Source organism: Malania oleifera, chromosome 10 (assembly GCF_029873635.1).
Source record: "Malania oleifera isolate guangnan ecotype guangnan chromosome 10, ASM2987363v1, whole genome shotgun sequence".
In the NCBI taxonomy this organism is placed as follows: domain Eukaryota; kingdom Viridiplantae; phylum Streptophyta; class Magnoliopsida; order Santalales; family Ximeniaceae; genus Malania; species Malania oleifera.
In genome coordinates this window covers 27,214,115-27,279,657 of record NC_080426.1, presented here as the reverse complement: position 1 = coordinate 27,279,657, position 65,543 = coordinate 27,214,115, and the positions used below count along the sequence as shown (strand labels likewise).

The following is a 65,543-nucleotide window of genomic DNA, read 5'->3' as shown; positions in this document are numbered from 1 at the left end:
TTAATATATGGTTTCTTCCCTTATTGAGATGTGTCTCACCCGAATATAATTTTTTTTTTTTTTTAGGATTTCATCGAGATTGAGCTTAGAGAGCTCGAGGTTCTATAACATTATAGGGAAATAGTAAAAGAAAATGGTATATTTTTATATTAATTATGAGATGCAAAAATTTATGTTTTACGTCCTTATATTTTAAGTCCGTGGAGAAAACAAAGTTTGTGAACATACTGAATTATTTTGGGAGTTATGTAGATTTATAGAAATGCAGGTGCTAGATGATTAAATATGGATTATAGTTAGAATTAGTAAACTCTGGTATTATGTTATATGGAGATTATGATCATGTTTTCCGCTGTGTATGTTATAGAATATGATTTATGAAGATATGATCAGGTTTAACACGCTGGACCCGGGTTTAAGGGTTCAGGGCGTTACACCAGGTCTACTCCAAGATTGACCTTCGGTCGAGATATCACCAGGTGAAAGTTAAAGCAGAAGATGTTTCAAAGGCAACTTTTCGAACCAGATATAAGCACTATAAGTTTTTGGTAATGGCGTTCGGTTTGACTAATGCATCGGCAGTATTTATGGACCTAATGAATCGGGTGTTCCATCAATACTTGGACCAGTTTGTTGTGGTATTTATTGATATATATATACTGGTCTACTCGAAAAGTTTTGAAAAGCATGAGGGTCATTTGAGACTGGTACTGCAGGTATTAAGGGAAAAGAAGTTATATGTTAAATTTAAGAAATGTGAATTCTGGATGAGACGGGTTACTTTTCTCGGACATGTGATCTCTGGAGATGGCATATCAATAGACCTGAGTAAGATAGAAGCAGTGGTGAATTGGGTGAGACCAGAGAATGTTCAAAAGGTCAAAAGTTTCCTAGGTCTGACAAGGTACTACAGGCATCTTGTGGATGATTTTGCTATTATACAAGTTTTTGGGAAAAGTTAAAGTGAGTAGGGTGATCATCTCATTTTTCTTATAAAACATATATTTGGAGTTGTATTAAACTATGGAGGTGATCATACCTTTATTTTCAACAAACTATACCGATTATATTTTGATTTAACACTCAAATAAGTATGGCTTGAGAATGACTTGTTTTATAGCATAATTAAACTTGTGGCATATGGCGAAAATTGTGGTTTTATACTGAGTTCTTGAAATATTGAGAATAATGTAGAGATTGTGAATTTCACAAGGGATATAATGATCATGTGATTGTTGAGAAATTTATTGTTGAGAATAATGGGGAGGGATTATTACAAGTCATGTGTTGAGAATTATGATCATGTGTTATCTGTTTTATTATGTAAATTGCAATGTATGTTCTAGGATCCTTGATGGACCAGTGGATGCTTGATACTGTAGCTAGTGGAAAAAATCAGTGCAGTCACACTGTTGTGGAAGTTTAGGCCATGGGATAGTTGATTTGGCTTGTGGAGAGTTGTGGACCCTCTTGGAATCCGAACCAGGTTGCGATAGGCAATTCAGACTTACAGATGAGATACTATGGTAGGCCAACTAAGGCTAAGTCCAGTCTGCAAACCACACAACCCGTCATAGGGGTTAAACATGTCGTTGGTCCATAATGAGAGGTTCTTTTAGACATAATTGTAGATTTATATATTTGAGGCTATTATTGAGCCGAAATTATTAATTGAAGGAAAATATATATTTTCAACTATACTGGTGTAAGTACAGTTTATAAATACCTTTTCACTTAAAGTTAAATTAATGGATGTGTTTTGCTTACACTAAAACTCATTTAGCCACAAACTGATAATAATTTATTCGTCTTATTGAGAAGTGTTTCACTCCAATAATTGTTTCACATTTTAGGAAATACAGGGAATCAAGCTTAGGAGCTTCAGAGCGGGGTGCAGATAGTATTGTTAGGTTAAGTGTTTGTATGAAATTGAACTGGATATGTTTTTGTGTACCTTGGGATGTAATACTGTTTTTGGCGAGATTCTTATGTAATAATGATGATGGGTTTAGTACTTTTGGTACGGTAATTGAGGTTGATTTTGTCTCCATTGCTTGTTTTAAATTTAGTTATGGAAAGGTGTACCCTCGACCCCATTAGGTTTCTGATAGTGACGATTGTAGTCTTAAGATATGTTACAAATGTGGTAGAGGTGTGTATATTTCGGGTTGTTACAAAATGTTATACTACTCTCTATAATAGTTTGATAAATTAGAAAATAAGGTGACATTTTTTATAGTTATTTGAAAAATTATAAATGGAAAATAAAATTATTTTCACAAGCAAATAATCTCAAACCTATTTATTATTATTCATTTATTTCATACAAATGTAAAATAAAAAATTAGCTCATTTTTATAATATTTTTAAGAAATAAAATGAAAAAATTATTTTCTAAAATAAAAATGCCCTAAATATTATCATCTGTCTGTGCTATTTCACATTTATTATCTAGTGTTACTCTTCCTGTTAAACTCCAAACACAAATAGCAAGAGACAACAAAACTAAAAATAAGAAAGAAAAGAAGAAAGAGAGATTTGAATTTTGAAATGAAATAAAAAAGATTTAAGAGAAAAAGGCTTCTCTATATTCTCCCTAAAAAGCACATGCAGTTGTCCTAGAGGCAAGAGTCCTCTCTGGCATCACTTTTAAAAAGCTCTCTAAGGTCACATTCCAATGAACAACTCCCTTTGAGAAATGGGCATTCCCCAAAACACATTGTCTACAAATCCAAGTGAGTGCACTTGATGGGCATGCCACTCAGTTGTATGTACTGACTATTTTTAGAAAAAATAAATAAATATAAAAGTAATAAAATATAATTAAGTTTTTAAATATTTTTGGGAGCAATTAATTAAAATGCATATGAATTCTCATTTAAAGTGGTAGTTATTTAACATAACATTTCATTTACAAAAAATAAAAAATCAAAATCAAAAGAACCACTTCTTAGTATATTAATTTGCCTTATTTTGTTTATCATATTCAAAAATAAGGTTTTTTTTTTTCTTGTCTATTGTTTTTAAGAATGGAGGCGGTCCATCGGGGGTCTGTTCAATTGTGAAAAATATTTTTTATTTTTTAGTTTTACAAAGAAATATAAAATATTTTGACTTATTTTTAAATTTTTTAAGTTTTACATTAAAAATGTAGAAAATAAACAGTTTGTTTAAATGTACAAAATATTTTTTTAGATTTTTAAATAATTACAAAAAATATATGTTGTTTTGTAAATTTTCAAACTTTATATAAGATAATATTTGGAATCATGGATTTTGGGACATGAATTTGGATTTTTTTGGATTTAAAAGAAATACACAAATTAAAGTTTAAGATTGGAATTCAGTTCTCTCATATTCAAAGTAAGTGTTGAAAATTTAGAAAAATAATAAAAAATATTTTCTAACTTTTTTATGTCCCCATTTAGAACTTAAAAATTTTTAGGAAAGGAAAGGAAAATATGAAGGAATCCACTTTTTATAAAATTTTTAATTTTTTTTATATTTGGTTATCAAGGAAAGTAAAAAAAAAAAAAAAAAATCCAAATCAATGAATAAAAATATAATTTAGACACCATTTACATTTAATTTTTATTAACTTTTAATCACATTAAAATAAATTTTCATTTTTAGTTATGTTTTATATCGAGAAAAATATAGTGAAAAATGGGTTTCTTTTTTGTTTTCCTTTCCTTTTCTTCCCCCAACCAAAATTATTGATCCAAACACACCCTATATAAATTTGAAAAATTGAAAAATTAGACCCCATTTTTATAATTATTTTAAAAATTATTGTCCATAATTCTCTCATATTCAAAGTAAGCGTTGAAAATTTAGAAAAATAATAAAAAGATGTTTTCTAACTTTTTGATGTCCCCATTTAGAACTTGAAAATTTTTAAGGAAAGGAAAGGAACATATGAAGGAATTCACTTTTTATTTTTTAATGTTTGGTTATCAAGGAAAGTAAAAAGAAAAAAAAAATCCAAATCAATGAACAAAAATATAATTTTAGACGCCATTTACATTTAATTTTTCTTAACTTTTAATCACATTAAAAAATTTAATATACCTTTTTATACCATAAATGGTGGAAAAATGAAAACAAAATATATAAAATTAATATATAAAAGTAAAAATTAATAACAATACTAAATATAAAAGACATTGACCTCCATAAAGATTTGACAAAAAGTTAAACTCCCTCGTGATTTCAAAAATTCCATGAACTTTTATTGAGATTTTAAAATTTTCACAAACCTCCCTTAACTTTTAATTCTTTAGATACTTAATTACATCCCTTAAAAGATTTATCTTTTTACAAAGTATAAGGGAAAGTTTGTATCTTTAGGGTAAACCTTATGGGAGGTCTATGGAAAGTTTGAAACTTTAAGGAAGGTGTGTTTGATTTTTGAAATTTTAGTGGAAGTTAGTATCTTTTTGTCTAATTTCAGAGAAGGTTAATATCTTTTACCCTAATTATAATTAATGTAAGGAAATAACTGCGATAGTGGGATGAAGCATAAATCTCACTTTCTTTAACATAATCACTTGTTATGTCATGTTGGACATTTTGGGAGCATTAAAGTAAAAAGATCTTATGGTAAGTGATTATTAAATTTAATATTGAGCCCAATGCACTAATGAATAAGAATTAATTAATATGCTAGGTCATGTTTGTACAAGAAGCTCACAAATGATAGAGTTTTCTAATGTCGGTATTTAAACAATAATTATAGGTCTTGCTCTCATCGTCATTTCAACGTATTTTCTTGTCTAGCCATGCATAGAGCAAAAAGATAGAGGGCAAAAGGCTTTACACAGGCATGCTCAAGTTTCTTTGTGACCGCAACAATGGAATCCTTTATTCTAATTAAATTTTTGTTGAGCTGTATACGCGATAGGTGGAGATGAAAGCCACCAACCCTAGCAGCTTATGTTGATTTTGCAGAGGAGACCAACAGCCCTCCACCAACCTTGCCTATCATGTTTGAAATGCAGCCACCAATCCTGCCCACCTTGTTTGAATTACATGCAACGAACCGCTAATAGAAATAAAATCTTTTCTCCTATTTTAATATCAAACATTAACCTAAACAGCGGAAGACCAATCATATAAAATAAAACCACACATAATACAATACCATAGTGTCAAATCAACCCACGATAGACAATCATCACCGTTCTCTTGAAACCACCCTGACTGATACCAAGGGTTTACAAAAACATACCACCCAAAAATACTCACTCTCAAAAAGGGCAGTACAATAACTCCTTTACCTGTGAGTCTGCTCCGCTCACCTAGTCGGTTCACTTGAAAAATAATTCAACACTGGGATGAGCCAACGCTCAGTAAGACGAAACATATTGTTACTAGTGTGTGACTACTGAGTTACATTTCTATATAAATAATCTGATTTAAAAATAATATCATGGATAACTGGAACTGTAAATGTTGGTATAAGGAACATATATTAAAACTATATAAATTTACTTTTCACAATACTACTACTATTTCTAGAAATCTACTTATACTTTTAATATTTGAGAAACTTTCTTCAGATGGTTGTATGTCATGATTTAACCCCTCATGACAGGGTTGTGCGGCCCGAAAGCGGGACCTATCCTGATTGGCCGATCAGGGTAAGTCAACTGAACTCCGATAGTCTGATCGACCCCCTTAATCCATATATGATGGAGAGCCTACCCAACGTGGGCACGATCGACCTCATACCACTTACTATCTGAGTAAAGTGGTTGCACTCTGAACTGAATATCTGTAACTACGGTACCGTGCTCTGCTGAATCTAATCCATTAGGGTCTGATACTATATAGGTAGCTGATATCTTTAACATACTGTTTTACCATGATTTCTGAAATAACCATAACCCCATAAAATTTATCTGAAATTCTAAATTAACTAATTGAAAATCTGATTTTTGTATAACTAATCTGTTATCTATATAACTAAATATTGGGGTGTTATGGTATTGAAAAACTAATTATTCTGAAATTACTAAAAATATATTTTTCTGAGTATACTGTATATTGAAAGTCCTTTATTCCATAAGCATGTAAATATCATGGTATTTTTGTTTATAAACTGTAAACATGGTATTCATGGTTTGTATAAATATGGTACTGTACTCTAATCAACTCAAGCCACACTAACAAATATTATTATAATCAGGCTCTGAAAAGCGTATGTATAATTTGAATAATAACTTGATAACAACCTATATTTTGTACTGAAATCATAATGAAGTATCCTAACATAGCAAGTTTCCCTTACCTGACTACTGGAAAGCCCCTATGGTATACTAGTCCAACACTCGTAGGGCTTCTTACTCAACACTCTGAAACAACATTCACCAGAACAGAATATCATTATTTATTTGTTTCCATCATTTCGTACAACTGCTAGAAGGCCAAAAACTGAATAAAAGGTCTTACCCTGATTTTGGGAAGAAATTCAATTCGATCCCACCGACTATCTTCCCTGGTAAATTTGGAGAGAACTTCACCAGGAGCGTCATGGTAGCCTCAGATCATCGATTTGGCGACTGACGGGGCCGAAATCGAAGAGAGATGGAGGAGATACCGTAGGAGAGAGAGAGAGAGAGAGAGAGAGAGAGAGAGAGAGAGAGAGAGAGAGAGAGAGAGAGAGAGAGAGTTCTTGGTGAGTTTTCTGCGTAAAAACTACGATTCACACTATTTATACTGCGACCTTCATCGACGAGCCATGTCATCTCATTGAAGAATCTAAGAAGCAATTCGTCGACGAACTCTCCCCTTCATCAACAAAATTTAGAATCGCCCAAAATATCCTCTCGGCATCTTCTCGTTGACGAAACATGCCCTCTTCGACGAGACCCTCTTGTACCCTCGTCGATGAATCCCCTCTCTTCGTCGATGAGGCCATGAGAGAATTCCTTGGGTTATTACATCCAAAGTGCAACGTCGTTGACGAAGTCTGCTGCCTCCTTCTGTTTCTGTTCTCATTTTCCTCCCTCTTTATTATTCAAATATCATTATTTTTCGGTTCGTTACATTACACCCCCCTTTAAAGGCTATATAAAGGAGATGTGTGTGTGTGTGTACTTGTAGAGTGGAGCAAGATGTAGAATTGGGCGTGGCTATGTGTGTGTAGCAGAGAGCTATGTGTAGAGCTGTGTGTGCAGAGCAGAGAGTGTGGTGTGAAAAAAAGAGAGAGAGTTGAGTTAAAGGTAGTAGCCTCCTTTTCCTTGTATTATTCTCCTGGTTATAGTGAATTGGTATGTGCTCCGTAGATGTAGGTCGATTCAGTTGAACCATGCAAATCTGGTGTTTTATTTTTGTTATTTATTTTTGCCCATGTGTGATTGTTGCTCCTAAATCCACCCCAATAATTGGTATCAGAGCAAGGTTGGAGCAAAATCGCCAGATCGGAGAAAAATTCTAAGATTGGAGCCTCTATCCAGTGTCTTAAAACTCAGTTTTAGGGCTACCATCGCATTCCTCTCATTGAAACAAAGCCAACAGTGGTAACCGAAGCTCAAACGGAGCTCAGACGACATCGCACGTGCTCGCATGTGCCACCGACGGTCGGATGACGCTGCCACGTGCCTCCATGTGCCCTCAGGTGATCCCGGGGATCGGGGAGTACACGCATGCGGCTGCATGCGCCAACATACTCTAGACGAGTTGAAGGAAGAAACCGATGTGATGTCAGCACCACGTCACCCGTCCATGTCAACAGGCGGGCCCTTATGCCACATTAGCAGGTGGGCCCCACACGATTCATGGGTAGGTGCCCCCCATTGTCACATCAGCAAGGGCCACAGGACCACATTAGCAGGTGGGTCCAGGTGCCACGTCAGTAGGTGGGCCCCACACGACCATGTGAGTATATGGGCCCCACAGGAGGTGGGCCCATTACCACGTTAGCATGTGGGCCCCATAGGAAGGTAGGCCCTATAGTGCCATATCAGCAAACGGCATCAAGTAACTACGTCACTAATAGCATGAGAATATTCCGTTAGTTGGAGGAATATTTTGTTAAGTTTAACGGAAATTGACCATTTTGACTAGAAGTTTGATTGGGATTTTCGGAGCCATTTTGGGTCGGTTTTTCGAACGAATTGAATTATTTCTAAGGCGATGCTATCCGTTTGAGCTGATTCCATCTCTAGAATGGCAAATAGAGATGTCGAACGAGAAAAACTCATAGATCGAGATGTTTGACGGGACCAATGTATCAAATAAAAGGTATATGAATTGTTTACTTCTTATAGATGGAGGACAACCTAAATGCTATGATGAAGCATGTCAGGTGGCAGATACGAGCAAGTGGGAGCTTGCGATAAAGGACGAGATGAAATCCCTCACCTCCGACAGAATGTGGGAACTAGTTGAGTTGCCCAAAGGTAAGAAGGTTCTTCACAACAATTGGGTGTACAAGATCAAAGAAGAGCATGATGGATCCAGGAGGTACAAAACCCGGTTGGTAGTAAAAAGCTTTGAGCAGACGAAGGTGATGACTACATAGAAGCTGAGGTTGTGCTCAGTTTCAGTTGGTCTTCATGCTTGAAGACAGATATAAGCATATCATTTGTCTATACACTGGTTGAGATGGTGTCTCCGTCTCCAAGTGGGAGATTGTTGAGTTGCACACAGTGTGTGGAGACGGCAGCCCCCCCCCCCCGCCGCTTACATTGAAATGAAGACCTGCAGTAAATGGAGACTAGCAACCCTCCACCAACCTTGCCTACCATGGCTGACATTAAGCCTCCAACCTTTGAATTACACCCCCCTTTAAAGGCTATATAAAGGAGATGCGTGTGTGTGTAATTATAGAGTGGGGAAAGATGTTGAATTGGGTGTGGTTATGTATGTTCAGTAGAGAGTTGTGCTGGGGTGGATCTAGAAGCAACAATCACACATGGGCAAAAATAAATAACAAAAATGGAACACTGGATTTTACGTGGTTCGGTCAAACCTAACTTACATCCATGGAGCACACACAACTTCACTATAACCGGGATAATAATACAAGGAGGAGGAGGCTAATGCCTTCAAATCAACTCTCTCTCTCACACACACACACGCACACAACACACAACTCTACACTCTTTGCTCACATTTCCACCTATAAATACAACACAACACCCATCACATTCATATAACCTGAGATGGGGGGTAAAATTCAAAGGTTGGTGGCTTAATGTCAGCCATGGTAGGCAAGGTTGGTGGAGGGTTGTTGGTCTCCATTTACTGCAGGTCTCCATTTCAACGTAAGCTCCTGGGGGTGGTGTTGCCATCTCCACATACTATGCGCAACTTAACAATAGAGGTGGGCCCCAGTACCATGTCAACAGGGGCCCCACACAGCCACGTCAGCAGGTGGGCCCCACACGACCACATGAGTAGGTGGGCCCAGTGCCACGTTAGTAGAGGGCCCAAGTGCCACGTCTATAGGTGGGCCCCACAAGGCCACGTGAGTATATGGGTCCCACAAAAGGTGGGCCCTGTTACCACATCAGTAGGTGGGCCCCATAGGAAGGTAGGCCCTACAGTGGCACGTGAGTAGACTGCGTAAAATAATTGTGTTAGTAATGACGTGAGAATATTTTGTTAGTTGGAGGAATATTCCGTTAAGTTTAACGGAAATTGACCGTTTTGACTAGAAGTTTGATTGGGCTTTTCAGAGCCATTTCAGGTGGGTTTTTTTGAACAAATTTAACTATTTCTAAGTTTTCAGCTATTACGGATCCAACAGTGCTATCCATTTGAGCTGATTCCATCTCTAAATTGGCAAATAGAGATGTCAAACGAGAAAAGCTCATAGATCAAGATGTTTGACGACACCAATGTACCAGATAAAAGGTATATGGATTGTTTACTTCTTATAGATGGAGGACAACCTGAATGCTATAATGAAGCATGTCAGGTGGCAAATACGAGCAAGTAGGAGCTTGCGATGAAGGACGAGATGAAGTCCCTCACCTTTGACAGAGTGTGGGAACTAGCTGAGTTGCCCAAAGGTAAGAAGATTGTTCACAACAAATGGGTGTACAAGATTAAAAGGAGTAGGATGGCTCCAGAAGGTACAAGGCCCGATTGGTAGTCCAAGGTTTCGAGCAGAAGGAAGGAATTGACTACACCGACTTCTTTGCACCAGTTATGAAGTTGACAATCACCAAATTAGTCTTGGCGAGTTAAAGTTGTGCTCAACTTTAATTGGTCTTCATGGTTGAAGACAGATCTGAGCACATCATTTATCTACACACTGGTTGAGATGGTGTCTCCGTCTCCAAGTGGGAGATTGTTGAGCTGTGTGCCATAAGTGGAGACGGAAGCCACCAACCCCAGCAACTTATGTTGATTTTGCAAAGAAGACCACTAGCCCTCCACCAACCTTGCCTATCATGGTTGAAATGCAGCCACCAACTCAAGCAGCTTATGTTGATTTTGCAGAGAAGACCAGCAGCCCTCCACCAACCTTGCCTACCATGGTTGAAATGCAGCCACCAACCCTTCCCATGTTGTTTGAATTACACCCTCCTTTAAAGGTTATATAAAGGAGATATGTGTGTGTGTGTAATTATAGAGTGGGGCAAGATGTAGAATTGGGCGTGGCTGTGTGTGTGCAGTAGAGAGTTGTGTGTGCAGAGCAGAGAGTGTGGTGTGTGTGTGTGTGTGTGTGTGTGTGTGAGAGAGAGAGAGAGAGAGAGAGAGAGAGAGAGAGAGAGAGAGAGAGAGAGAGAGAGAGAGAGAGTTGAGTTGAAGGCAATAGTCTCCTCTTCCTTGTATTATTCTCCCGGTTATAATGAATTGGTGTGTGCTCCTTGGACGTAGGTCGATTCGGTTGAACCACGTAAATTTGGTGTTTCATTTTTGTTATTTATTTTTACTTGTGTGTGATTGTTGCTCCTAGATCCACCCCAACAATTTTCATGTTCTTGTGTGATTGATTTGAAAAAATATTGTTTTAGAACTTATATTAATAACTTTATCATAACTAGTGTTTTAAAAGGCGAAAGTGTAAAACGAAACACTCTAACCCTTAGGAGGCGAGGTCTACACCTTAAGGTATTGAGACGTAAGCTTTTCGAGATTTTATTTTTAGGTAAAAATATGTGAATAAATTAAATATTTTAAGAATAAAAAAAAAAGAAAATCATAATTATAATGTAAAAAAAAAAACATTATAATTTGCAAACTACTTGTTGGCCATTCAAAAAAATTTATAATGTAAAAAAATCAAATATAATTTACAAAGTTCAAATTATTTTTCAAGATCTAAAATACAACTCAATGGTTTTGGAAAGAAGATTTAAGAGTTTTAGAAATCAACTCATATTATGACATTCATTTTTTATATAAACATGCAGTCAATGTTTTCTAACCAAATCTTACTTGAGAATCACACACAAAATGTGTAAGCGTCAAGTAAAAAGTAACAAAAGGAATACCTTTTGTGCAAATGTGTAAGTATCCGTGTGTAATGTGTTAGCCTTTTTGGGACTTGGTATTTTAGATCGAGCGTCAAGGCGTTTTAGGCATGTCTTGCCTTGGGGCGAGCCTCGATTAAGACTTTTAAATTATTGATTGTTACACAAGCTTCTCTAAATTTCTCGATCTTAATAATTTTTTTCCAATTATTTCTATTTTCCCTAAGTCAATGTTTACAAATGTTACAATATATACCAAATAGTATATTTTAATATTTTTCCAATGCTTTTTGATATACTATGTATTATCTTTTTTAATGATCTCAATATCTTCATTCTCACTTTATTTATTTATTTATTTATTTTTATGTTGATGCCATTAATTTTCTACACCCAAATTTATTTTGAAAAACCTTTACTCTCTAGTCTCCAAATTTGAGAACCGAGCTATTGGGCCTAGTGCTTATGTAAGTCAATATATAAACAATAAGCTATTAATTAGATACTCTTAATTAATGACTACAAAATTCATAAATCTTTATAAATATTCGAATATTTTAGCTTTCATGGGTTTTGTGTCATGATCTATAAAATTTGATTGTTCTTATAATAGAAGATGGGGTAGTGAGAATTCAATCTTTGCAATTAGAATCAAGGCCAACACCACTAAAAGTACTTTTCTACAATTGTAATTACTTGTGAATGCATTTGCTTATCTATATTGTGTTGGAATCTGAAACAATTAACTAAAATTTTCTATAATGGTGGGAAAATATAGTAATACTTTTTTCTCATGAAGAAAATGGCTCCTTTCGCTTATATTAAATTGTAGCAACCCATTATAAATACAGTAGCTTAATGGTTGCACATTGTAATAGGTTGCCTCAATTAATTTTAGTTGAAGAGTAAATATTGAATGTGGGGAGGGAGACTTCATATTGTTATGGCAAATCCCACTTAGGTATGGAGCACCGTGGGGAGTTGAGAAGAAATGGAAGAAGAAGACTCATTAACTATTGTTTAAAAAGTGAAATATTAGGAAAAAAAAACATGTTATTTGAAGAAATCCTTCGCTTCAATTAGTATTTTTTTTTTCAAGATAATGAAACGTGAAATAACAAATACAATTTTTTTTTCCTAAGATTTCAAACATTTATCTTGAATTGAATAACTTGATTATCTTTTTCCTCTTTCTCAGAGTAATGCGATTTTAAACAATTCCCAATCATGGTCTATGAATATCAGCTCATCCACCGTAATATACAAAAATTCACTTTTTATGCATATATACCTTAACGCCTCGTTTGGAACTTAGAAAATCTTAAGGAAAGTAAAGGAAAATATGAAGGGTTATATTTTTTCTAATGTTTGGTTATCAAGAAAAGCAAAAAAGAAAACAAAAAAAGTGAATTCCTCCTTCTTCTTCTTTTTTTTGTCTTTTATTTTCTCATCCAAAATCAAATCGTTGATCAAATAGATCCTACAAGAAACTAGAAAGAAGGGACAAAAAAGCACATTTTTATGAAAAAGCAATAAAGATGTAAGAGCAAAAGAATAGGGGAGCAACAATGCGGTTTGTAGGAGAACGCTTTGAGAAGAAACAAGAAGTTAAAGTGGAAGCTAAAAATGTGAGTTTGGTACCCTAAATCGTTTATATATTTTTTATGTGAGAAGAGAACACGACCAAAAGATGTAGTTATATTACATCCCACTAAAGGTCCTTAGTGTTCGTATGTATATGATGACCCTATATATATATATATTTGATGTATGAGGAATGTAAACATATTGATTAGACATGAATATTTCAATCATCGAGTCAAATTCAATATATTTCTTTCTAGTGCCTTCAAAGATTCTTTAGCCTTAGAAAAGGAAAGACAAAAAAAATGGGGTAAAAGTGCAATATTCTCCAAGAGTACTAACTTAGACCAAACACACCAAAGATAACATGGTACTAACTAAGAGGGCCACAAAATGTTATTACCTAAAATGATAATGATAAGACTAAGAGTATTAATTCTTGTGCTAACAGGGCACCTTCACCCAAGGGAAGACCAGCTTTAAAAGAATAAAATCCATTATCTCAATTTTCTTACTTTCTTCTCTCTCTTTCCAATTATACATTGGCTTAAACGAAAGATAGTTGTATATCATCCATCCCATTAGCAAAAACTTTTTTCAAGAAAAAAAAGATATGTATCGTCAACCACACATTTCTTAATTTAAGAATCCCATGGCACTGGAGCTGACTAGCATCAATTCCCAAAAAAAAAAAAAAAAATTATTGAGGGAACATGAATTTTAGATCTTGAATTTATATTTAAATTAAATAGATTTGAACAAATTTTAATATAATTTTATATCACATGTTATCTAAATCCAATATAACTATAAATCTAAAATCTCTCCAGGATTAATCTAATTTCATCACAGGGTTCAACGTAGGTACATTGCTCCTCCTTTAATTTACAATTTTGCTCTATCATCAAATTTGACTTTCTTCAATTTTGATCATCCTCCTGTCCACCCAACCAAAACCAAATCAAAAACTATAAAGAGATGTGCCAGTTTCGTGCTCGTCCCTTCTTGCCAGACTGCCACTACCCACCCCAATTACATGGCAAGCCTCCATAAGCCATCCAAGATCGGTGCTTGTGATGACCCCTACTTCATCTCCTTCTTTCATTCTTTCTTCCACTCAACCACGAACTCTCCATGCATTTATATATAAATAATATTATATAAACCCAGAAGACTTGCATATATATAGTCTGATCAATTCAATTCCTGGCCAAGAAATTATCAACTATGAGGAGTATACCTGCAGTGGTGGTTGTGGCCGCGGCACTGGCTATGGCGGCGACGCTGCTTCTGTCGTCGGAGGCGGCGATTTCGTGCAGCGACGTCGTAAAGGACCTGAGGCCGTGCGTCAACTATCTCCAGAATGGGTCAGGGAAGCCGCCGCCCGCGTGCTGCGCGGGCGCCTCCACACTGGCGTCAGCGGCGTCGAGCTCGGAGAACAAGAAGGCAGCGTGCAGCTGCATCAAATCCGCAGCGCAACAAATCAGCATAAAAACCGACTTGGCGAAGGCCCTGCCTGGAAATTGCGGAATCAGCTTGCCTTTCACCGTTTCACCCAACGTGGATTGCTCCAAGTAACCCCCCTTATTATTATTATTATTATTATTATCATTATTATTATTATTAAAGTATTTGGTCATAAATTAATCAGCTCTTCACAAGCATACGTCCCATTATATGTGATTAGCATGAAAGATATAAAAAAAAAAAAAAAAAGGATCAAATAAAAAATCGAAAATAAGTTTAATCCTATCAAATAGGAATGGGCAACTTACTGAAGAACTCAACTGTTATCTCTAGGATGAGTAAGAAAAGTTGAGATATCGAACCAAATCGTAGAACCAAACTAAGTCTAACTATAAAATCAATTAAACTATTTTAAAATTTTGGTTTCAATTTAGAATTTAATTTTTTTTTTATTACCAACTCGATTTCAATTCGTCCTATTTAATAATTATAATTAATTGAAACATATATTATAAATATATATATGTATATATTAGATATATATATATATATATATTATATGTAGTATTATATAACATTTTAATAATTTAAATTGAGAAAAATCTAAGATTGGTGCTCAAATTTCAATTATGAATATCTTAAATTAATAAGTTGATTATTATGAAAGAAAATAAATTATTTTTAATGATTTTAAATTTTTAAAATTATACTTAATCGTTTGATTCGATTAACATTGAATATTGGTCTAAAACTGATTAATTGTTTTAAAATTGTTTAATTTATTTTAATTTGGTTAATGATTGGGAAAGTATGAGATAACTATTGCCTGCCCCTATTTATTTTCAGGATTTCTATGATTTATTTGGTTCTCTGTTTTATTATTAATTTATACATTTTGTAATTAACTTTTTTTCTGGATGATATTCTTTAATTTTGTAGGGTTGGTTGAATGGTTAAAGTTTTGAAGCCGCCTACGGAATTCTAATTCTGAAGCATTCTTATGGTGATTGGATCCGCTCTTGTGATCATTTGCTCTGGTTTCCTTTAATAAAGTGCTTTATATATACATTCATATGTATATGTTGGCGTTGTTGACAACATGTGTTGTTGTAGTAAGACTGTTAGGCCTTTTATAATAAAATAATAATTATTTAATAATATTAATTGGAATGACTTTCTTTTTATTCTGCGCATGGAGCAGTTTAACTTTAAATACTTATGGATCATTATGGGCATTAAGATTTTATTGCACGAATAATTAAACACCCTAAGAAAACACGACAAATACTTTCGAGGATTCAACTTCTCTTTCTGAGTTAGTTAAAATTAAAAATGAGTCACTATTATTTCACTACTCTTAAATAATTTATTTGATATAAAAAAAATGAAGTGAAACTAGCGTTTTATAATGTTATAAATTCATTCTATACTTTTTCATATCATTTCACCCTAAATTCATTCCATTCTAATGTGTCAACATTAAATTATGAAGTGTAGTGCACACGCACATTGCCCATGATATACAATCTATGATATAAAATGCTTACCCTATGTTTATGTTTGAAGAGATCTTAAATTTGGAATTATATTCGATTTTGTTAAGAGGCAATATAAATTGTATTGAAATTTGTTCAAATTCAAATTTAAAGTTCAAAATCCATGCTCCCAAATACAATATTCCTATAAAAAAAAAAAAATGAAAGTTTTTTAGTATTAATCATAACAAAAACTTGAATCTATGTTTATAGAGATTTTAGATTTAAATTTGTATTGAATTCGAATAAGATGTAATATAAAATTGTATTAAAATATTTATTGAAATCCATTCAAATCCAAATAAATTCACTCAATGGAATAAAAAAAATTTATAAGTTCAAAAACATAGTCCTTACCTTATTTTTCCTAATCTTAATTAATGATCCACTGAGTTTTTCTTCATCTTAATAAACATGAAATATCAAAATATGTTTATCATTTTCTATGCGCAATTTTTGGCGGGTTAAATGAAATTAAAATTAAAATGGGGAGCACAACTAAATGAAGTGAGATGTAAATTCAATCCAATTAACCCTTGGATTTCATTTTATAAATGTGCAATTAAATGGATCTTGTAGGAGTAAATAGGCTCAACAAAATAACTGTAGACCACATCTACCATTACAAAAATGAATTAATAACATTTCAAAATTATTAAAGGAATAAAATATTGTTAATTAGAAAGTTATTTCATGAAAAAAAAAATGTTTCAAAGAAAAGAGTTTCACTTTACAATAAAACAGAGCACAAAATAAAAAAAATTAACTCATTAATTTTTTAAAAAAAAATACGAATCAAGAGCGATAGCAGAATGGTAGTAAAACTGAAACGGGAAAATAGTCAAATAAGCCGAGAGACCTTCTCCAATGTCGAGGCTTGCTGCTACACACATTCTTCAAACAAGCCGCTCCTAACCCCACTCTCCCTCTATAAACACTCGAAATCTTTCTCCTTCTCGGCTCCTCTGTTTCTCTACCGATATGTATCTCCTCCTTCTGGAGAAAACATTTTGACAGCTGGCTTCAGGTTAGCGACGTCGATGGAGACCTCGCATCCTCCTGGTGATGTCGTTGTCTCCTCCACACGCGGGGATCCTCCTCGTGATGTGTCGGCGCACCTGCAACGCGGTGCTTCCTTGCGTCAGCAACAACACAAGGTAATAGGTATATGGGCGGAAGGCAAGTATTGAGAAATGAATAGATGATCCTCCTCGGGAGAAGTCCACTTAAATAGCATGATTGAGAGTTGAACAGCCTAAGAGTCGAAACGCGGAGAGATGGAAGGAAACAAAGTGTGGGAGGCATGGAAGAGGCAAAATTGATATCCTTGTAAGAACAGTTATACATAAGGAAATGAAATCTGGTGAAAATTAACAGTCAACATTGCTCTCAAAAATCAATCTTAGTTATTATTATAAATTATAAATTTCTCAGTAAAACATTTAAACTTAAGTCCCCATTTAGAACTTTCAAAATAAGGAAAAGCAAAGAAAAGCAAAAAAATATCAATTCATCAAATAAAAAATATATCAAATCAATGAATAAAAATTTTATTTTATATACCATTCACATTTAATTTTTCTTAATTTTTAATCATATTACAAAAATAATATTTCATATAAAAATAAAAATACAATATAAAATAAATATCCTTATTTTCCTTTCCTTTCATTTCTCCATCAAAATCCTTAATCCAAACGGATCCTAAAACTTCTATATATATATATATATATATATAAAAACATGGATGGCCATTTGTGTGGTAATTTTCATCTTCAATCTGGTACTTTTTTATTGTCTTTTATCACATTTTTTTTTCTAATTACATAACCCCATTATAATTTAACCAAAAAAAACTTAACCATCCTGTGATTTTATTATGACCACTAAATTCCCATGAATTTCAAAAGTACGAAAATGCTATAACTTTGTTAATTTGCTTAAAAAAATATCGATGTTTTAGATGCGTGCACAATTTTCTGGACAAAAATAACATCAAAGAAGCAATAATGCAGGAGAAAACCAATGACAACTGTTGTCATTGGTTTTCTCCTCCATCTCCAAGCTGCCAAAATGAGGAATTGGAATGAATAAATTACTCTTCTTGATTTGCTGTCCACCACAATCATAAAAGCAACTGTTTCGTGGACTTGGATTGAATTTCTTTTCTTTCCCTTTCTCCATTTTCTTTTATATTTTTTCCCCTTTTTGACAAGGGACGATGGAGATCCTATTTGGGCTCCTCAAACAAAATTCAAGAATAAATAATTTCAGGATAGGTGCTAATATATGAAAAGAGAAAAGTAAAAATAATAAAAAGGACCAATAAATTATCCTTTCCGCTCCCGGGATCACAAACTTGCTTCCTAAGCTTCCGTGGTCAGATTGATGCCTGACCATCCACAACAGCCTCCGCCAAATGAACCCTGAAACTTCTAATCCAAAACTTTCAGGCTGCTCTGAAGTGCTTTGACAAAGTACGGTAGTGGAGTTTTTCCTGCTTCCCAAGGAGACACGAAGCAGAAAAATGAGGATAAGATTGAAACGTCTAGGATCCACGGAGAAGCAATTAAAGACAGTAGAGAAGCAAATACACGCATACCTCATCTGAGACAGAGGGTGCAACTTTTCGCAGAGCCTGCTCAAAATGCTTCAGCTTGATAGTACATGGAGCTGCATCTGAACTGGTGTCGACTGCTAACAATTTGTCTTCAACAGCAGCCATTGCAGCTTCATGCATCTGGCATCAGTTTTCCATGGAATGGCCAAGTTAGTCAAAACTGAACCCAATCAAAAGTTCCCCACCCACACTCTCACCATTACCCCCAACAATACGACGAAACATAATTTCTTTTTTGGAGTTCCAGAGCAAACATATGGAAATAGATCCATGAATTCAAAGACAAACCAGTTCGGAAAGATCAGCGCCACTCATATTTTCACAGGCTTCCATCTGCCCAATATTAGCCAAATCCACATCACCATCAACAGGCTTCTTCCTTGCAAGAGCTTTTAAAATCGATCCACGCTCATCCGGACTGGGAAGAGGGACATAAAGAAGTTTCCCAAACCTCCCAGGCCGTAATATGGCACGATCCATTGCCTCAGGTCTGCCAATAAATGCATTCACTAACAAAATGTAGATTATAGAAAAATCATTTTCTACAAGTTGATAAGGACAAATTAGTACTTATTGGTAGCACCGATGACAAAAACGCCCCTTCGCTCATCTCCACCATCTAACTCTATTAGTAACTGCAAAAGTAAGCAATGGCTTCATTTCAGATCCATGTTAATCATAAACTGTTGCTTTTGGGAAACACAAAATATGGGGATGAGATGAGCCTTTCAAGAGACTGTATTTGAAATATAATTTGACCTGGTTCAAAAGCTGGTCAACCACCGGTCCCCGTTCCTTTCCACGCTCCTTTGTCAAAGCATCCACCTGCAATTAATGAGGAAACAAATCCACATGTTATCAAGCAAAGTAACATTAAAGACCACACAATAACATCCAACAATGTACAGAGGACAGGAATCAACAACACCATTCCTATATGCTAAACGCCTCTTGTTTGCAACCACCCTATAGTATTGTTAAATCTTACCACAAGATGATCTTTTGGGCAGAGGAATTCCCTTGGAAGACTATGGAATCTGCCAAAGCAAGGTGGCCTTTGCAGGCTTAGGAGGCCACCTAGGGGAGAATCTTAACTTCCAAGAAACCAGCAGAAAGAGGTCAGATTTTCGCAAATAGATGCCATGTAAGCAAGGAGGGAATGCAACCTGTTTAGCACTAATTCCTTCATAGCAAGTGGATAAGGAAAAGTGTGGGAGGTGGCTTTAAGCATGACAAGGCATAAGTGGAGCTTCAGCTGAGTCAGTTTATAAAAATTAAGGAGCTATGGGTCTGGTTGGGAATTAAAAACTAGCAACAAGAGGAAAAAGCAATCAACCTGATTTTCCCATCCATTTTTTGGTAAGTGGAAGCAGTATAAGAGTTTTTTAGTGTACATTAAACTAATTGTAAAAAGGGCAGACAGAAATGAAATTTTAGGTAACTTCATTGATTTTGTGACTTTTGTCGACCTTTTTTGTTGGGATAACACCCCACTGACACCCTTTTGAATACAATACTAGTTTACTGATAAAAAATATCCTAGAAAGCTTTAGTCAACATGCACATCAATATGACTCAGTGAAAGTTAGCCAGAATACATACCTGCATACAACTTATAACAGTGAAAATCCATGGTGGATATAAAGGAGGAAGACTACGACTTAATTCATTTATTCGGCTTATTTGTTGTTTCCATACATTTAGAGTAGAAGCAAAGAAATGCAAAAGCAGAGAGAGAGAAAGAGAGAGATAGGTCCCTGCATTTCTCTTATTTGCTGACCTTAGGGAGCAGTTGCAAAACTCTACCTCTAAGGTTATCAAAATGTTACTTAGAATATGTAACATTCTGGATTGAGGAATATGAAAGATATTTAAATTTGAAGCACATTTTCTTTGATAGAGCATATTACTAGAGCCTGACAAGAAATTATAATGCAATAACACTCTAGTTTTTCTAGTAAGAATGATATGAAAGGTATTCTGCTAAAACTTTGGGATCTCTAAATTCAGTGTTGTGGATAAAAAATGTACCATGCCTTTGGAAATTTGTACCAATTTGCAATTCCATAAAGTATTACAGTCTTCTAGTAACTATAAGTTATCCAATCATCCAACTTTGAAATATCCAAAAATATGTTGCAAAGAAAAGCAGAGAGATGTATGTGAAGAGTTGCACAAGAGATGTAAGGGCCCCCCTGGTTCAAGTTCAGTGCCATAGATCTCTAAACTTGAATTTATTTAATTTCAAGAGAAGGGCCCCTCTAGGTTTGATTTAAACAGAACAGAGTTTTTCTATCTTTTGTTATCCAGGGAGGACTCCTTTCCTCTATTATGGGCTTTGTTTATTGCTTTATTAAAATGATCATTTCTCAAAAAAAAAAAAAAGTTATTAATTTTTTGAGGCCTAATCATTAGTATGTTTAAAATGGGAACTAAAATAAGCAGCTGAGCTTCAGGTAATACAAAAGAATGCCTTAATTTGATACTTTCAACATCAAAGGAGCCTTATATATGGCCCTGAATGCACCAATAAGAGCTGTGGTATTTTATATTTTACGACCTCATTCTCCAAGCTAATTTTTTTAATGCATTTTCAAATTCTATTACACCAACACGACAGAGGAAACAAAGCAGCCAGGAAAAGAAGACGGCACTAGCTAATGGTCACCAGCATTACGTACCTAATAGGTGGTCTCACTATGTATCAAGATGATGATTAATATTTTACGTTAATCTGATAATCTAATGTGTTCAAGCTTTCTTCTACCAAGCTTTCCATAAAAAAATTGGTACATTAAAAAATTATTAAAAATGTTATAGCAATGAAAATCTTTACTCAACATAAACACATAACTTGATACTCAATCAAACAGGTGCATATCTTTCTAGCATCCAAACTTTGTAAATTAGGCTAGCAAATGAATTTATATGATTACATGCAAATACAAATGCACACATGAGAGTGATAGAATGGTATTGTGCTTTCAAATGAACTGAGAAATTCACCGGTTGAGCCTTTGGATGAAAGACTGGGAGTCAATCATTGTTTTCATGTTTTTAAAAAAAATTATCACTTCAAATCCCTAAAGACCAAGACAGAAATAATTGAAAACATAGATTTGGAAGAAATATAAGTTCAAAAATTCATGAGCACCTTCAAATGAACAACAATCTGAATTTTCAAAGATCCAAATTATTGGTGCAGATCAGGATGGATGCTAGGTGACTATAGTAGAATGCACTAGTATGATAAAATGAGTTGATAGGAGTATAGGATGAAGAAAGTGAAAGGTGCAGAGGACAATTTTCTTGAATAGATAGAAGTCTTAAGAGAATCTTTGAGATTGGCTAAAGGTTAGAATAATAAGCTTTATAGCTTCTATTAATCTCAAGAAAGTTAACTAGTTAAGGAAAGGAAATGTGTCATGAATTTATTAGGCAACAAAAGTTGCTCTCTGAAGGTAGAGAAGTACACTGTTATCATTATCATCGCTGCAGAAAATAACAGGTTTTCCAAGAAACAAAAAAATGGGGATGAACTACCTGGCAACTTTTGATAGGTGATCAGATATTAAGAGATTCCCTAAGGTACAATTTGGCTATAAGGGTAACACCAAACCCAGCCACCAACTATGACAATCATGCATGGATTCAGAAAATCCCAGAGCAATTCAGGAATACTAGTATCAAGTTAGTGGGAAATATGTTACCATTTAAAAAAGGCAGGCAAGATTAGAAGGGATAGGATCGGAGGAGAAGACTTGCGAAAAAACAAAGAAAGATGGGGATACCTTTCTATGCTTTCCTCTGATAAAATTCCACAGTTCTCATTTCACAATAAAATGATTCAGTAAACAAACTAACATTTCTTGCTTTAAACATTCCATCTCATGATTGGGAAAGAATAATCTGGTTGAAACCTTCATTAAAACTGGTTTTTTTATGGAAACTGCTAATAGAATCTTTTCAATTTCCTGCTCAGCTGCTCGCAGGTAGCAAGGATTTTAAAGTTTGCTAGTTAGAACAAGTAAATCATAAACCCTGCATGAACTCTCTCACCACATGAAATCCTATTGAAAAATTATACCCAGCTGATTCCCCAAACTTGTCCACCAACAAACACTGCTGAATTTTCTTACAAACCCTTCCATCACCATTAGTGTATCACAAGGAAGGAGTAATGAATGAATTGCAAATCCGCAATCGACAAAACAAAATAAAGAAATTTAACAATCAAATCCCCCACTTTTAACCACTGGGTCCACTGGGCGCTTCATATGTCAAATTAATTCAGCAATCAGGAGGGACATATCATACCTCATCAAAGAAAAGTATACATGGAGAACACATCCTCGCACGACTGAATATCGTTCGAACAGCTAACTCACTTTCTCCAACATATTTATTCAGAAGTTCAGGGCCCTGATCAATTGACAAAATACTTATGCAATTAATAGGGATCGCAAACTATTAAACTATACATATGCATGTAATATAGATATAGAGTGACAAAGAACTTGCAACACTATGCCCAAAGGAAGGGGAGCAAACCTTAATATGTATGAAATTAGCTCCTGCCTCATTAGCAACAGCTTTGGCAATTAGTGTTTTACCACAGCCTGGAGGCCCATAAAGCAAAAATCCGGTCCCTAAATCCACTCCGAATTCCTGAAAGTATGAGTTTCACAATGAGTATATAGATTCCACCTACCAAGCCTCCAGAAGAGCTCCTAACAACAAAATTTAAGAATTCACTTGACCACGTTTGACAATAAAGAAGTATGTGGATCGAGGTGAAAGCAGCAGCTCAGGCATAACACAAAAAAAAAGCATCATGCAATGACAGTAATTTATACTTCAGTTCTCAAAACTAAAACCAGGCCTAACTTCATGGTATCATAAATGTTGCGTGTTTGCAAATACACAACATCAAGAGGTAACTTCACGCTACATGGACAATGTGTTGTGGAAGAAAACAAAGCAGGAAAGAATCTTTCTTGGTTCTTCTGTAAACCAAAAACGTAAGTCAACAAATTTTATGGCTACAAATTCCACATTGCCAATCTAATCTCTAGGATTAGTGAAGTCTGTAGTCCATGTGGCAAAAAGTACTCAAACAAGATGGGTAGAAAATCCTTTTAAGGCCACAAAGGAGTTGTTATTTCTCCCATAATCACCATCTTCAAATTGTCTTAATGTCCTCATTGAGGGTCTTAGGCTACTCCAGAATTCTGAGAAGGATGTGTCAATGTGATTCAGTGGGGAAAGATGGTTTGATTTTATAGCTTGGACATAATTGTATTATCCATGACTTACATAAAAGCACTAAGGTCCAGAGACTAGTGAACCTGAACCAAACTGCATTTTTTTCATTTCCAAAATGTACTCATTGTACACCTCTCTCAAATAAGAAAATAATCCCCCCTCTCACCACCCAAACTGGAAAAAGAGAAAAAAGTCCTTGTATACATAAAGAGAAGGTCTAAGTACCATTTCATACAAGGGGTTTATGCTTCCAACCTTTTGCTATTATAATCTCCACACCCCTTTCATCAGTGTCGTCCAATATCTATGAATTCTCCTTTACACCTCAGTAAAAGAGAAGTAAGAACTCTGGAATACTGTGCAGGTAGTGGTAAATGCAGAAAGAAACCATTCGCCAAAACCCACAGTGACGTGGGAAACACCACTCTATTCCAATGTCCACAAAAGGCCTTAACCTTAGAAGGGGATTCTGCTTTCCAAATTAAGCACCTTGAGCATAGGAAGCTTGCTGGTCTCTTGCAAGTGAAAAAAAATAAAAATAAAGCAGATATGGGGAAATCATGAAAAGAAGATAAACAACAGAGATGAGGATACATAGTAGCCAAAGGACCCTCCCTCAGCCATAGATCCTCCCAGAAATGGATTCTCTCCCATTATCAACACTTGACCAAACATGGGGGGAAAATAAGTGACAAATAGGTCATACTAACGTCAACTTTAGCATTCTATGCATTTTTCAGAAATACAAATTTACTGCAAATTACCCGGTGCCAGAGAGACAGGCTCTAACAGGAAGCGCCACAACCACTTCCCCACCAATGAAATGCTTTTGGACACCAAATTACCTAGACCCACAACTCCCTCCCCTTGGGTTCTACTCTGTTCCACTCCAATTTAAACTCCCCTTTGCATCATAAATACTATTTGTAAAATAAAATTTACCAATATGTTCATTCTTTTAAATGCTTTTTACCAATTCCTGCTTAATGCAGCCACTTGGGTCAACCAATCTTAGCTTTGAGTTACAGTTTGTCAAGTGCTTTCAAGTTAGCAAATTCTATGACCAGTCATCAAGAATAAAAGATCTTGCCATTTCAAGCTACACCATAAGACTTCTAATTAAGGAAGTGAATTCAACAAGGTTAATTTGCAAGGCCTTTCTCGTGGATGCACCCAAAACACAGTAACTCCTGCTGATTTGAACAATAAAAAATGGTTAAAGTTGCCTTTATACTCAAAAGCAACCTTCGTACCGAAAGTTACCTTGGAATTTAAAAGCAACTATAAATTTTGTGAGCACTATGCTCTTGCTTGAAATATGAGTGTGCGTATGCGTATGTGTGTGTGTGTGAAAGATAGTGACACAGATGGAGATTTTATGAAAGTTACCTCATAAACCTCCGGATACTTTATACGCCTAACTATAGAGCGGTCAAACTCACGCCTTAGAAAATCAAGCCCCCCTACATCTTCCCATTTTACATCAGGTATTGTGGAGAATCCTTCTCTTTGTGTCGAAGGCTGAACCATTTTAATTGCTTCCTGCATCAAATTGAATAAAGATTAGCATATTGATCAACAAAATAACCACAAAATTTTATATACACTGGTATAGTTTGGAATTTGCAGCAATAGAAGTTGAAGAATTAAGATCTCAATTATGGAGAAACACACAACACATAATCATTAATGGCTGCAAATGAGCTGAGTTGAGCTGAGCTATGCCGAGCTTTACCATGCTCAAGAATTTTTATTAAATTTTTAACTAACCTCGAGCTTGAGCTCAAGCAAAGATCAAAGCGGTTTTGGATATAGTTGCTCAAGCTTGTTCTTTTCTGCAAATGAACAAGTTGAGGAGCCCTTACCAAGCTAAGCTACCAAGATGCTAACAAGCGTTGGTTTTTTTTGGAACCTCTCACCATCAGAGGCAAGAGCCTCTTAAGGTTTTGTTAGAAAAAAAAGGTGAAAAGGGACTCTTAATAATACTGCCTTGAGGTTTTTCCCCCATCTAGCAAGTTGGTAAAGTATCATTGAGATTCATATGCTTCCTGGGTCAAAAAACAAGCCGTCAACCCTTTTTTGTTTGTCCATCATAATGTTTGGGGTCATAGTCATGTCCTTCCAGTTGGGTTTTTAATATTTTGTTATATTTTCTAATGACCACTCAAAGATGACTTCACTTTATCTAATGAAAGAATGTTAATGAGTTACTTAACTATGCTTTCTCTCTTGAAATCAAGACTTGGTTTAATTTGCACATCAGAATACTTCACAGTGATGATGTTAAAGAATACTTTAGCACACAATTCACTACCTATATATATAACTGCCTCAGGAATGATTCACCAATGTTTAGTGGCTACACTTCACAACAAAATGGAGTTGCAAAGAGGGAAATCAAACATACTCTTGAAGTCATTTATACTTAATGGCATCAGATGAATGTACTCAAAAGTGTTTTAGAGTGACCCCCACTTTCTTGTCAATAGAATGCCATAGTCTATCCTTGGCAGTAAACAAATTTATTATATTCTTTTCTGCTGTGTCTTTTCACCTGTATATTTGATTGTGTGTCCTCAGTCCATCAAGTACTCTCATACACAAAAAGGCTATTGTTGTGACAGTCTTACTTTACCTTTTTCCCTTATATCCATTGCTGTTACCTTCTTAGAGCTTAAACCCTATTATCTGATTTCTTGAGTTCTCCAGATTTGATGATTACCATCTCCAACAAAGCAATATTCTTAGGAACAAATAAAATTGCCATCACCAACCTAATCAGAAGTAAGTGGAAAAAGGCAAGAAGTATGAGAGGCAAACTTCCAAAGACTTATAGAAGTCTTATAAAATTGCCATAACGAACATAGTAACGAGGGTGGGAAAAAAGTGAAAAATATGAACAACAAACTTCCAATTTCCAAGGGCTTATATGTCTTCGCAAAACAACTAGGAGTCCTAAAGACTACAAAATATTAAACCAGTGAAAAACATTTACAATTACAATTCTATCCCTGTATAATAACAGAAACTGAAGGCATTGTAGAACTGTTGATTTTGTTTTTTGTTGATCCCCTTATTGCCTACCCAAAATATAAAAGAGTAACCAAAGCAGTAGTAGAAGAAGCTGTTATCGTGGCGGTACCAATGTACCATGCACATAATGAAGCTAATCCTTAAAAGATAGCTACTTAGTATCAAGCATATCAAACTAATTCTTTCACTGATTACCTCAAAATCAGTCATGGTGATGCTAAGCTTTTCGATTTCTTCAGGCAACCATGGGTGCCTCCACCAGTCTTCGGTGTGTTCCTGTTTTGCGCGTTCCTCATCTATAGGTTCACTAGATAGATCAGACTTTCTTCTGTCTATAATTCTTTTCATGGCAATGTTACCTGCCTTGTTAACGAGGGCAGCTAAGTCAGCTCCAACAAAACCTGGCGTAAACCTTGCTATTTTCACAAGATCAAAAGAACCTTCAAGTCTAAGATCACGCATGAGCACAGAAAGAATCTCAATCCTTGCACTTTCATCTGGTACACCCAACAGAATCTCAAGATCAAATCTTCCAGGCCTCCTTAATGCACGATCAACAGCATCGATTCTATTGGTAGCTCCAATCACAAGCACATAGCCAGGTCCGTGATGAGAGCTCTCTGAATTCAAATCTTTATCAGCTGGTTGTACAAGTCTGTGTGATTCCTCCATGCAGGTCATTAGTTGTGTCACTATGCGTCGTTCCATCTCCCTCTGTAGATTTTCTCTTTTTGAAGCAATTGCATCAATCTCATCAATAAATACAATTGAAGGAGCAGTCCTGTAAGCTTTTGAGAAAAGCTCTCGAATATTCTCTTCAGATGCACCTGAAATTTTTATCACAAAATGATATTAAAATTTAGCAAAGCGTCTCTGTCATCAGTTAGAGAATGGGGACGAGAAGAAAGGAAGCAAATGTTAGATTGGAAACAACAATAATCAACAAGAAGCTCTAGATAATGAAAAAAGTTGAAAAATCTGTTTTTCAAGTAAAAAAAAAAAAGTTGCCTTCCAAAAAATTTTTAAGAATGATCAGCCTGATTTCTGTTGAGGACTAAGTGGATAGAAAGCTCAACAGCATTAAAATGGAAAAAAAAAAACTCTGTTTCCATACAACACAAAGCAATACTTGTTGAATATCTTAACCATGTGCAGATTCATGGGGTCAATCGAAAATATTAGGACAATTGGACAGTTTTAGTTAATTACTCAATGACACGCCACGCATAATTGGAAAGCACAAGAAGAAAACATATTGCCTCACCACATTAGAGAAAATCATACCAGAATGACTACTGGACATAACCAGGTATCTGTCTGAGTAAATTGTTGACTTATTTAAATCCAAAGAAATACATTGACAGCACAATATGACATTAAGCATATTTGGAGAATGACCACCTTGTCGAGCTTTAATTTGTCAAGCCCTGGTATGCATATATTTTGCAATTCAAACTAAGATTTCTGGAACACATTTTGATCAAAGACACCAGTCACCAGAAGTTATACACACACACACACCATATTACATATAGCTACTAAATTGTTGGGTCAACAGCAAGCAGGCATTCAGCCAAACTTGTCCACTTCTTTTAAACCATGCTATGCTAATATCATCACATTTTCCATTATTTCAAACAAAAAGTTTATTTGAAAATGAGACTGGTTTTTCACTGTGTGCTAAGTATTAGAAAATCATTGTAGTGACGAGGTTATTTCACAACTTCAGAAACTCTTAAAGACCTCAATATTTTTATTTAAAAAAAACAGCAACCAACCAAAAGATCTTTTACAAACATTAGTGAACTCTACTTCCACTACTTTGGGTACAGAAGCGCATTCCTTCCCAAATATAGATCAATTGATCACATAATTATCATGTTTTCAGCTAGATTCAACTTGATCGCTAAAACCAAATCAATCAATTCATTAATGCAATAGCAGGAAATAAATTTATGCACCTGAAACACCAGAGACAACTTCAGTAGCTGAAATCTTATAAAATGGAAATCCAGTCTCATTGGCAATGGCGTGAGCCAGCTTCGTCTTTCCACACCCAGGTGGACCGTGCAATAAAATCCCCACTGGCGGCCTCACCCCGAGACACTGAGGTAGTTGCGGATGGTACAACGGAACAACAACATTCATTGTCAACTCCTCCACCACCCCTCCCATTCCACCCAAATCCCTAAACATTGGCCCGTCCTTCCCCTTCACCTCACCACCGCCACCAACACCATTGCCTCCAACGCCGAAACCCTTCACTTCTGGTTTCGAATCCGTCCCAATTCCTTCAATTCTCTCTCCTTCAACCGAATTTATCTTCTTGGCCTTCTGAGCAACCTCCTCCATCTCAAGATTCTTCTCCTCCGGCTTCGATTCCACCGCAGGCTTTGCTTTGCTATAACTCGAGCGCAGCATTGACCTCATCAAATCGAACCCCGGCTCCAGTCTCTCGCCATATATCGCGTCCTCCGATGTCGATACGGCACCATCCGTTTCATCGTCAGAAGAGGACGATGATGAAGACGACGTAGTAGCGGTCGACGGACGTTCCTGCTCCACATGCCGCCTTCGAAGATGCTGAGCCTCTCTATATAGCAATCTCTGTTCACTCTCATCAATCTTCTTCAGCTTCTTCGGAGTGGGGCTTCGGAATTGGCAATCATCATCATCTTCTTCTTCTTCTTCATCATCGGCGCAGACTAGGGTTTGAGGAGAGTGGGATTTGTTCCTCTTGTGCTTGTTATTGTTGTTGTTTAGGAAGTGTTTAGATTCTTCAAGGGCACGTTGGACCTGCCTGGCGAGGACTTGTTGCTTTGTTCGGGCGTAGTCGGGGTAGTTCGAACGGAGACAGTTGATGATTTCGTCGAGGGTTCCATAGTTGCCGTTCTTAAAGGAGGATTCCAGACGACGGAGCAGAACGTTTCTATTCCGCCCTGAGGATGAACGAACCCCTCCTCTTTTTCCCATCTCTCTCGTTCCCTCTCTCTCTCTCTCTCTCTGTTAGTAGCAAAGAAATTGGTTCAGTTAAGAGGGACGCTTGAGAACGCAAATCGCCGCAGCGCGGCGGCAGCGGCAGCGGCGCAGGGGGTAGCGTGTGCCGGGGGAAGGGGCCGTCGTCTATGGCTCGCGTGTGTGGGGTTGGTTTGTTGTCGCCGTTCAGGAAGGGAAAAGGGGCTAATGAAATTGAAATCTGAAGCCACCGAGCTAAAGGCAGCCCATGTCCGCACGGATAATGGGCCACGCCATCACGGCCCACCGAATTGCTTTCCTTCGCGATGCCACGCCGGCCTGCTATCTTGTTGGGCTTAGGCCTCTTGTATCCGGATGGCCCGATTTGGCATGGTTTGAAAAATCTATAATTTAAAATTAATTTAATTTAAAAAGTGTTGCATGCTAATAAGAAATTTTATATAATTGTAAATGTTATCATGTTTGAATTTAAAAATTTGTAACGGATATGAAACTTGAAGTAGAGAAAATGAGGACAAAAGAAAGAGAAAAATATGACCCAATAACAAGTTTGTTATCTGAAAGAGCAATTTTTGAGATATTTTAATTAAATGACCCAATTCAAACTTCTAAGATTCTCATTTTGATTAAACTAAATTTGGATTTTTATTTGCGCTTACTCCAATAGATGTTCCAAACTTCTAAACTTCCAAGATGGCGCACCTAACTTTCTTAATCGGGTCTAAGCTAGTCCAGGACTATTCAACAGGGCTAATCTCACTCTTCAGGCCCACGCCTGGAATACAACAGATTTGAAATACAATTTTTGCGTACAAGTAAAGTGCTTCTTACACTAAATAAATTTGCACCAATATGCTCAATCAAATAATGCACTCACATATGATAGGATATTAAGTTCAAGAGAGATTTTGTTAACTCAAGGGTTAACTCTCAATCAGATGTATATTGTTAAAATTAATACAAACTTTATTAATCTTTTTGCACCAATAAAACTGTACAAGGTCATCCTTTATAGGGGAAGGAGGCAGACTACAAGGGTATTTTAGCTTGTATATTTTAGGGAGATATACTGGTATACAAGGGTATTTTGGGGAGATATGCTAACAACCCCTCTCAAACTCAAGGTAGTATCGAAGATGTCATATGGAGTTTCCATACTAAAGCACGATGATGACCAGGTGGATGAGCTTTCGTAAAGATATCAACCAACTGATCAGCCGAAGGAACTGACAAGAGGCGAAGTGTCCCGTCCTAAAGATGATGACACAGAAAATGACAGTCAATCTCAATATGTTTGGTGCGTTCATGGAAGACATCGTTGTGAGTGATCTGAACAGCACTATGATTGTCACAATAAAGCGGAGTGCTCGAGGGCTAAGGAACTCCTATATCTTGGAGAAGCCAACGAAGCCAAAGAAGCTCAGAAGTAGTATCAGCGAGGGCCCGATACTCAGCCCAGTGCTAGAGCGAGCAACAATAGTCTGCTTTTTGCTCCGCCAAGAGATAAGAGAGTCACCAAGTAAAAAAAGAAAGCCAGTGGTAGACCGATGATCAGTAGGGTCCCCTGCTCAATTAGCATCTGAATAAACTTGTAATGTCAAGGATGAGTGAGAGGAAAAAAAAAAGGCCATGAAATAAGGTGCCCTTTACATATCGTAAGATGCAAAGAACAGCGGCATAGTGAACAGAACGAGGAGCCGACATAAACTAGCTAACAAGGTGCACCGCATAGGCAATGTCTGGTCTAGTGACAATGAAATAAATCAAACTCCCAACAAGCTGTCGATAACGAGTGGTATTGGGAAGGAGCTCCCCATCAGTAGGACGGAGTTTGATATTTTTGTCTAGTGGACTATCAGTTATCTTACAATCAGTGAGACCAACACGTGTGAGAAGATCAGAGGCATATTTGGCTTGGGTCAAGGAGTGGCCATCAGAGGTAGGGGACACTTCTAAGCCAAGGAAGTAGCGAAGAGAACCGAGGTCTTTTATCTAAAACTACTAACACAGAAATCACTTAAGTTCATGAATACCAGAAGTATCATCACCAGTAATGATCATATCGTCAACATAAAGTAGTAGAAAAGTGATGCCAGTAGCAGTGTGACGGGTAAAAAGTGTTGAATCATAGGGGCTAGAAGCAAACCCAAGCTGGGCAACAGTGGAGCTAAACGTGGCAAACCAAGCATAGGGAGCTTGCTTAAGCCCATATAAAGCATGACGAAGACGACAGACTTGACTAAGAGAATGAGGATATCCATGAGGGGGCTGCATATATTCCTCCTTAGCCAAATCACCATGTAAGAAGGCATTATTGACATCCATTTGAAATAAAGGCCATTGTTGAGCAGGGGCAACAACCAAAAGGGAGCGAACAGAGGTAATACGTGCAATAGGGGCAAATGTCTCCTTATAATTAATGTCATATTCCTAAGTAAAGCCCTTTGCCACTAAACGAGCTTTATGTCGTACTTCAGAACCGTCAGAGTTTGTTTTCCGTTTATACACCCATTTGTTTCCAACTATAGTCTTACTAGGAGGCAGGTCAATCAGGTCCCAAGTATGAGTTTTATGAAGTGCGTTAAGTTCTTCAAACATAACTTGCAGCCAAATAGGAACAAAACAAGCTTCACGATAATTGCGAGGCTCGTGAAGGGAGTCAAGAGTAGAAAAACAATGAAAGTCACTAGAACGATGGACATCCAATCCAGTGGACTCAGGCGGAGTGGAAGTGATGACAGGATCATCAGACAGTCCAAGTTTGGGAGCAGCAGAAGTTGAGGGATCACTTGATGAGTTGGCATGATCTGCATTAGAAGAGAAAGAGGAAGAGGGATCGATGGCAGGATCAGTGAAAATGAGGGAGTATGAGGGACAATCGGAAGAAAATGGAGAGATACTAGCGAACATTTTGTGTTCCCAAAACTGAACATGCCGAGAGACGCGAAGACGCTTGGCGATGGGGTCATAGCACCAATAGCCCTTGTGTTCAATGCCATAACCAAGAAAGCAACAAAGACGAGAGCGAGGTTCAAGTTTTGTATGTTCATGAGGTGGAAGCAAAACAAAGCAAACATGACTAAAGACTTTAAGAAGAGAATAATCAGGTACCTTTCCATAGAGAGCCTCATATGGAAATTTATTGGAGAGAGTAGGGGTTGGAACCCGATTAACAATGTAAACATTGGTAAGAGCAACTTCACCCCAAAAAGATTCAGGAAGGGATGTAGAGAAGAGTTGAGAGCGAACAGTGTCAAGAATGTGACGATGCTTACGTTCGGCACGACCATTCTGTTGGGAGGTGGAGGGATAGGATCGTTGGGATAAGGTGTCGGCCTCTCGAAGTTCTTCAATGAAAGGGGTAGAAGTATATTCCAGAGCATTATCGAACCGAAAGACTTTAATGGTGAGAGCAAACTGAGTTTTAATCATCTGCTTAAAGTTGCGAAAAATAGTAAGTAGCCCAGTGCAATCATGCAAAAGATAAATCCATGTATATCGCGAGTAATCATCGATAAAAATGACAAAGTAACGAGACCCGCCCTTAGTAAGGACAGGAGCAGGTCCCCAAATATTAGAATGAACCAAATCAAAAAATGCAGAAGACAAATAATTACTTTCATTAAAAGGTAAAGCTTTCTATTTCCTAAGTTGACAAAGCATACAATCAAAATGTTCAAATGTAACATTTCCTAAGCAACCACTAGAAGCTAAAGACTGAACACGAGACAACGAGGCATGACTGAGACAAGAATGCCAAACACTGGAAGACACTGCAGCAGAAAGAGATGGAGGAGAACACGAGTGAGGCAAATTCAGAGATGTGAGCTCAAAAAGGCAACCAACTTTACACCTGATCCCAACAAGCTAGCCCGTCTTCGGATCCTGCACATCACAACCTTTGTAAGAAAAGGTTAAGATCAAACCACATTCAATAAGTTGACCAACGGAAAAGAGATTAAAAGACAAGTTAGGAACAACATATGTGTCAGGCATGGAAAAAGTAGGAGTAGAAATATGACCAAAATGATTAACAGACATATATGAACCATCAGTAGTATAAATCAAGGGAACATGATTGAAAGACTGCTTATGTGTCACTAAAGAGGAATCATAGGTCATATGATTACAACATGCAGAATCAATAAACCAAGGTGTCGAGGTACCTGTGGAGACTGATAATGCAGTAGAAGTGCGGGATAGAACCTGGGTGATAATTGCCTCAAGGTCAACTACAGAAAAAGACGACAAAGGGGGTGCCAAAGATGGAGTAGAAATTGAGGAGCTGGTGGAGACAGCAACAACAGGCTTGGAAGAGTAAGAGACCTTAGCCTTGAGAGCATCCTTAGCATCCATGGCCTTGTTCTTAGGACAATCGAAAATACAGTGACCATCTTCCTTACAATAGTGGCATTGGCCATTGAAACGATGCAGTTTAGAAGGTGCAACAGCTGTAGCGGGAGTAGCCGGAGTAGAGGAACTAGATGGAGTAGTAGCTAAAACCATATCTGTAGAATGAACTAGACGAGTTTGTTGGCGTGTCTCCTCAGAAATGAGCTCCGCAAGAGCAACCTCAAGTGTAGGAAGAGGCGAGCGATGTAACAAAGAAGCTCGAGTATTCTCAAATTCATCTCGAATATGCATCATAAAGTATATAAAATGACGACGATCCTGATATGTAGCAAAAAGTTAATCGACTGCTCATCAGAAAAGGCAGGGTCAGCGTGAGAAAGCTGATCCCAGAGGCCACTATCCTGAGCATGAAACTCAGAAATAGATTGTCCAAGTTCCTAATGCATCTGAGAAAGCCTAGTTTCCAATTGAAACTTGAGAGCAACATCACTATCACAGTTGTATCCAAAAAATCCCAAGCAAGTTTGGCATTACGAAATTTAGGAAGTAGACTCTAAATAGTAGGAACAGATGTATTAATAAACCAGGAAAAGATCTTACAGTGTGTACTTTCCCATTCATCAAGAGCCTCATCAAACTCTTCAGTAGATTGCGTGTCAGTTTTCGTGGGTTTTTGTTTTGTTCTAGTGACAAAACACCATAATCTCCGACCAATAAAAAAAACTGACATTTGTTGGGCCCAAGCATTGTAGTTGGAGCCATTCAAAATAATCTTTATAGGGCTGGCAACATCAATGAAAGACGCCATAAAAAAGGGGATAATACTGACTAATGTAGAGCAAAGAGCAATTGAACGAAATCCGAGAGATGAGAACTGGTGCTTCGCCTAGGGAAAGAACGCAGGCAAAGAAGACTATCTATATCCTGCACGTGGCGGCTAAAGAAAGATGCATGGACAATTGTCAAAAAAATAAAAATTAAAGCACACTTAAAAAAAAATAATCAAGTCTCAAATGTTAAAAATTGATTCTCACAGGCCTATATCAATACAATTTAAAATCAAATTTCAGAAATCCTATCTTTGAATAAGGGACTCTCTGTCTGCTTCCTGAGAACAAAGGGAAGCCGGGTGGGAGCCTGCGATGCGTCGGAAGGGCGTCGTTTACAGAGGGAGAGGGATTGTTCGATTGTTGCCGTTGCAGAGAATCGTTCTCCTTCGTTTTCTGATACCCCCGACCTCTGTGTTGGCACAATGACTCAAGCAAGTCATCTTCTTTGGGCCATTCTAGACGATTGAGCGAGCAGGAAACGACATCGGATGGACACTGTGACTCTTTTATGCGCTGGAGGCGATGACGACAACTAGAGGGAGACGGGACCAGAGGGATTTTGACCGGCGGCGATTTGGAGAGATGACAACGACGTCGTATGGCACGACTACCAACGATGACGACGACGTCCCCGAACGTCGGCCGAGTGGAGGGGATACGATGACGACGACGTTGTTCGGAATGGTAGCCAAGCGGAGGAAGGACGTTCAGAAACAGTGGGCGGCGGCAAGGAGTTTTAGGAAAAAAAAGAAATTAGGTTTAACTTGGCTCCGATACCATGTTAAAATTAATACAAACTTTATTAATCTTTTTGTACCAATAAAATTGTACAAGGCCATCCTTTATAGGGGAAGGAGGCAGACTACAAGAGTATTTTAGCGTGTATATTTTAGGGAGATATATTGATATATAAGGGTATTTTGGGGAGATATGCTAACATATATCAATGTATGTGTGTGAGAGTGAGACTTTTGATATCAAGCTAATATGCTTCTTGTGGGAACAATCAAATAGTCTCTACAACCCTAAATAGATATCACAAAAATATTTCTCAAATATTAAGTATAGTAGATATGGGTTTATAAGCTTGCTATAGATGTTATCGTCAAAGCACAAATCAAGCTTATGATACTTGCAATAAGGATGCAAGATCTTAAGTCATACAAGAGTTTTTTCCAATCAAATATTTATGAAAGAAATATTATGTGAAAAACCTTAACTAGCTCTCCAAAAATCATCACGTAATCAAATAAAATAGGGAGAGTTTAGCCTATGCAAAGAGTATAAAGAATACTTCCTTCCTTCAAGATAAATAATTAGATGGGTATAGGAGGTAGAATTTTGTAATAAGATTGAGGAGATATGAAAATATAGAGGTTTGGATAAAAAAATATTTTCAGAGAATTTTTCCTAATTTCAAATCCTAATCCATGCTTAATTTTAGTAAAGAAAGGGCTATATATAGAAATGGGAGAAAATATAGTCTTTGGGGACATACTGGGTATTTTTGAAAAAGATTAAGTGAGTTTAATAAAAATTAACCTAGTTTAATTCTCGGTAAAAATTCAACAACCCGAGAGGGTTGGTCAACCAAACTTAAGGTTCGGTTGACCAAGTGTCCAAGTTCGGTCGATTGGGTAAAATTTGAACTGAAAGTTCGGTCGACCAAACTAGGGTTCCTAAAGGCGATTTGTCATTTCCGTGCGGTTCAGTCGACTAGGCAGTTGGCCAAACACATGTGGGAACTCGGTCGACCAGGTGGTTGGCTTAAGCAATAGGTGCAGTCGATTGTGTGGTCAAACTGTTGATCGGGAAAGAGTTCGGTCAACCGGGAGATTTGAACTGGGTAGGGTTTGGTCGACTGTGCAATGGTCAAACTGTTGACTCGGATCAATTCAGTCGACCAAGGGATATAATGCTTTCAAGTACAGTCGACCGAACATGTATTTTTCATACATTTCAGTTTAAGTCCCTTATACATAAATCCTATTCATGTGAGCATATATATTTAAAGCATACATGGGTGTCCTAGGGTCGTTTTAGGTCTTTTTGAGGACACCGAAAAAATTTGGCATCGGCTGACCCCTATGATCATTTGGTTTCCCTATGGTCATTTGAGCTTATCTACCTTATCATGCATGCAATGCATTAATTATTATAGATCATATAAGATTACAAACCCAAATGATAAAATAAAAACATAATACAACTTGAAATATAAATCGATCTTCATGTGCGGCTCCTTTACAATTTCATGGAATATGTTGGGATATGCTCGTTCAGGTGCTCTTACGACTTCCACCTCTCATCTGTCAACCATGCTTAGAAACATACACTTGTTCATACACATGGTACACAAATGAGTTACTGTGGTTTGTTATAATCAAAACAGGAGATAGACTCAAAAAGTCAACAACATCTATCTCAACCAAAACTCTAGCATAAGATAATATCTCCATATTAGTGGTGAGTTTATCGGCACACACGGGCCTTCCCAACTCCAAACAAATCTTTCCTAAAGCATATGGAGGCCACAATTCAAGGGGCAGATCTCTAAGCTTAATCCAAATTGGACAAACACTACAACTCTCTTTCTCAAATTGAAAAAAATTCAGAATCCTTTTGAGCTTAAAAAGCCATCCATATGCATGATAAGGGCCACCTCGTAGCACATGGATCAATTCTTCCTCTTTTCCCAGTTTAAAAACAATTCAACCACTCTAATAATGGTGAAAGATTTCAACCTTAACCTTTCATTTTCCAACAATAAAATCAAGGGCTGCTTTACCTGGGAACTTACCCATGAAGCGACCAACCAAGCAGTTCTTCCATTGTTTAGCAGCATGTGCTAAATCTTCAGCTTCAAAACGAGCTCCTGAACCATTTGAAACAAAACTAGGGATAACTCCATAGTTCTGTTGGTGCCTGTTCTTAGCAAATAAATCTGCCCATGGCACCTTCTTGTCCCCTTTCATAAAGAACTTATTTTGCTCCTTTGTGGGATAATGTCGAACACCTTGAGTGCAGGTAGTGTTATCATCTTCCTTTGCAGTCCTTTGCAATACATCACCTTCGGAGTAACACTCAGAATCTTTTACTGCCCATCGTTGCCTACCTTTCCCATGAATGCCACTTGAGACATTTAATTAGCTCAATTTTCTTCTTGCTTTGTTTTTGTTTTTCCCGATTAATGTACACTTCCAATCACACCTTTCTTAATTTAAAAAATCTCATGCATACCTATATGGGAGGAACTAACTAACCCAAATCAATTTCTAGGAAACCCAACTTTTAAAAAGAAAAAGAAATCAAATTTCATCAATGAAATAATTAAGAGTAGGGTTCATCAGTATACATTACTCCTTCGATTTATAAGGGTAAAATCCAGCAATATCTCCTTACTTTTTAAAATATGTCGCTCTACCCTTAAGTTTTCAAAAACTAAGTACCATGAAACCCCATGAGTTTTAATTTTATTGATAAAATGAATCTTCTATCACTTGGTTGTTAGTCAATAATTAAGTTTAGTAAAAAGAATTAAATTTTATACCTATTAAAATGATAATTTCACCCTTCCACTCAATTTTGATAAGATAAATTTAAAAAAAAAATTACATTAATTTAATAAATTAAGTTGGAAAAATTTTCCAGTTAATTACAATATGTTTTGAAAATTAAACTTACAAGTGAATTAAACACCTACCGTCTAGGTTGGGTCAATCATTTGTCATAAGCATAACAACATAATTAAATTATTATTTCAAAAAAATTAAAATTATGAAAATAAACAAATAATATTAATAATTCATAAAAAATACTAAAATAATTTTATTGTTACAAAATATTTGCTATATACATTTCATGAAATTTATATGACTAAATATATCCTTAACAAATAAAATATAATTTGAAAAATTGACTCAAGTGAGACAGTTGGTCACATTGTGGTTTACTTTTAGTGTATTTGGTTGAATTTCATATTTAATAATATAGCAAATTGAATAAAATTAGAAAAAATAGGATAATTGTCTCAAACAATTGTCAACTAATTAATATAAATTTGAGTGCTCTTTATCCATTCAATATTCATATTTTACATATATAAATTTAAAACCCAATTTTATAATTTTAATTTATAAAGAATGAATTTTAAAATTTCAATTATCTTTTTTTAACACTATGATAAGTTACTTGAATTTAAAAATATTGAATTATGTTTTGTTTGTTTTATGATGTGTTTAGTCATTAAATTCCTATGAAAATTACATCTAACAAATATTTTTTAGTATTATAATTAGTAGGCATTTTTTATGATTTATTAATAATTTTATTTTTTATTTTTTTAAAAAAAATTGAAATAATAATAATATATATTTTTTGTTATGCTCATATCAATTGGTTGATTTAAAACAAGTGGACCGAATAGAGCAGTTAATTTGAAAATCAATTAGATCTTCAAATCGCTTAGTGGGTTTTTAAGTTATTTGTTAATCAATTTTTTAAAATTTAATTTATTAAACAAGTGACATTTTAAAATATCATTTTATTATGACTAATTTTTTTTCCCCGCATAACATATAGGTTGATAGCAGTCAATCGTTTTACTAATAAAATTAAAACTTAGGAGTTCTTTAATAATTTTTTAAAATACAGAGAATGAAATATATTTTTTTGAAAACTCAGGTGCGTTGCTGAATTTTACTTAATTTATAATTATCATCCTTATGTCATTGTCAACCAAGCCTGATTTTTTTCAATTTTTATCATATCCTCCTCCCCACTCAATCAAATAAAAAAAAAGCTATAAACCTGGTTACATGGCAATGCTGCATAAGCCATCCAAGATCGGTGCTTGTGATGCCCCCTACTTCATCTCCTTTCATTCTTTCTTCCACTCAACCACGAACTCTCCATGCATTTATATAAATAATATTATATAAATTAACCCAGAAGACTTACATATATGGTCTGACCAATTCAATTCCTGGCCATGAAATCATCAACTATGAGGAGTGTTCCTGCAGTGGTGGCTGTGGCCGCAGCACTGGCTATGGCGGCGACGCTGTTTCTGTCGTCGGAGGCGGCGATTTCGTGCAGCGACGTCATAAAGGACCTGAGACCGTGCGCGGGCTACCTCCAGAATGGGTCGGGGAAGCCGCCGGCGGCGTGCTGCGCGGGCGTCTCGCCGTCTCCACACTGGCGTCAGCGGCGTCGAGCTCGGCAGACAAGAAGACAGCGTGCAGCTGCATCAAATCCGCAGCGCAGCAAATCAGCATAAAGCCCGACTTGGCAAAGGCCCTGCCATTGCGGCATCAGCTTGCCTTGCAGCGTTTCACCCAACGTGGATTGCTCCAAGTACCAATCACCTTCTACCCACTATACATTATTATTATTATTACTACTCCGTTCCGTTAGAACTCAATAATTCCATTTGTAAGCTTGTCTCACGTTGAAGTTGATGCACACATGATTAGGCTTAAAATTTAACAGATTTAAACTTTTGAATCAAGTTGGTATTCACTCATGTGTATCAAGCCTACCCATGTCCTCATAGAAAAAGTTTGTTGAATATGCTTGAGAAATTTTTTAAATTTTATTAGAGAAATATCTACACCTTCCATCTATAAATTATTGTATAGTTATTATAAACCAGATATTTAGGCATTACTTTCCATCTTTCAATTATTGTACAGTTATTATAGAGCAGATATTTAGGAGTAATTTGAAATTTTGTTCCCTTTTTTCATGTATTATATAGAACTTGTTACATTGAATATTAAATAGAGGAGAAAGTTTTTCTTCATTTTAACATGATATTAGAGTTAGGTCTTGGGCTGCTTGACTCCTCCATGGGTTGGACTTCTCCTCCCCTCATTTCCACTATAGGTTCGAGGGAGAGTATTATGGTGTGTCCAGTCTCATATCGTCTTTGTAAGTAGTTCCAAAGCCAATATAAGATCCTCTTAGCACTCTCTCCTTGACACTTAGGTTTTGAGGATGAGTTCCACTACTTGTGAACTTACATGGCTTAAAATTCTTTTCCATGATCTTGGTGTACCGTATTCCCAGCCTATGTTATTATGTTATGACAACTAACCAGCTCTTCACATTGCCCAGAATTCTATTTTCCATGAATATACAAAACATATAGAAATTGATTGTCACGTTGTTCGTGAAAAGTTATGAGCTGACCTCCTATTCACTAAGCACATTCCTACCCATAGTCAACTTGTCGATATCTTCACCAAACCTTTGGGTCGTGAACCTTTCCAAGACTTATCATGTAAATTGGGCATCCATACTCCAACTTGAGAGGGAGTATTAGAGAAATATCTACATTTTCTGTCTATAAATTATTGTACAGTTATTATAGAGTAGATATTTAGGCATTACCTTCCATCTTTCAATTATTGTACAGTTATTATAGAATAAATATTTAGGAGTAATTTGGGATGTTGTTCCCTTTTTTCATGTATTATAATTTTAACAAATTTCAAAGAGAATACTTATGTTTTTGTCAAATCTTATAAGAAGAGACCGATGTCTTTTTCCCAATTATTATTACAAAAAATATTAGACCTTCAAAATTCAAATGGACTGTTATGTATATTTTAATGTGAATTTATCCCTAATTTGCGTCTTTTCAAAATGCTCTTGAGATACACTCTTGGAAAGGATGAGTAATGAAAGTTTCCAATCATAAATTGACTGATTACTTTCCGTGTTCATTATAACCCATAATTTTTAACTAGGAGGGAAGGAAAAAGATATATGAGGTGAGAAAATAGACTATTAGCATAGATAGGAAAATGGGGTTTACATAAAAATAAATTTTATCTGATGTAAAATTAAACACAAATTTACTAGTATATAAATTCATTATTGTAGCTCAAGGCTTATTATTATTATTATTATTATTATTATTAGTATAAAAATAATTTGTAATTCTTGTTTTAATTGTATTTTTTTTGGGGGGATGCTGAATGTTATTTAATCTTGTAGGATTGGTTGAATGATTGAAGTTTCGAAGCCGAATGCGGAATTCTCTAATGGGATCACTAGCTAGCTCTTGTTTCATTGAATAAAGTATATATATGGCTAGGTATGGCTGTTTGTACTGTTGAGATAATGTTAAGGCTGCATTTGTACCATTTAGCATGTATGTAATGAGAATGTTATCGTTTCTATAATAATAATTGAAATGAGTTCATTTTGTATTTTGTATATGGAGCATTTTAAATATGTATTTATCATAGTGTATATTAAGATTTTATTGTGTGAGTGATTAAGCACATTAAAAAGAGATATTAGGATTATTTACATTGGTAATGCTACACTTACCTACCAAACATTACACGTTTTGTTACTCACTGCTTTAAATAATTGTACTATATGTACATAATATAATGCTCATAAAGTAGCGGGTATATATATGGTTCAATTATTTAAATGAGTAGGTAAGAAAAAAAATGTGATATTAGGTAGTAAGTATAATATTATTGTATTTATATTTTTATCTAAATAATTTCCTTTCAGCCTTCATTGTCAAATTAATAAAACTGTAAAAAGCAACATGCAAAGAAAATAAAGGTAAAAATAGCTAAAGGAGGATGCCTTTTTTCAAAATTGCAAGTACATGCATAAACAAACTCAAACCCATCAAAATTTGAAAGAAGATATTAATTTAATGGTCATGGTGTCTCAAACTTTTAGATCAATTTTAAAAAAAAAAGTGAAAAGAAAAGAAGATAAGTAAACTGAAGAAGAAATGCATATATCATAATAATAATCAATATAAAAAATACATAAAGAAAAAATGAAATGAACTAACATACAACCCATTTCATTTTTATTTTAATGGATATTCAAACATATTATCATATTACTATTCTTTCATTAATTTGCCAGGAACAAGGATCGTCCTCCTCTCGTTGTATGCATCGATCTGCCTTTCTGAGCTCCTAAGCAAAATCCTTCCACTTGAAATACTTCAAAAGGAGAGTACCATCCACCATTGAAACAAAAAATTTCAATGTTGCAGTAAAACTCATTATATCTTTCTTCCACACAAAAAAAAGAGTTCAATGATTTTTCTTTCTTTCACACAAAAAAATGAATTCGATATATGGGTTTATATAGACTTGGAGTGGGTGTAATATTTAAAACCTGCATTAATCATTTTTATATAATTAGTTGTTTCCTTATTTTTCTTCATTTCTTCTATGTTACAAATCTTTCTATTTTAATCTCTTCTATACTTGTAAAGGTAAAAATTTTAATGCTATATATATTTCTCATATGAAAGAAGATTTTCATCAAAATACTTTCTAAACTTGGCTATGTCTTACAAATGCATTTAAATTATTAATTTCTTAATTAAAATTCCTAAATAGTAAATGTAGATAATATTTGAACTTTGTAGCGCTTATACTTTTTAATGAGACATGTAAAACATTTACAAAACCTCATTTGTAATATTTTAAACAAAAGATGAAGGTATTAAGTCTATCTAGATATATTTTTATTTATTTTAAAACTTTGGTTAGTAATGAAATGTTAAACTTTTGGAACATATGATTTTCTAATAAATTATCCTTTTTTTTAATAGATAAAATGGTATTTGATTAATTTATTGGGTAGTGATTAGATGAATTCTTTTGTACATTTATTTAAGGTTCTCTACTTCAATATACTTATCCTTACTTACCTTATTCTTAGTTATCACACACATTCCTTTAAAAAAAGAAAAAAAATTTAAAAGGATTAATGTATTACAATAATAATTCCAAAAACTAAAAGAGAAATACAATCAATACCACCACACTAAAAACTGTTGTCATGACTATTACCAAAAAGATAGAGCTCTTCTTTTGTATTTGAAAAAAGTAAATAATTTTTTTCCCAAAGTATAAGACTCCAAAAATCAAATATCTAAGGAGTGTGAGATTTTATAAAACACATGGAAAGTCTGAAAATTTTAAAATCTCAAAAAAGATCCTCCTCATCTTTTTTGTCAAATCTCACAGCATCTTTTATTATTATTATAAAAATATGAAAGAATGAAATAGAGTTGATCTTTTATAATTTAATATATTTATTGTATAATTTCTATTATACTTCACTATCATTTTACTTTTAACCCATTAGAATGTATCAATTATAATTTCTTTGTAAAATTTAAATTTAAAAGTTTCAATATATGTTTCAAATTCGAGTAAATTTCTAAATCTTTTCTTCTTTTTTCCAATTTATTTCAAATTAAATTTTACTTTAAATTCAAAGCGAAAATAAAACAATTTTGATTTGCATAAATTTTCATGTCTATACTAATGAAACATGGGTCGGGAAAGGTGTACCGTTTGCCAAGTGGATCCTACTTTTTGTAGTCTACTTGGTGTAATATTGTAGAAAACAAATCAAAGCATTTGTACAACATATAAACCAAAATTAAGATTCTTTGTATCAAATATTTCTTCACTAATAAAACATTTAGTACCTTGGAACTTAATAAAACATTTAGTACCTTGGAACTTGATAAGTCTTAGAAAAAGAAAAGAAAAATATTAAAAAATTTCCTTTTTCATATTTAGTTATAAAACAAAAAATATACGAAATCAATAAATACAAATATGATTTTACATACTATTTGTATTTGATTTTAAAAAATTTTTTTTCACTATATTAAAATAATTTTTTTTCAATAGTATTTGATATAGAGGGAAAATATAGTTGAAAATGAGTTTTCTTCTTATTTTCCTTACCTTTCCTTTTTCCAATAAAAATGGGTCCTCAAGAGATAGTGGCTTGAGTTTGTTTTCTAAACCTACTTTTAAAATAAATTTTAGTTTATATGCTAAGCAAAAATAAAATCAAAATATACTTTCAACCCCAATTTTGGAGTTCTTGTAAAAGGAAATATTTGTGTACTTACATCACTTATAATTTTGGATAAGTTTGCTAACAAGTAGCTCTAACTGAAATATTTTAGTTTCCATGAAATGATATATCTCCATCTCAAATCTCAATCTCAATTCTAGGATGATTCTCTGAAGGAAATATTGACATGGTATGGCTCATAAATTCGAATATGTCTCTGCTAACTAGTAAGCTAACAGGCTTGACCCATAGCTTTATAACAATATCAATGCCTGCATGAACGAAAAAAATAAAGGATAAAATGATGTGCAGAGAAAGAGTTAATTACATTTTGCGTCTGTTGGTGTAGGGGCAATATAGTTTCACCTATAAGGTCGATTTCATATCATTGACAAAAAAAAAAAAAAAAAAAATAAAAATTAAAAACTAAAAACCAGCAACATGTTTGATTAATATTTATGAAACTAATGCTAATTAAAAACATAATTAATTAAATATTCATTTTCATCTTTAAATCAAAAAATTATAAAAATATGATTAAAATAATAAAATTACAAATAATATACATTAAAAATTACTATAATAAAAATTAAATTTATTATAATTATTTTACTTATTTGTTCTACTTTCAAAATTTAGTTTGCAATAAAAATTTTATTGAACATGACAACTGAAAAATAATAAATGTTCATTGTAATTGGCTTTGTTTTTATTTTTTTGAAATTTATGTATCTTTTTATTTTAATTTAAAATATATAGAATTAATAATTTAATCCAAATAAACATATTTTTATAATCTATTTTTTCACTGTGGAGAAATAAAATTAAAAAATAAAAAACAATAAGTATACCAAGTAGACCCTTAAGAAAATAAATTTTAACCACAAATGCCTCTTCACATGTTTTTGTCATTAGAATTTATGGGAAGCAATAGCTTGGATTGGCATCGAGCAACGCTAGCCTGACCATAAGGCCATTGAGCAGTTTGCCTAGGGCCTCAAAATTTTTGGAGCCCCCACTTTTTTTTTTAATATTAACATTATTTATTGATTTTTCCACTATCTCAAAAGTTGGGGCTCTCAATTTTTTTTAATATTAACATTGTTTATGATGTCATCTCTTCCCATACATTGACTTTCTCACAATCTCAAAAGTAAATGAAATTGTATTTTAAAAAGTAAAATAAATGTAATTTAATTCTTTCTTTTTCAAGTCTTAATATAATTTTTAATATAAAACTTTAATTAGTGATTTTACATCTCAAAAAGTTTAAAAAAATTAATTTTAAATATAAAATAAAAATTAAACAAAATATCAAAGTTCCTTAATTAAATCATTCGCTTAAGGTCCCATATTGTGAAGAGCCAAAAGAAAGTTATATTGGCAACATATTTAAGCCAAAAAGAAAATTTACAAACTTTCCTACAATCACAAAATAATCATCTAAGAAAAAGCAAATTATACTAAGATAGTGTTTGTAAACATAGATTTGGAACTCTTTTTTTTTTTTTTTAACTTGTGTTAATTTGAAAGAAAGTCAATCCAATTTCATGCACTGTTTTGTGCGCATTTATAAAAATTCAAATCAAAAGTCCAAAATCCATATTTCCAACAAAATAAATTCGTAAACCAAAGCCTTAAAACCCTAAATCACGATCAATTTTGATTGATTCTTTGTTTGCAAACCTCACTCCCTCTCAAATTGTGGGTGTGTGCGTGTGTGTGGGTGTGTGTGTGTGAGAGAGAGAGAGAGAGTCATGCAACCTTGAAGGGGGAGTTGTACACCTCAGGTCATCTGGCTGCAGCAACTCCGGCACTACAAGGTCCTCCACCCTTCCAGAGCCAACATCCGGCTCAATTTCAGGGAAGAGGGGACTATGAGAGCAATGGCCAAAGAAACAGCAGCCCTTAAAACTAAAGCCAAAAGCTCAGAGGCAGAAAAATAAATACTTCCCCCAGACGACAGCCGTGTGATTAGAATACCCTCCAATTAACCACCGAGTAGTCATTTACATGGTTTGCTATCAGGGCAATTCTGCTTAATCCATCATGTGATAGAATTTTTCACAATATCTAATGACCAAGTACACAAAAGAAATGGAATAAAGAGTAAAGGAAGAAAAAAAAAGAACCCATCTTTGTTTACAATCAGATCTTGGGTGGCTTTTCTTCTTTTCAATAAATAGTTGGATTTAAAATTTGTCTCTATAAAGATAACACGGGGAAAAGAAATGAATCCCCATTTTTTGATAAGTGATTTATGAATTAACAATTTTTAATCGTGAAATCATTTTCATTAATGTCTGCCACAGAGACATATGCATGACCATATAGTGTGGTAAATTCCTAGTTGTGTTTGCAACTCCAATTAACCTCTCAATTATTTAAGGAGCACAAAAAGATAATTGTAATTTGTTTCATTAGGCGCTCTTTTGCAAAAGCCAAATGGAAGAAACTCCGTATTCTTCAGAGAAAACTGCTAGCTTGTCAGATGCATAACTAAGCTGCCAGTTTTTAGTTAAAGAGCAAGCCGGAGTAAAAATACACTGCTGTTCTAATTAAAGTCTCAGGCTTGAGATCTCTCGCGCATTTTGGCCCTTTCAAAAAACACTCCTGCTAGACGACCTCAAACATTTGATTGAAGCTTGAGTTTTTTATGGTTGGTGGAGGAACGTCCATTGTCAAGCCAATGAAACGACAGAAGGTTTACCAAAAAGGATGCTCGCAGAGTTCTCCAAACTGGTCGGCACCTTGAAAAGAAGGATGCCAGCAATTGATAGGGGTATCTTATTTAGGGATCCCACAAGGCTGCCGAATGCATCTCAGCAATTAGAAACATCTTGATTTGAATGGGAGGATATATATATATATATATACATATATATATTAGGGAAGGCTAATCCTTCTGGTATTTTTTTTTTTAATGGTTGATTTGTAAAGAAAAAATTACCTCAAGAGTTTTCCATAACAAAGATATTAGATATTTTGAAGAACATCTGGGGTCCTGGCTATGCCATTATTATCCCCAGCAGATTAGCAGTTACTACCGAAATCAGAGGAAGTTCCCACAAGTTCTTGCATGAGTTTTAATTGTAAATCTTTGAAGTTTTTGGTACTGTTGCTGGGAAGTAAATTTCCAGTAGTTTCTTATTTCCCACTTGGTTTTTCAATGTACTTCCTGTGCATATGTTATTCTTTTTTAGTACATTTCTTATTTACCAAAAGAAAAGTAATTAGAGATTAAATGCTTATTTTTAAGTGAAGAGAGTCTCACTGTTAAACGATGCCAGACAGGAAGCCCAGATTCATTTTTTCATTTACTTGTTTCCATGACTTTAAAGAGGCGTAATCCTTCTGGATCTTATTCTTTAGTACTGGAACATGTCGTAGACCCAATCCCATTCAACCCAGTCAGACCTCACACAACTCAAACCCAAGCTTATAAAATTATGATCAAACCATCTGAGTTGCACTCCCTAGTTCTCAGAAGGATTGGACTGTAGGCAAAAGGTTCTCATAACATCATTGGGCATGTTTAACCTCTAACTTTGTGCAAGCCCATACTTGCACACCTAGTTCTAAATTCACAATTTTCCTTTTTCCAGGTGGCCATTGCCCATGTATCGAGTAAACTACCGCCACTTCAATTTTGAAAAGCTTCCTCAAAAGATAGCATCTAGTGTTACAGCACACCATAGTGTTCATAGTGGTGTAGAATAATTTGAATTAGAGGCCTATTAAGAGGGACTCATAAAACTCCAAGTTCTTCTGTAGGACAAGAGAGGGTGAAGGGAGAAGAAACTGAAAAAGGGGACACCAAGAGAAAAATAACAACCCTCAGGCAAAACACAATCTCCTAACCACAATAATAACCATCGAAGACTCAATCTATTTTACCATATTGACCAAATCTCCAGAAACAAAACAAAGAAATAAAAAGACAATATTGCAAATACAAGCTTTCCTAAACCAACAACTTCTCATGGTGTGTTCTCTTCTCATGTTTTGGTGAAGCCTGGTGGCCCTGCAGGATGTGGGGAATTCTGGAAAGTAATCAATAAGGTTTTGGCAAAACCAGAAAGGATAGTGCTTTGTGGAGATGTGCAGTTTTTGATACCTTGTCAATCCACTAAGACACAAAAATCTGCTAAGAAAAAGTTGTTTATCAAAACTGAAGTCAACCAAAATTAACAAGAATGGCAACCATTTTTCTAATAGAAATAATTCTACTTGTAGAGATTTTAAAGATTGATTTTACAATTGCGTATCATTTCTGTTCTTCTTGCTTTGTTTTTGTTTTTCCCGATTAATGTAAACTTCCAATCACACATTTCTTAATTTAAAAAATCCCATGCATACATATATGGGAGGAACTAAAAACCCAAATCAATTTCTAGGAAACCCAACTTTTAAAAAGAAAAGGATCTCAAATTTCATCAATGAAATAATTAAGAGTAGGGTTCATTAACATTCATTACTCCTTCGATTTGTAAGGGTAAAATCCAGCAATATCCCCTTACTTTTTAAAATATGACGCTCTACCCTTAAGTTTTCAAAAACTAAGTACCATGAAACCCATGAGGTTTAATTTTATTGATAAAATGAATCTTCTATCACTTGGTTGTTAGTCAATCATTAAGTTTATTAAAAAGAATTAAATTTTATACCTATTAAAATGATAATTTTACCCTTCCACTCAATTTTGATAAGATAAATTTAAAAAAAATGACATTAATTTAATAAATTAAGTTGGAAAAATTGGCCAATTAATTACAATATGTTTTGAAAATTAAACTTATAAGTGAATTAAACACCTACCGTCTAGGTCGGGTCAATCATTTGTCATAAGCATAATAACATAATTAAATTATTATTTCAAAAAAATTAAAATTATGAAAATAAACAAATAATATTAATAATTCATAAAAAATACTAAAATAATTTTATTGTTACAAAATATTTGTTATATACATTTCATGAAATTTATATGACTAAATATATCCTTAACAAATAAAATATAATTTGAAAAATTGACTCAATTGAGACAGTTGGTCACATTGTGGTTTACTTTTAGTGTATTTGGTTGAATTTCTTATTTAATAATATAGCAAATTGAATAAAATTAGAAAAAATAGGATAATTGTCTCAAACAATTGTCAACTAATTAATATAAATTTGAGTGCTCTTTATCCATTCAATATTCATATTTTACATATATAAAATTAAAACCCAATTTTATAATTTTAATTTATAAAGAATGAATTTTAAAATTTCAGTTATCTTTTTTTAACACTATGTTTGATAAGTTACTTGAATTTAAAAATATTGAATTATGTTTTGTTTGTTTTATGATGTGTTTAGTCATTAAATTCCTATGAAAATTACATCTAACAAATATTTTTTAGTATTATAATTAGTAGGCATTTTTATGATTTATTAATTTTTTTATTTTTTATTTTTTTTAAAAAAATTGAAATAATAATAATATATATTTTTTGTTATGCTTATGTCAATTGGTTGATTTAAAACAAGTGGACTGAATAGAGCAGTTAAGTTATTTGTTAATCAATTTTTTAAAATTTAATTTATTAAACAAGTGACATTTTAAAATATCATTTTATTATGACTAATTTTTTTTCCCCACATAACATATAGGTTGATAGCAGTCAATCATTTTATTAATAAAATTAAAACTTAGGAGTTCTTTAATAATTTTTTAAAATACAGAGCATGAAATTTTTTTTTTTTTTTGAAAACTCAGGTGCGTTGCTGAATTTTACTTAATTTATAATTATCATCCTTTTGTCATTGTCGAAGGCCCTGCCATTGCGGCATCAGCTTGCCTTGCACCGTTTCACCCAACGTGGATTGCTCCAAGTTCTAATCACCTTCTACCCATACACTATTATTATTATTACTACTCGTTTCGTTAGAACTCGAGAATTCCACTTGTAATTTAGTGGTACTTTGAAGAGTGGATTGCTTGACATGGTTAGGTTGCTAAAAAATCTAACACAGATTTAATATTTTTGAGAATTAAATTGGTAGTCCTCCAATGTTATTGAAGCCTACAAATGAGCTTCTTCTTCTTGCTGCCAATCCTCAGAAAAGAAAGTTGTTGTTGAATATGTTTAGAGACTTGAATTTTTTTTTAAATTTTTTATTAGAAATTACATTGTAAAAAAATACCTTCCATTATATAAAATTCTATTGTAGAATTAATTTATTGTCGTAACAAAGTATGTTTTTAGATTGTGTGTTCTTTCCGTTTTCCTCTCATTTTCGATCTTTCTTCACTTTTTTCCCGTTCTTAATAAAAGTAAGATGTATTTATGAGTGTCTGTAATATTTGCGGAATTTTGTTGTGGCCTGTTTTCCCCTTTTATTTCCCTTTTTTTGTTTTTTTTCAATGGTGTATTAATATACAACTTTGTTACGGTGATTTTGATGATAGCGGGAGAAAGTCCGGTCGTTATTCTCTTTCTGTTCTTTCTTCATTTTTAACATGGGTCGGGAAAGGTGGACCGTTTGCCAAGGGATCCTACATTGTAGTCTAATTGGGTGTGTAATATTGTAGAAAACAAATCAAAGCATTTGTACAACATATAAACCAAAATTAAGATTCTTTGTATCAAATATTTCTTCACTAATAAAACATTTAGTACCTTGGAACTTAATAAAACATTTAGTACCTTGGAACTTGATAAGTCTTAGAAAAAGAAAAGAAAAATATTAAAAAATTTCCTTTTTCATATTTAGTTATAAAACAAAAAATATACGAAATCAATAAATACAAATATGATTTTACATACTATTTGTATTTGATTTTTTAAAATTTTTTTTCACTATATTAAAATAATTTTTTTTCAATAGTATTTGATATAGAGGGAAAATATAGTTGAAAATGAGTTTTCTTCTTATTTTCCTTATCTTTCCTTTTTCCAATCAAAATGGGTCCTTAAGAGATAGTGGCTTGAGTTTGTTTTCTAAACCTTTTAAAATAAATTTTAGTTTATATGCTAAGCAAAAATAAAATCAAAATATACTTTCAACCCCAATTTTGGAGTTCTTGTAAAAGGAAATATTTGTGTACTTACATCACTTATAATTTTGGATAAGTTTGCTAACAAAAAACTCTAACTGAAATATTTTAGTTTCCATGAAATGATATATCTCCATCTCAAATCTCAATCTCAATTCTAGGATGATTCTCTGAAGGAAATATTGATATGGCTCATAAATTCGAATATGTCTCTACTAACTAGTAAGCTAACAGGCTTGACCCATAGCTTTATAACAATATCAATGCCTGCATGAACGAAAAAAATAAAGGATAAAATGATGTTCAGAGAAAGTTTTAATTACATTTTGCGTCTGTTTGTGTAGGGGCAATATAGTTTAACCTATAAGGTCGATTTCATATCATTGACAAAAAAAAAAAAAAAAAATTAAAAACTAAAAACTAAAAACCAGCAACATGTTTGATTAATATTTATGAAACTAATGCTAATTAAAAAACATAATTAATTAAATATTCATTTTCATCTTCAAATCAAAAAATTATAAAAATATGATTAAAATAATAAAATTACAAATAATATACATTAAAAATTACTATAATAAAAATTAAATTTATTATAATTATTTTACTTATTTGTTCTACTTTCAAAATTTAGTTTGCAATAAAAATTTTATTGAACATGACAATTGAAAAATAATAAATGTTCGTTGTAATTTTCTTTGTTTTTATTTTTTTGAAATTTATGTATCTTTTTATTTTAATTTAAAATATATAGAATTAATAATTTAATCCAAATAAACATATTTTTATAATCTATTTTTTCACTGTGGAGAAATAAAATTAAAAAATAAAAAACAATAAGTATACCAAGTAGACCCTTAGGAAAATAAATTTTAACCACAAATGCCTCTTCACATGTTTCTGTCATTAGAATTTATGGGAAGCAATAGCTTGGATTGGCATTGAGCAGTGCTAGCCTGACCATAAGGCCATTGAGCAGTTTGCCTAGGGCCTCAAAATTTTTGGAGCCCCCACTTTTTTTTTTTAATATTAACATTATTTATTGATTTTTCCACTACCTCAAAAGTTGGGGCTCTCAATTTTTTTTAATATTAACATTGTTTATGATGTCATCTCTTCCCATACATTGACTTTCTCACAATCTCAAAAGTAAATGAAATTGTATTTTAAAAAGTAAAATAAATGTAATTTAATTCTTTCTTTTTCAAGTCTTAATATAATTTTTAATATAAAACTTTAATTAGTGATTTTACATCTCAAAAAGTTTAAAAAAATTAATTTTAAATATAAAATAAAAATTAAACAAAATATCAAGGTTCCCTAATTAAATCATTCGCTTAAGGTCCCATATTGTGAAGAGCCAAAAAAAAGTTATATTGGCAACATATTTAAGCCAAAAAGAAAATTTACAAACTTTCCTACAATCACAAAATAATCATCTAAGAAAAAGCAAATTATACTAAGATGTGTGTTGTAACATGAGATTGGAACTCTTTTTTTTTTTTTTTTAACTTGTGTTAATTTGAAAGAAAGTCAATCCAATTTCATGCACTGTTTTGTGCGCATTTATAAAAATTCAAATCAAAAGTCCAAAATCCATATATCCAACAAAATAAATTCGTCCAAATCTACTCAAATCTAAACCAAAGCCTTAAAACCCTAAATCACGATTAATTTTGATTGATTCTTTGTTTGCAAACCTCACTCCCTCTCAAATTGTGGGTGTGTGCGTGTGTGTGGGTGTGGGTGTGTGTGTGAGAGAGAGAGAGAGTCATGCAACCTCGAAGGGGGAGTTGTACACCTCAGGTCATCTGGCTGCAGCAACTTCGGCACTACAAGGTCCTCCACCCTTCCAGAGCCAACATCCGGCTCAATTTCAGGGAAGAGGGGACTCATGAGAGCAATGGCCAAAGAAACAGTAGCCCTTAAAACTAAAGCCAAAAGCTCAGAGGCAAAAAAATAAATACTTCCCCCAGACGACAGCCATGTGATTAGAATACCCTCCAATTAACCACCGAGTAGTCATTTACATGGTTTGCTATCAGGGCAATTCTGCTTAATCCATCATGTGATAGAATTTTTCACAATATCTAATGACCAAGTACACAAAAGAAATGGAATAAAGAGTAAAGGAAGAAAAAAAAAGAACCCATCTTTGTTTACAATCAGATCTTGGGTGGCTTTTCTTCTTTTCAATAAATAGTTGGATTTAAAATTTGTCTCTATAAAGATAACACGGGGAAAAGAAATGAATCCCCATTTTTTGATAAGTGATTTATGAATTAACAATTTTTAATCGTGAAATCATTTTCATTAATGTCTGCCACAGAGACATATGCATGACCATATAGTGTGGTAAATTCCTAGTTGTGTTTGCAACTCCAATTAACCTCTCAATTATTTAAGGAGCACAAAAAGATAATTGTAATTTGTTTCATTAGGCGCTCTTTTGCAAAAGCCAAATGGAAGAAACTCCGTATTCTTCAGAGAAAACTGCTAGCTTGTCAGATGCATAACTAAGCTGCCAGTTTTTAGTTACAGAACAAGCCAGAGTAAAAATACACAGCAGTTCTAATTAAAGTCTCAGGCTTGAGATCTCTCGCGCATTTTGGCCCTTTCAAAAAACACTCCTGCTAGACGACCTCAAACATTTGATTGAAGCTTGAGTTTTTTATGGTCGGTGGAGGAATGTCCATTGTCGAGCCAATGAAACGACAGAAGGTTTACCAAAAAGGATGCTCGCAGAGTTCTCCAAACTGGTAGGCACCTTGAAAAGAAGGATGCCAGCAATTGATAAGGGTATCTTATTTAGGGATCCCACAAGGCTGCCGAATGCATCTCAGTAATTAGAAACATCTTGATTTGAATGGGAGGATTACATATATATTAGGGAAGGCTAATCCTTCTGATCTTTATTCTTTAGTACTGGAACATGTCGTAGACCCAATCCCATTCAACCCAGTCAGACCTCACACAACCTAAACCCAAGCTTATAAAATTATGATCAAGCCATCTGAGTTGCACTCCCTAGTTCTCAGAAGGATTGGACTGTAGGCAAAAGGTTCTCATAACATCGTTGGGCATGTTTAACCTCTAACTTTGTGCAAGCCCATACTTGCACACCTAGTTCTAAATTCGCAATTTTCCTTTTTCCAGGTAGCCATTGCCCATGTATCGAGTAAACTACCGCCACTTCAATTTTGAAAAGCTTCCTCAAAAGATAGCATCTAGTGTTACAGCACACCATAGTGTTCATAGTGGTGTAGAATAATTTGAATTAGAGGCCTATTAAGAGGGACTCATAAAACTCCAAGTTCTTCTGTAGGACAAGAGAGGGTGAAGGGAGAAGAAACTGAAAAAGGGGACACCAAGAGAAAAATAACAACCCTCAGGCAAAACACAATCTCCTAACCACAATAATAACCATCGAAGACTCAATCTATTTTACCATATTGACCAAATCTCCAGAAATAAAACAAAGAAATAAAAAGACAATATTGCAAATACAAGCTTTCCTAAACCAACAACTTCTCATGGTGTGTTCTCTTCTCATGTTTTGGTGAAGCCTGGTGGCCCTGCAGGATGTGGGGAATTCTGGAAAGTAATCAATAAGGTTTTGGCAAAACCAGAAAGGATAGTGCTTTATGGAGTTGTGCAGTTTTTGATACCTTGTCAATCCACTAAGACACAAAAATCTGCTAAGAAAAAGTTGTTTATCAAAACTGAAGTCAACCAAAATTAACAAAAATGAAATTTTTGTTAAGATAAATTTTATATCTATTAAAATGATAATTTAACCCTTCCACTCAATTTTGATAAGATAAATTTGAAAAAAAAAAATGTCATTAATTTAATAAATTAAGTTAGGAAAAATTGGCTAGTTAATTACAATATGTTTTGAAAATTAAATTTATAAGTAAATTAAACACCTACCGTCTTGGTCGGGTCAGGTCGGGTCAATCATTTGACATAAGCATAACAACATAATTAAATTATTATTTCAAAAAATTAAAATTATGAAAGTAAACAAATAATATTAATAATTCATAAAAAGATACTAAAATAATTTTATTGTTACGAAATATTTGCTATATACATTTCATGAAATTTATATGACTAAATATATCCTTAACAAATAAAATATAATTTAAAAAATTGACTCGGGTGAGACAATTGGTCACATTGTGGTTTACTTTTAGTGGATTTGGTTGAATTTCATATTTAGTGATATAGCAACTTGAATAAAACTAGAAAAAAATAGGATAATTGTCTCAAACAATTGTCAACTAATTAATATAAATTTGAGTGCTCTTTATCCATTCAATATTCATATTTTACATATATAAAATTAAAACCCAATTTTATAATTTTAATTTATAAAGAATGAATTTTAAAATTTCAGTTATCTTTTTTTAACACTATGTTTGATAAGTTACTTGAATTTAAAAATATTGAATTATGTTTTGTTTGTTTTATGATGTGTTTAGTCATTAAATTCCTATGAAAATTACATCTAACAAATATTTTTTAGTATTATAATTAGTAGGCATTTTTTTATGATTTATTAATTTTTTTTATTTTTTATTTTTTTTAAAAAAATTGAAATAATAATAATATATATTTTTTGTTATGCTCATGTCAATTGGTTGATTTAAAACAAGTGGACTGAATAGAGCAGTTAATTTGAAAATCAATTAGATCTTCAAATCGCTTAGTGGGTTTTTAAGTTATTTGTTAATCAATTTTTTAAAATTTAATTTATTAAACAAGTGACATTTTAAAATATCATTTTATTATGACTAATTTTTTTTCCCCACATAACATATAGGTTGATAGCAGTCAATCATTTTATTAATAAAATTAAAACTTAGGAGTTCTTTAATAATTTTTTAAAATACAGAGAATGAAATTTTTTTTTTTTTTTGAAAACTCAGGTGCGTTGCTGAATTTTACTTAATTTATAATCATCATCCTTATGTCATTGTCAACCAAGCTTGATTTTCTTCAATTTTCTTCATATCCTCCTCCCCACTCAATCAAATAAAAAAAAGCTATAAAGCTGGCTACATGGCAATGCTGCATAAGCCATCCAAGATCGGTGCTTGTGATGACCCCTACTTCATCTCCTTTCATTCTTTCTTCCACTCAACCACGAACTCTCCATGCATTTATATAAATAATATTATATAAATTAACCCAGAAGACTTACATATATGGTCTGACCAATTCAATTCCTGGCCATGAAATCATCAACTATGAGGAGTGTACCTGCAGTGGTGGCTGTGGCCGCAGCACTGGCTATGGCGGCGACGCTGCTTCTGTCGTCGGAGGCGGCGATTTCGTGCAGCGATTTCATAAAGGACCTGAGACCGTGCGCGGGCTACCTCCAGAATGGGTCGGGGAAGCCGCCGGGGGCGTGCTGCGCGGGCGTCTCCACACTGGCGTCAGCGGCGTCGAGCTCGGCAGACAAGAAGACAGCGTGCAGCTGCATCAAATCCGCAGCGCAGCAATCAGCATAAAGCCCGACTTGGCGAAGGCCCTGCCATTGCGGCATCAGCTTGCCTTGCACCGTTTCACCCAACGTGGATTGCTCCAAGTACTAATCACCTTCTACCCACTATACACTATTATTATTATTACTACTCGTTTCGTTAGAACTCGAGAATTCCACTTGTAAATTTATTGTACGTTGAAGTGGATGCTGACATGGTTGGGCTAAAAATCTAACAGATTTAAATTTTTGAGTTAAATTGGTATTCATCCATATATATTAAGCCTACCAATGAGCTTCTTCCATCCTAATAAAGAAAGTTTGTTGAATATGTTTGAGAATTTTTTTAAATTTTATTAGAGAAATATTTAAACCTTCCATTTATAAATTATTGTAGAATTATTATAAAACAGATGTTTAGGCATTACTTTCCATCTTTCAATTATTGTACAGTTATTATAAAATAGATATTTAGGAGTAATTTGGAATTTTGTTCCCTTTTTTCATGTATTATATACAACTTGTTACGTTGAATATTGAATAGAGGAGAAAGTCTTTCTTCATTTTAACATTGTATTAGAGTTAAGTCTTGGGCTGCTTGACTCCTCCGTGGGTTGAACTTCTCCTCCTCTCATTTTTCCCATGGGTTCGAGAGAGAGTATTAGTGCGCGTCCAATCTCATATCGTCTTTGTGAGTAGTTCCAAAGCCAATATAAGATCCTCTTAGCACTCTCTCCTTGACACTTAAGTTTTGAGGATGAGTTCCATTACTTGTGAACTTACATGCCTTAAAATTCTTTTACATGATCTTGGTGTACCGCATTCCCAGCGTATGTCATTATGTTATGACAACCAATCAGCTCTTCACATTGCCTAGAATCCTATTTTCCACGAACATACAAAATATATAAAAATTGATTGTCTTGTTGTTCGTTAAAAGTTATGGGCTGACCTCCTATTCACTAAGCACATTCCTACCCATAGTCAGTTTGTCGATATCTTCACCAAACCTTTGGATCGTGAACCTTTCCAAGACTTATCACGTAAATTGAGCATCCATACTCCTACTTGAGGGGGAGTCTTAGAGAAATATCTACACTTTCTGTCTATAAATTATTGTATAGTTATTATAGAGTAGATATTTAGGCATTACCTTCCATCTTTCAATTATTGTACAGTAATTATAGAATAGATATTTAGGAGTTATTTGGGATCTTGTTCCCTTTTTTCATGTCTTAAAATTTTACAAATTTCAAAGAGAATACTTATGTTTTTGTCAAATCTCATAAGAAGAGACCGATGTCTTTTTCCCTTTTATTATTACAAAAAATATTAGACCTTCAAAATTCAAATGGACTGTTATGTATATTTAATGCGAGTTCACCCCTAATTTGTGTCTTTTCAAAATGCTCTCGAGATACTCTCTTGGAAAGGATGAGTAATGAAAGTTTCCAATCATTAATTGACTGATTACTTTCCGTGTTCATTGTTATAGGCCATGATTTTAAACCTTAGGAGTTAATGGGAGGGACGGAAAAAGATATATAAGGTGAGAAAATAGACTATTAGCATAGATAGGAAAATGGGGTTTACATAAAAATAAATTTTATCTAATGTAAAATTAAACACAAATTTACTAGTATATAGATTCATTATTGTAGCTCAAGGCTTATTATTATTATTATAAAAATAATTTGTAATTCTTGTTTTAATTGTATTTTTTTTTGGGGGATGTTGAATGTTATTTAATCTTGTAGGATTGATTGAATGATTGAAGCCGAATGGGGAATTCTCTAATGGGATCACTAGCTAGCTTTTTTTTCATTGAATAAAGTATATATATGGCTAGGTATGGCTGTTTTTACTGTTGAGATAATGCATTTGTACCATTTAGCATGTATGTAATGAGAATGTTATCGTTTCTCTGTATTTTGTATATGGAGCATTTTAAATATGTATTGATCATAGTGTATATTAAGATTTTATTGTGAGTGATTAAGCACTTTAAGAAGAGATATTAGGATTATTTACATTAGTAATGTTACACTTACTTTCCAAACATTACACTTTTTCTTACCCACTGCTTTAAATAATTGTAGTATATATACATAATATAATACTCATAAAGTAGCGGGTATATATATGGTTCAATTATTTAAATCAGTAGGTAAGAAAAAAATGTGATATTTGGTAGTAAGTATAACATTATTGTATTTATATTTTATTTAAATTATTTCCTTTTAGCCTTCATTGTCAAATTAATAAAACTGTAAAAAGCAACATGCAAAGAAAATAAAGGTACAAATAGCAAAAGGAGGATGCCTTTTTTTAAAAATTTCAAGTACATGCATAAACAAACTCAAACCCATCAAAATTTGGAAGAAGACCATAATTCAATGGTCATGGTATCTCAAACTTTTAGATCAATTTGAAAAAAAAAATTGAAAAGAAAAGAAGATAAATAAATTAAAAAAGAAATGCATATATCATATCATATGATTATAATCAATATTAAAAATACATAAAGAAAAAATGAAATGAACTAACATATAGTCCATTCCATTTTTGTTTTAACGGATTTTCGAATAATTTATCATACTACTCTTCTTTCATTAATTTGCCACGAACAAGGATCGTCCTCCTCTCATTGTTGTATGCATCGGTCTGCTTTTCTGAGCTCCTAAGCAAAAATCCTTCCACTTGAAATACTTCAAAAGGAGAGAGCCATCGACCATTGAAACAAAAAATGTCAATGTTGCAGTGAAACTCATTATATCTTTCTTTCGCACACAAAAAAAGAGTTCAATGACTTTTCTCTCTTTCACACAAAAAAATGAATTCAATAAATGGGTTTATATAGACTTGGAGTGGGTGTAATATTTAAAACCCGCATTAATTATTTTTATATAATTAGTTGTTTCCTTATTTTTCTTCATTTTTTCTATGTTAGAAATCTTTCTATTTTAATCTCTTATATACTTGTAAAGGTAAAAATTTTAATGCTATATATATTTCTCCTATGAAAGAAGATTTTCATCAAAATACTTCCTAAACTTGGCTATGCCTTACAAATGCATTTAAATTATTAATTTCTTAATTAAAATTCCTAAATAGTAAGTGTAGATAATATTTGAACTTTGGAGCGCTTATGCTTTTTAATGAGACATATAAAACATTTACAAAACCTCATTTTTAATATTTTAAACAGAAGATGAAGGTATTAAGTCTATCTAGATATTTTTATTTATTTATTTTAAAACTTTAGTTAGTTATAAAATGTTGGACTTCTCGGACCATACGATCTTATAATACCTAGATATTTTTTTATTTATTTTGAAGCTTTGGTTAGTAATAAAATGTTAAATTTCTTGGACCGTGTGATTTTCTAATAAATTATCCTTTTTTTTTTCCTTTTGGTATTTGAGACTCTTTAGATAGTTAACTTATTGCTTAGTGATTAGATGAATTTTTTTGTACATTTATTGAAGGTTCTCTACTTCAATATACTTATCCTTACTTACCTTATTCTTAGTTATCACAAACATTCCTTTGAAAAAAGAAAAAAATTAAAAGGATTAATGTTTTACAATAATAATTCCAAAAACTAAAAGAGAAATACAATCAATACCACCACCAAAAAGATAGAGCTCTTCTTTTGTATTTGAAAAAAATAAATAATTTTTTTCTCAAAGTATAAGTGCTCCAAAAATCAAATATCTAAGGAGTGTGAGATTTTTAAAAACACACGGAAAGTCTGAAAATTTTAAAATCTCAAAAAAGATCCTCCTTATCTCTTTTGTCAAATCTCACAGCATCTTTTATTATTATTATAAAAATATGAAAGAATGAAATAGAGTTTATCTTTTATAATTTAATATATTTATTGTATGATTTCTATTATACTTCACTATCATTTTACTTTTAACCCATTAGAATGTATCAATTATAATTTCTTTGTAAAATTTCAATTTAAAAGTTTCAATGTATGTTTCAAATTCGAGTAAATTTCTTAATCTTTTTTTTTCTTTTTTCCAGTTTATTTCAAATTAAATTTTACTTTAAATTCAAAGGGAAAATAAAACAATTTAGATTTGCATAAATTTTCATGTCTATACTAATGTAACATGGGTCGGGAAAGGTGTACTGTTTGCCAAGTGGATCCTACAATTTGTAGTCTACTTGGTGTAATATTGTTGAAAACAAATCAAAACATTTGTACAACATATAAACCAAAATTAAAATTCTTTGTATCAAATAATTCTGCACTAACAAAACATTTAGTACTTGTTTGGAACTTGATAAGTCTTAGAAAAAGAAAAGAAAAGTATTAAAAAATTTCCTTTTTAAATATTTAGCTATCAAGAAAAATAAAAGAAAATAAAAAATATACCAAATCAATAAATAAAAATATGATTTTACATACCATTTGTATTTGATTTTTTAAAATTTTTTTCACTAAATTAAAATAATTTTTTTCAATAGTATTTGATATAGAAGGAAAATATATCCTTACCTTTCCTTTTTCCAATCAAAATCTTTAATACAAATAGGTCCTTAACAGATAGTGACTTGAGCTTGATTTCCAAACCTACTTTTAAAATAAATTTTAGTTTATATGTTAAGCAAAAATAAAATCAAAATATACTTTGGATGACATGAAACCTCAACCTCAATTTTGGGGTTCTTGTAAAAGGAAATATTTGTGTATTTTTGGATAAGTTTGCTAACAAGTAACTCTTAACTTAAATATTTTAGTTTCCATGAAATGATATATCTCCATTTCAAATCTCAATCTCAATTCTAGGATGATGCTCTTAAGGAAATATCAAATATTGATATGGCTCATAAATTCGAATATGTCTGCTAACTAGTAAGCTAACAGGCTTGGCCCAAAGTTTTATAACAATATCAATGCCTGCATAAACGAAGAAATAAACCTATTTTTAAAATCTATTTTTTCACTATGGAGAAATAAAATAAAAAACAATAACTATCCCAAATACACCCTTAACAAAATAAATTTTACCCACAGATGCCTCTTCACATGTTTTTGTCATTAGAATTTATGGGAAGCAATAGCCATAAGGTCATTGAACAATTTGCCTAGGGCCTCAAAAACTTTGGAGCCCCAAAATTTTTTTTTTTAATATTAACATTATATATGATGTCATCTCTTCCCATATATTAATTTTTCCATTATCTCAAAAGTTGGAGCTCCCAATTTTTTTTTAATATTAACATTATTTATGATGTCATCTCTTCCCATATATTGACTTTCTCATTATCTCAAAAGTAAATGAAATTGTATTTTAAAAAGTAAAGTAAATGTAATTTAATTCTTTCTTTTACAAGTCTTAATATAATCTTTAATATAAAACTTTAATTAGTGATTTTGCATCTCAAAAAATTAAAAAATTAGTTTTAAATATAAATAAAAATTAAACAAAATATTAAGGGCCCCTAATTAAATCATTCGCCTAGGGCCCCATATTGTGAAGAGCCGGCCCTGGCATCGAGTCAGTTTAGGTTTGAAGAAAGATATATTGGTAACATATTTAAGCCAAAAAGAAAATTTACAAACTTTCCTGCAATCACAAAATAATCATCTAACATAAGGAAATGTAACAAATTAAAAGGAAAGAAAAAGCAAATTATATAACTCTTTATACTTATTGTATATTTGGGAGCTTTAATCTCAAACTTTAGATTTATATAAATTTAAATAAAATATAAAACAAAATTATACTAAGATAGTGTTTGTAAACATAGATTCCAAACTCTTTTTTTTTTTTAACTTGTGTTAATTTGGAAGAAAGTTAATCCAATTTTATGCTCTCCTTTGTCCACATTTATAAAAATTCAAATCAAAAGTCCAAAAATCCATATTCCCAACAAAATAAATTCTTCCAAATCTACTCAAATCTAAACCAAAGCCTTAAAACCCTAGATCACCATCAATTTTGATTGATTCTTTGTTTGCAAACCTCACTCCCTCTCAAATTGTGTGTGTGTGGGTGTGGGTGTGGGTGTGTGTGTGTGTGTGTGTGTGTGTGTGTGAGAGAGAGAGAGAGAGAGAGAGAGAGAGTCATGCTACCTTGAAGGGGGAGTTGTACACCTCAGGTGATCTGGCTGCAGCAACTCCAGCACTACAAGGTCCTCCACCCTTCCAAAGCCAACATCCGGCTCAATTTCAGGGAAGAGGGGACTCATGAGAGCAATGGCCAAAGAAACAGCAGCCCTTAAAACTAAAGCCAAAAGCTCAGAGGCAGAAAAATAAATACTTCCCCCAGACGACAGCCATGTGATTAGAATACCATCTTGTTGCGGGATAAAAATAGTAGGGATGCTCCTTCGACTCTCGTTGACCTGAAAGAGGAAGGGAAGAAAGGCTTGGAGGACCCGGGGTGTACTCCGGGGGATCTCTCCGATGCCTAAGTAAGAGGAACGCTTTTAGGGAGGCTAAACGCAATAGTAGAATAGTGTTTTGTCACTTACCTTTGCCTTTTCTCCAAATCCCTTCTTATAGGGGCTTGAGTTGACCGCCGGTTGGCTCGAATTTATTGCACGGGGGCGTGAATCGCTCTCCAACAATAAATGTGTGCGCCTATTACTCTGTTATTAACGGCGTTGGCGTGGATCTCTCTTCCTCTTTATTGGATCGGAGCTAATCACTCGTCAGAATGTCAGATCCGGAGAAAGTATGAGATATGCGTTAACCTGCCCTCATTAGTGTGATTTATTATGGGCATATCACCCTCCAATTAGCCACTCAGTAGTCATTTACATGGTTTGCTATCAGGGCACTGCTGCTTAATCCATCATGTGATAGAATTTTTCACAATATATAATGACCAAGTACAAAAAAGAAAAGGAATAAAGAGTAAAGGAAGAAAAAAAGAACCCATCTTTGTTTACAATCCAAAACCCAACTCCGGCTACCTCTCTCACATGAGAGATACTACACTGATAATATTTATTCTGTTCCAACATGTTTCCTTGAGTAATATCCCCATCTGTCTTACACTGCTTGTATCTTCTTCCATGAATAAACAAGACAAGCCTATGGTCTATAAAAAATGCCATTTTCTTGTCTCTTACGTGATGGATGTGGATAATCATTGTATATTGTTTTATTTATGGATTTAAGCGAATGCTTTATTTGGTTAAACCTCCAGTGCACATTGATTCTCTTTTGTTTTGTTTTTTTGAGAAATACAAACTTTGCCATAAAGAATGACGGAGCTAGTTGGCCTGCTCAATAGATTATTTGGTTTAGTGACCTTCCAAACTTGTACCTTAATTCCTAAGCCCTAGGATTTTTCTTTTAAAAAGTGCTTTCTAAATTTTGGAGTCAAAAATTAGTTTTTTTCAGGTTCAGCAACTCATTTTTAAAGTATTTAAGAAATAATAGACATTACAACCACTTCATATAGCATTTCAGCAAGAGGTAATGGCACTTTGGCTAGAGGTTGGGTGGTGGTGCACCATGAGTACTAAGGTATTTTGAGTAACATAAGAAAACTTGTATAAAAAGGTTTTCTCTTAGAAACACTACCTTCAAAGCCTGATTTTTGAAACGGAAAAATTTCTAAAACAATTTCCCACAATCCAAATGCAATGGTCCTTTTAACAAAGCCTTCCCAAAAAGAAGAGAATTTTTTATGGTCACCAATGGTTGTGATTCATGGATGGTAGCCTTCACAAGACGTTGATAATGTGAATGAACTATGAAAAATAAACCCTAATGCTCAACCAGGGTTCTTGAACCTCCTCGATGTCAATAACAACATCAACTTGAAATCTTTACTTGCCCAAAGGTCATCCTACCATATGAGCACACATGCATTTTACTAGTGCAATCTTCAAAGGGTACTTGCATGGATAGTGCATGCATGCATAAAGTTGGATCAGTCAACCCATATTTTTCCACGAAACCATAATACAAGAATTTGAGTTTCCAAAATATGGTTCTCCAAAATGCTTCCCAAAATAAAAAAAATTTCTTTTGCCAAAAAAATTCCCAAAAAAGAAAGATAGCT

The 65,543-nt window shown here is 33.8% G+C and overlaps 2 protein-coding genes and 2 pseudogenes across 2 annotated transcripts; 3 read left to right on the top strand and 1 right to left on the bottom strand.

Moving 5' to 3' along the window:
• The first annotated feature begins 14,085 nt into the window (after positions 1-14,085).
• LOC131165874 (non-specific lipid-transfer protein 8-like) lies at positions 14,086-15,667 on the top strand. Its single transcript, XM_058124005.1, has 2 exons — positions 14,086-14,590; positions 15,423-15,667. The coding sequence occupies exons 1-2, from the start codon at positions 14,244-14,246 to the stop codon at positions 15,430-15,432; spliced, it is 357 nt and encodes a 118-aa protein (XP_057979988.1). The 5' UTR covers positions 14,086-14,243; the 3' UTR covers positions 15,433-15,667.
• Positions 15,668-18,099: 2,432 nt separating this feature from the next.
• Positions 18,100-30,121, bottom strand: LOC131165872 (cell division control protein 48 homolog C). The gene is made up of 10 exons (XM_058124004.1): positions 28,898-30,121; positions 27,132-27,763; positions 25,293-25,445; positions 23,190-23,306; positions 22,956-23,060; positions 19,398-19,463; positions 19,209-19,273; positions 18,927-19,128; positions 18,621-18,758; positions 18,100-18,515 (listed from the first exon to the last, which is right to left on the bottom strand). Exons 1-10 carry the CDS (start codon positions 29,907-29,909, stop codon positions 18,468-18,470), a joined length of 2,538 nt encoding a protein of 845 aa, XP_057979987.1. The 5' UTR covers positions 29,910-30,121; the 3' UTR covers positions 18,100-18,467.
• Positions 30,122-40,085: 9,964 nt separating this feature from the next.
• LOC131166565 (non-specific lipid-transfer protein 8-like) lies at positions 40,086-48,691 on the top strand (annotated as a pseudogene).
• An 8,562-nt stretch (positions 48,692-57,253) lies between these two features.
• On the top strand, positions 57,254-57,616 carry LOC131166564 (non-specific lipid-transfer protein 4.3-like; annotated as a pseudogene).
• Positions 57,617-65,543: the final 7,927 nt, after the last annotated feature.

What these genes read in the sequence shown, in the direction of transcription:
- LOC131165872 (XM_058124004.1), bottom strand. Translation starts at nt 29,909, where the DNA reads ATGGGAAAAAGAGGAGGGGTTCGTTCATCCTCAGGGCGGAATAGAAAC. An exon ending in TCACCATGACTGATTTTGAG is followed by an intron (nt 25,446 to 27,131) that starts GTAATCAGTGAA and finishes AATTTGATGCAG; the next exon opens with GAAGCAATTAAAATGGTTCA. An exon ending in GTCATCGGTGCTACCAATAA is followed by an intron (nt 19,129 to 19,208) that starts GTACTAATTTGT and finishes ATTTATTGGCAG; the next exon opens with ACCTGAGGCAATGGATCGTG.
- LOC131165874 (XM_058124005.1), top strand. Translation starts at nt 14,244, where the DNA reads ATGAGGAGTATACCTGCAGTGGTGGTTGTGGCCGCGGCACTGGCTATG.